We start from the raw sequence: 65,512 nt of genomic DNA, 5'->3' as shown, positions 1-65,512 counted from the left end.
CTGGTCTTTAATGCCTAGGAAAGCTTTAGGTGGCTAGGGTAAATCACTTAATGACTCCATAAAATAAAGGAATTTTGCTGTGTAATTTCTGCCAATTTTAATGTTGTATGATTTTTTCTCGATAATGGTTAACCTGAGACAGAAAACTAAGGTTAAGTGACTTGCCAAAGTACACAGCAAATTATTGACAACGCTGGATAAGATCTCATCTTCTGACTTAAGCAGGACACTCTTTTGCCTTCTGATTCAAAGGACATAATTAGATCAATAGTCAAGCCAAGTCTCCAAAATACTGAATGCGCTCTGTATAAGGATTATATTGCTGAAAATCATGTCTTTAGGACAGAGAGCCAACAGTGGACAACCTGGAGGTGAACCTTTTTCTCCTGCACCGTATCACAAACCAGGGTGGTAAAAACTAAACTAGCTGGAGCACTTTAAAAAAATAAATCTTTAGCCAAGCAGTGGTGGCCCATGCCTTTAATCCCCAGCATTCCAGAGGCAGAGGCTGGTGGATCTCTGTGAGTTCAAGGCCAGCCTGGACTACAGAGTGAGTTCCATGACAGCCAGGGCTGTTACACAGAGAAGCCCCTGTCTTGAAAACCACCCCCCAAAAAATAATAATTATAATTAAAAAATAAAAAATTAGATGTTTATTAGAAATAAGGTGGTGTGGGGAGAGGAAAGACAGGATTTTAGAAAAGAAGTTAAACTAACAAGTTTTAAACAAGCCTGAGATTGGTTGGCATGACGAAGGTTTTATTCCAGGACTGCCTCTGTGACTACCTGTACCTTTGTCAGATTATTTCATAACCCTGCTTGTAAGATGACGATACTGAAGATATTGGTCTGTGTATGAAGAGAGTGCTTTCCTGGCATACACAAGGCCCTGGGTTTGATCCCCAGCACCACAAAAAATGAGGATATTAATATATTGAAGGGCCGGGCAGTGGTGGCGCACGCCTTTAATCCCAGCACTCGGGAGGCAGAGCCAGGCGGATCTTTGTGAGTTCGAGGCCAGCCTGGGCTACCAAGTGAGTTCCAGGAGAGGCGCAAAGCTACACAGAGAAACCCTGTCTCGAAACAAAACCCGTCTCTGCCTCCCAAGTACTGGGATCAAAGGCGTGCACACTGCCGCAGACCTCCTTTACATTCTTTCCATGCCTGTTTGTTGGTTGGTTGGTTTGTTTTACCAAGACCTACATTTCTCCCCCGCCCCACGTGGGATTGGATAGAGAGACACCAACACCTCATAAGCTCAGTGTGTTTATTAAGTAGAGTTGAACAGAGACAGGGTTATTGCATCCAGCTGCAAAAGGAGATGGGGTTATCATATACAGATAAACAAGGAGGCAAGTTTTATGGTGTATAGCTGAACAAGGAGGCAGGTTTAGCTCATCTAGGTAGGAGCAGACTTCAGGCTGTAAACATGGGGAGGGAGAGGCTATGACAGATGTTTTCTGCATGTACCATCAACATCTACACATGGACGAGAAGGCTTTGCTATAACTCTGAGCCTGAGGGAGTGGGTGCCATTTTCTGAGGCTCTGGAAGACCTACATTTTCATTGGAATGTTGCCTATGAAGATTCTTTAAGACCTGGGATAAAGGGTCATTGCTCCAGAGAGATTTCACTTTTGGGTTTTTGTTGTTGCTGTTTTTTGTTTGTTTGTTTGTTTGTTTGTTTTGCACCTCACCCCATGAAGAAATACTTAAAATTCAATGTTATTATTTTATTTAGTTAACAGCCACCAAGACATTTCTGTTTGGACTGTAAACCCCACTTTATGGGTCTAGTGGCACCCGCACACACCATCACAACCTCCCCCATTCCAAGATGATTTTCTTTCTAGTTTGTTGGGATGGGATGTTTTTACTCCCCATTCACCTCTATGGGAATTTGAGTGTCCGAATTTAGAGTTCCTACCAGGTTCTGGACTTGGTCTTCTGTCTCACTTGCTCTAGGATGCATTTTAAAAAAAAAGCTAGCTGGGTGGCACATGCCTTTAATCCCAGCACAGGAAGGGAGAAATAATAATAATATTTAGCAGCAACAAGAAATACAAAACAGTTGGGCAGTGGTGGCACACGCCTTTAATCCCAGCACTCGGGAGGCAGAGGCAGGCAGATCTCTGTGAGTTTCAGGCCAGCCTGGTCTACAGAGCGAGATCCAGGAAAGGCACCAAAACAAGGCAGAGAAACCCTGTCTCAAAAAACAACAACAACCAGCCTGGGCTACCAAGTGAGTCCCAGGAAAGGCGCAAAGCTACACAGAGAAACCCTGTCTCGAAAAACCAAAAAAAAAAAAAAAACAACAACAACAAAAAAAACTTGTTTCAGAAAACCAAAAAAACAAAACAAAAATATAGTATAGCGCATTTGTGCCCTTAATTGTTCTCTGGGAGAATAGTAGTCAAAATAGTAAATAGTGTTTGATGAGACTAGAATCAGAACAAGAAAGGAATCAGACCAATGAACACTTATGATGAAAGGCTAATCTTTGGGGAAGAGACCCCTCTCCATACTAGACTTGGCCATTGCCGCTGGCAACAGAATAAATCAGTTCCTCCCACGTTACTCTTTGCTGTCCACTGAGATAGAGCTAATAAATTCACTCTGAGTGATTTTAAAAGAAAGTTAACTCACTGAAAGGACCGTGTGTGTTTTAGAGTTGCTGGGAAGACTGGAGAATCTGGGTCAAAAAATGGTCAGAAGGTGTTTGGGAGAAAATACTATCACGTTCTCACCTAACAAGTCAGGGCAGCAAGCCATGATTGGTACTGCTTGCACTGGACACACTCAATGCCCGACTGTCTCTGTCGCATTGTCAATGGTTTGGATGCCTCAACCAAAGCTCATGTTAAAACTAAATCCCTGCTGTGGTGGCGCACACCTTTAATCCCAGCACTTGGGAGGCAGAGCTAGGTGGATCTCTGTGAGTTCGAGGCCAGCCTGGTCTACAGAGCGAGATCCAGAAAAGGCGCAAAGCTACACAGAGAAATCCTGTCTCGGAAAAAAAAAAAGAAAGAAAGAAAGAAAACTAAATCCCATTATAAAGTTTTTTGTTTGTTTGTTTGTTTGTTTGTTTTTCGAAACAGGATTTCTCTGTGTAGTTTTGGTGCCTGTCCTGGATCTCTGTAGCCCAGGCTGGCCTTGAACTCACAGAGATCCACCTGGCTTTGCCTCCCAAGTGCTGGGATTAAAGGCTCAGCCATCCCCCCCCCCCCCAGCCTTAAGTATTAAATAGATAAGACCAGATGGAATCTTAAGGGATGATTAATCCACTCCTAGATCAGTTGGTGAATTAGGGGGCTGGAAAAATGACACAGTTGGTCAAATACTTGCTGTACAAGCATGAGTACCTGAGTTTGGGCTCCAGAACCCTCACAAAAACCGGTGCAAGCTGGGCAGTGGTGACATACACCTTTAATCCCAGCAATTGGGGGAGGCAGAGGCAGACAGATCTCTGAGTTTGAGGTCCGGTCTACAGAGTGAGTTCCAGAAGTACACAGAGAAACCCTGCCTCAAAAAACCAAAAAATAAAATAAGATGATACTCGGGAGGCAGAGGCAGGTGAATCTGTGAGTTTGAGGCACCCAAGGCAGCCATAATGGAGAGGTCCTGTCTCAAAACAAAATAAAAAATAAATAAAATAAAACAAAGTAGAGAGTGATCCAGGAAAGACACATGGCATTGACTTCAGACTCCAGGCCGATGATTCTCTCCTCTGGTCTCCACAGGCAACTGCACTCACATGCACATACCCACACTCAGACACACAACGTGTGCATATAATTAAAATAAATTCTTTTTGTTTGTTTGTTTGTTTGTTTTCGAGACAGGGTTTCTCTGTGCAGCTTTGTGCCTTTCCTGGAACTCACTCTGTAGCCCAGGCTGGCCTCCAACTCACAGAGATCCACCTGGCTCTGCCTCCCAAGTACTGGGATTAAAGGTGTGCGCCGCCGCCGCCGCCGCCGCCGCCGCCGCCGCCGCCACCACCCGGCCTAAAATAAATATTTTAAAATTTTTATTTATTTTTATTTTATATGTAAGTGCCCTGGTGTATGTATGTATGTATGTGTATCACATGCATGTCTGGTGCCCATTGAGATCAGAACTGGACTCCAGGGTGGTTATGAACCACCATGTGTAGTACTGGAAACCGAACCAGGTCCTCTGCAAGAGAAGCAAGTGCTTCTAACCTTTGATCTATCTTCCCAGCCCAAAATTAAATTTAAAAGTAATTTAATAAAGAGAATAGTATGTCCTCTATCCTAGAGAAAGGGTTGGTAGTGAAGTAAAGAGGGGGGGCGGGCAAACCTCAATCTGATACTTACACAAGAATTAATTCAGAATGGATTGTAAACTTAAATATAATTCATGGGCTGGAGAAATGGCTCAGCTGTTAAGAGCACATACTGCTTTTGCAGAGGATGCAGGTTTGGTTCCCAGCACCCACATGGTGGCTCACAATTGTCTGTAATTTCAGTTCCAGGAAACCCAACGCCCTCTTCTGGCCTCTCTGGACTTCTGCATGCATGTGCACACAAACTCATGTAAGCATATGCACAGATGCATAAAATCAATGACTAAATAAAAATCATAAAACATAAAACACATGAGAAAAATCCAATGACCTAGGCTGAGCAGAGTTCTGTTCCTTTTTTAAAAAATTAGAATACTTTTAAATTTTTATTTTTAATAAATATTTTATATAAAAATAAAATTTAGCCGGGCGGTGGTGGCGCACGCCTTTAATCCCAGCACTCGGGAGGCAGAGCCAGGCGGATCTCTGTGAGTTCGAGGCCAGCCTGGGCTACCAAGTGAGTCCCAGGAAAGGCGCAAAGCTACACAGAGAAACCCTGTCTCGAAAAACCAAAAAAAATAAAATAAAATAAAATAAAATTTAATAAATGTTTAAATATAAAATTTTATTTTAATACTTTAAAAAAATTATCTCCACAGTGCACATATGGAGGTTAAAGGGCAACTTTGTTAGGGTAGTTCTCTCTTTCCTCCATGTACGTGAATCCTGGGGCTTGAACTCGGATCGCTGTGCTTGCACAGCAACTGCCTCTATCCTCTGAACCATCTTGCTGTAGAGCTTAAGATGTACTTTTTTTTAAATAGTATTTTTATTTTATAATTAACTTACTTTCACGTATCAGCCACGGATTCCCCCGTCCTCCCTCCTCCCACCCCCCAGCCCTCCCCCCAATCCACCCCCCACTCCCACCTCCTCCAAGGCCAAGGTCTCCCCTAGGGAGTCAGCCCACCCGCGCAGACTCAGCCAAGGCAGGTCCAGACCCCTCCTCCTTATACCAAGACTGAGCAGAGTGTCTCAGCATAGGCCCCAGGCTCCAAAGTCAGCCCATGCAAGGACAGGTCCTGGCTCCACTGCCTGAGGGCCTCGCAAACAGTTCAAGCTCATCAACTGTCTCACTTATCCAGAGGGCCTGGTCCAGTTCCATGGGGCCTCCTCAGCCTTTGGTTCACAGTTCATGCGCTTCCACGAGTTTGGCCATTTGTCCCTGTGCTTTCCCAATAAATGTATTGGATGGCAAGAAATGGCCAAATGCCTCTAAGGGTACAAGCTGCCAAATAGAAAAGACGATCTGAATCCAAAAGAAAAGGTAGTCTGAACAACCTTTTACCTGCTAAGTAAGATGAATTTTAGTTAGAATATTCCCACAAAGATGATTCAAAGCTCACGTGGATTTGCTAGTGAACTCTACCAATAATTAAGCGGGAAAAAAAATCAGTTATATACGGATTCCTCCAAAAAATAGAAAGGAGGAAACACTTCCCAACTCATGGGGCCAGCATGACCCTGATTCAGAAATCAAAGACATGGGAAAATAAAAACACAAACCAACCTCCCTCACACTAACAAATATAGACTCTCTCTCTCTCTCTCTATTTCTCTCTCTATTTCTCTCTCTATTTCTCTCTCTCTCTCTCTCTCTCTCTCTCTCTCTCTCTCTCTCTCTCTCTCTCTCTCTCTCTCTCTCTCTCTCTTCCTAGACAGGGTTTCTCTGTATAATCTAGGCTGTCCTAGAGCTCACCCTGTAGACCAGGATGGCCTCGGACTCACAGAGATCCACATTCCACCTGCCTTTGCCTCCACACTGTCTTAATCACAGGGGTTCTAAAATAGGTGTGGAGGTAAGGTTATTTGCTCTAGTCATAAACAGAACGAAAAGTTTCAGGGTCTTGACAGTGAAACTTTCTCCCTCGTATTTTTTTCCTGTTCTGCTTTTATCTTAAGTGTTTATTTGTCCTTCGGCCTTTCTATTCATTTGCAAAGCATACAGTTTAATAACTGATGTTATTTTAGTGGTTCTTTTTCTTTTTCTGCACTTGCCTGTGTGTGTAAGTCAGCAACTTATAGGGATTAGCTTTCTTTCCACCATGTGGGTCCCTGTGATTGAACTCAGGCCCATCAGTCTTGATGACAAGCTCCTTTACCCACCGAGCCATCTTGCCAGCCCTTAGTGGGCATTTTTGAAATTATATTACTGAGAGTTTTATTATTAACCTTATAGTAATTTCTGTGTAAGTGATCTGCCTTTCTTCCTTCCTTCTTTCCTTCCTTTCTTCCTTCTTTCTTTGTTTTCTTTCTTTCTTTCTTTCTTTCTTTCTTTCTTTCTTTCTTTCTTTCTTTTCTTCCTTTCTTTCTTTGTTTTGTTTTTCTGTATAGCCCTGGCTACCCTAGAGCTTGCTCTGTAAATCAGGCTGGCTTTAAACTCAGAGATCTACCTGCCTCTGCCTCTCGAGTGCTGGGATTAAAGGGACGTGCCACCACACCATACAGAAATAAAGAAGTCTCTGTAATTTCTTAAAAGTTCGAGACTAGCCTGATCTACATAGTGAGTTCCAGAACAGCCAGGGCTACACAGAGGAACCCTGAACTCTGTCTCAAAAAGCTACACATACACAACAACAAAAAAAAAAAAAAAAGAAAGAAAGAAAGAAATACAAAAAAAGGAAGAAGAAATTATGGTTTCATGGTGATGCATGCCTGAAATGTCAGTTCTTGTAAGGCAGGAGGATTGTGAGTTCAAGCCTTGTATTACACAGCAAGATCCTATCTAAATAAAAAATCAAAAATACCTACTTCTTTAAAGGTTTCATACATTTTGTTTTGCCTCTAACAAGTTTAGTATCTGAGTTTATTGGGAATTTAACTATTTGTTAAGTTTAAATTTGTATATGTTTCTATTTCTGATAATCATCACGCATAGCAATTTGTTCCTAATTCTGTTGGCATGTGTATATGTGTGTTCATATGTGTGTGCAGTGTGGGTATGTGCATGTGCACCTGTGTGTCCATCTGTGTGGAGGTCAGAGGATGAAGTTGAGTGTGTTTCTCTAAAGTGGCAATTAATGAGGCAGTTCCACGTAGTTTATCTGATAGTCAAAAGGGGTTTATTTGGAATTAACTTACAACAAGCAAAGGGAGTTGGTTACAGGATCCAGGAGAGGTAAGGCCCGGTCCAATGCGGTTCTCTGGAGAACTCTGACTTGGTCCGCAGTACCAGATCCAGCATCCAGGATCACGAGGTAGCCAAGAGAGAGCAAGCACGTACACATTTCAGGTATTAAGGGGTCCTCTCCGTCTCCACCACGCCCTGGGTGGTGGCAGGTACCTAGGAGGTACCTGCTGCCTACTAGCGGCGGTGCTTCAGGCATGAAGCCCAGAAAACCACCCCTACATTCCTCAGTCTCTCCTCACCTTATATATTGATGCAGAGTCCCTCAGTTGAACCCAGAGCTGATTCAAGTAGCCCAGTTAGCCAGCTTGCTCAAGGGATCTTGAACGATGTATTCTATCTCCACCTCCCACTGGGATTACAGGTAGGCGGCGTGCCCATCTGACCTTTATGTGATTGCTGGGGATTCGAACTCCAGTCCTCATGCATGCAAATCAAGTGTTGTACAGCTGAGCCAACTCCTTGGTGCACTTTTAAATTTTAAGATTTATTTTTGCACTTTCAAAATTATGTATGTGGTGGTAGGTTATGTACACATAGATGTAGATGCCCATGGAGGAGGCCAGAGGTGTAGGGTCGCCCTGGAGCTGGAGTAACAGGCTGTTGTGAGCCACCTGATTTGGATGCTGAGAACTGAACTCAGGTCCTTTGCAAGGGCAATAAGCACTCTTAACGGCTGAGCCATCTCTCCAGTCCCCAGAATTTTAAATTTTAGATGATGTCAGACTGTACCAAGCTTTTTCTTTTAGGTCACCAACCAGCTCCCAAATCATGACACGGATAGTTATTATTAGTTATGAATGCTTGGCCTAGCTTAGGCTCATAGGCTAGCTCTTTTAAACTTAAATTAACCTGTTTCTCTTTATCTACCTTTCCCCCTCTTTTGTCCTTATTGAGGCTTACATATAGGGTCTCAGACATATAAAGCAAGGGCTCTATCTCTGAGCTATTACCTCAGCCCTGACTTCATTACCTCCAAGAGCAAATTAGGCAAATGAGCTGTCTCTGTCCTTCCTTCCTTTTTTTTTTTTTTTTTTTTTTTTCAGGGCTGAGGACCAAACCCAGGGCCTTGCACTTGCTAGGCAAGCACTCTACCACTGAGCTAAATCCCCAACCCCCCTTCCTTCCTTCTTGAGACAAGATCTCATGTAGCACCGACTAGCCTTGAACTTAGCCGATAGCCTAGGTTAGCCTTGACCTCCTTGTCCTCCTACCTTTCGGTCCCAAGTGCTGGGATCACAGGTGTGTGCCTCTGTGTCCTGCTTAGTTTTCTTCCCTTCCTCTTTCTAATATTTGTTTTATTTTAAATTATGTGTATGCCGGTACATCTGTGAAGAGTGTGCACATAGCATGTAATTGTAGATATCCCACAGAAGTCAGAAGAGGGCATTGGATCGCTTGGAGAGAGAGTTGCAGGGGGGGTTGAGAGCTCTGCCATGCAGATGCTGGGACTTGAACCCGGGTCCTCTAGCAGAGCTGCGCTCACACCACTGAGCCACTTCTCCAGTACTTAGTTTCTCTTCTTCAGAGAGTCTGGGTTTGCCTTTGCTAATAGCCCGAGAGGGCTGTTAGGAGGAGATACTTGTGTTGGTTTTGCTGTTGTTGTGATAACACAGTCTAGAAAAAACAACGAGAGAGAGGAAAGATCTACTTTGATTTATGGTTTTAGTCTGTGGTCAGCGGGCCCCATGATTATACGTCTGTGATGAGGTGAAGTGGAGCTGCTCGCCTCATGGCAAGCAGGAAGCCAGAGAGAGGGCAGAGCCAAGGCAAGCTATGTGCTTCAAATTATGCCTCCAGTAACCCACTTCCTCCAGCTGGACCCAACTTGCAACTGTTTTATTACCTCGCAATAACTTTTTTTTCTTTTTTTTTTATAGTTTATTTTTATTTTGTGTTCATTGGTGTTTCACTTGCATGCATGTCTGTGTGAGGGTGTCAGAAGGCCAGGAACTGGAGTTACAGACAGTTGTGAGCTGCCATGTGGGTGCTGGGAATTGAACCCGGATCCTCTGGAAGAGCAGTCAGTGCTCTCAACAACTGAGTCATCTCTCCAGCCCCTACAATAGCATTTTCTTCTTCTTCTTCTTTTTTTTTTCCTTTTTGTTTTTTTGAGACAGAGTTTTTCTGTGTAGCCCTGGCTGTCCTGGAACTCACAGAGATCCACCTGCCTCTGCCATCTGGGGGGTGGGAGTGGATTAAAGGTACGTGCCACCATGGCCTAGGTCAAAAGCTCTTTCAGTGATGACCTCGTCGATTAATTAATTTATTGATAAGAGCCCCTAGATTCCAATCACTTTATTTTTTTAAAATATTTTTATTTTATAATTAATTTTACATATCAGCCACTGATTGCCCTGTGTTCCCTCCTCCCACCCCACCCCTCAGTCACTTTCTAAAGTATGTTTCTGAACACTACTTCTGTGGTTGGTCAAACTTTCAATAAATGAGTCTTTTGGTGGTACTTCCTTCATATGCAGTCTATAACATGCCATCACTCTCTTTTCAGAATCCTGATTTCAGTTAGCAGACCTCAGATATTGGACCTTGTGGGCAACTCCAGCCTTGATCGCCAGAGTCTGTGTAAGTACCTACTGCCTCATTTGTCCTCTCCCTGCGGTTCTGGCTAAGACACAGCTCAGGAGAGTACTTCCTTTAGGAAGCCTTCCCTGGTTCCCGCACCCCTTCCACAGGGAATGTCACTGCCAATCCTCTGTATTTTTTTTTTTAATACTCTGTATTTTTATTTTTCAGGGCTGTCCAAGTTTCTTTCTCTCAACTCAAAGTCTAACTTAATCTTCACTGAAAATGACCTTTTGAAATATCCACCTGCTTTTCATTTCGTTTATTTTTTTTTTTTATTTGAGATAGAGTCTTGCTATGCAGCTATGGATGGCTTGGAACTTTCTATGTAGAACTGGCTGACCTGGAATGCCCTATGTAGCAATGGGTAGCCTGGAACTCACTATAAAACCATCTGTCTGAGCTTCAACTTGCCTTTGCTTCTGGAATGCTGGAGTTATAGGCGTGCACTATAATACTGAGCAGGATGCCACCTCTTTCTCTTGTTCTTCAGTGACTTTAGAAGATCTTAGAAAGGAATGGCGCATGGGAGGTAGAGATGGTTCAGCAGTTAAGAACTCTTGCTCTGCAATCATGAGGACTGGAGTCTGGCTCTCAGAACATGCATGAGGAACCAGCTATCTATGAAAATATCTGTAAACCAGCTTTGAGGCTGGCAGAGAAGGGTAGTTTGTCAGAGTTTGCTGGCTCTCAACCTAGCCAAGAAGGCCTGAGCCCCAGGAAGAGAGAGAGAGAGAGAGAGAGAGAGAGAGAGAGAGAGAGAGAGAGAGAGAGAGAGAGAGGAGAGAGAGAGAGATGGAAATAGAGGCACTGTCTTAAAGACAAAGGAATGGGCAAGGAGAGACAGAGGAGGAGACCAGACTCTCTTCTGGCCTCTGGCCTCTGTGCACATGTACCTGCACACACACACACACACACACACACACACACACACACACACACACACACACAAATACATCTTAAAATAAAAAAAAAAAAAAAGAAACTGGGTGCTTAATTTCCATTAACTTTGCTACCCTTCCAACCCATGGAGAATGGATTATGACTGGTGGCTCTTTCTACCTGTTCAGTGGCCTAGTTAGTGGAAGCAGCAGGCCAGTCCTGTGCAGTGAGATAAGTCCTCTAGGTTTCATAAGCCAAGCGGTGAACAGACACACACACACACACACACACACACACACACACACACACACACACACACACACACATACACTTGCAGAACTCCCTGGGCCAGTACCTGCCACATCTGGCCAATTCGTAAGCTCTCAGTGCGCTTGTGCTGCAGGGATGGCAATCTGCAGACTGGAGAGTCGGATCTGCAATTACACAGACACTTTAATCATGTTTGGAAGCAATTGTTTGGAAGTTATAGGAAGTCTGAATCTTGATGACAGAGCCTGAAATAGAACTTGAAGCAAAAATGTAGAGAAAAGAAATGATTTATATGTGGTTTCTAATAATTATCTTTGTTATCTATTTTGTAAAGACATATTGTGATTTTTTTTCCTATTAAACATTAATATGGTGGGACTGGAGAGATGGCTCAGTGTACCACTGAGTCCAGTCAGTGCTGCTGTCTGCTTGTCTGCTGGAGTGTTGACTGATCTTGTGGTCATTTTTTTTGTCTGGTGCTGGGGATCAACCCTAGGGTCTCATCCATGTGGACAAACACTACCTCTGAGCTGCAGTCCAACCTCCATGACCTAGGGACCTCCCACTATCAATGTATTATCTCTCCTATGCCTCCAGTTTAAATGTTTGGCCTCTGGGTGATTCAGCTAAATAATACTTTTCCTGTTTTGACAGTTTTCCTGGAGAGTCACCCAATATGCCGCTGAACATATGAGTCAAATGTGCCCATGGGGACAGGATCAGATTACATGTGGCTATTTATCTACAGCTGTCTCCCTGGCAAGTGACTAGGACAGGTTCTCTGACACTGTGAGTGCATAGCTTAGCCTGGCCTCCATAAGCAATAAACAAGCTTATTGGTGGCTCATCCTGACTTTTTTTGTGTGTGTGTGACAGTCTTATGTATTCCCAGCTGGCCTCAAATTCACTCTTTAAGCAAGGATGACCCTGAATTAATCCTCTTGCCTCTACTTCCCGAGAGCTGGGAATGGAGGGTGAGTACCAACACTGGTTTTTATGTTGTGCTTGGCATCAAATACAAGGCCTCATGCATGCTAGGTAAGCGCTCTACCCACTGAGCTAAAATCCTCAGCAGGAAAACTTTTTCAATACATGGGGTTTATGTGTGGTGGTGCTCACCTTTAATCAGGAGGCAGTCAGGTGGATCTTTGTGAGTTCAAAGCCAGCCTGGTTTATTCAGTGAGGTCTAGACCAGCCAGGACTACACAGTAAAACTTTACTCAAAACAAAAACAAAAACAAACCAAAAAACTAATAGAGTGTACAAATGTCTTGAAGGACTCTGCAAAGTTACAAAAAGCCTATGTTAATTTCTTCTTTCTGGATAGTCTGTGACATTTTATCCTCCTTTATGCCTTTTCAAAGAAATGAATTAATTTGGTAGTTTTGCGCTAAGGTCTGGCTAGTTAGCTGAATTCTGAGCAGCCTTTTCAATATTTCAATATTCCATGACCCGCAGCCTGCTAACCCTCCTTTTAAGGCCTAATTTGTTATCCTTTTTGTTTGTTCTTTGATTTTCAAGACAGGGTTTCTCTGTGTAGCTCTGGCTGTCCTGGAACTCACTCTGTGGACCAGGCTGGCCTCCCTCAAACTCACAGAGATCTGCCTGCCTCTGCCTCCCAAGTGCTGGGATTAAAGGCATGTGATACCACTACCAGGCTTCTGTTTTTCTGATGGCTCCATTCTTTTTATCTTTCTGCAAATCAGGGTTCTACAAGGTGGCTTCATTGACAATTCTGTTCACCATTGTTTCCATTTGTGCTAAGAGAAAGCAGCTTGTTCTCTATCTTTCCTTTGGTCAGGTACTTGCCACTCAGCAGCCCTCTTAAGACCTGGTCCAATGGTTTTTAGTTTTGAAATTATTTTATTATTTTTGTGTATGGGTGTTTGGCCTGCATGTGTGTCTGTGTGCCACATGGATAACTGTTGCCCATGAAAGCCAGAAGAGGGCATCTGATACCCGGAACTGGAGTTATAGCCAGTTGTGAGGTGCCATGTGGGTGTTGGGGGCTAAGCTCAAGTCCACTGTAAGGGCAGCAAAGATTCCGTGGGTGTATTGTTTACTTTTCTGGGTTCCTGGTTATTGTGATAAAATAGCCTGACACAACCACCACCACTGTCTTGGTTAGGGTTTCTATTGCTGTGATGAAACATCATGACCAGAAAGCAAGTTGAGGAGAAAAGGGTTTATTTGGTTTACACATCAGCATTGCTGTTCATCACTGAAGGAAGTCAGGACAGGAACTCAAAACAGGGCAGGAACCTGGAGGCAGGAGCTGATGAAGAGGCCATGGAGGGGAGCTGCTTACTGGCTTGCTTCCCATGTCATGCTCAGCCTACCTTCCTATAGAACTCAGGACCAGCAGTCAGGATGGCATCACCCACCATGGGCTGGGCCCTCCCCCACTGATCACTAACTGGGAAAAAGCCTTACAGTTACCAAGGCTCCTTCCTCTTAGGACTCTATAGCTTGTGTCAAGTTGATACACAAAACTACCCAGTACAACCCCCCCCCCCCCCCCCCCCCCCCGCAACTACCACCCCTCATCCCCCACAGGAAAAAAAAGAAACTAAAGGAAGTGTTTATCTTGGCTTACAGTTGATGAGTACAGTCCATCATGGCAGCAAAATTGTAGTTGCAGGAACTTAAGGCTGCTGGTTGGATATATTGTATCCACAATCAGGAAGCAGAAAACCATGAATACTAGTGCTCAGCTTCTCTTTATTCAGTCCAAACTTGAACCTGTTGTTAGTTTTTTGTTTTTGTTGTTTTGTTTTTTTGGTTTTTCAAGACAGGGTTTCTCTGTGTAGCTTTGCGCCTTTCCTGGATCTTGCTCTGTAGACCAGGCTGGCTTCGAATTCACAGAGACCAACCTGGCTCTGCCTCCCGAGTGCTGGGATTAAAGGCGTGCGCCACCACCGCCTGGCTTGTTTTTTTTTTGTTGTTTTTTTTTTTTTTGCCTTTTTACTTTTGGGGAGCCTGCCACCCAGCTCCCAAATAACTCACACATAGAAGCTTATTATTATTTATAAATGTCCGGCCTTAGCTTGGCTTGTCTCTTGCCAGCTTTATTTAACTTTAAATTATCCCATCTACCTTTTGCCTCTGGGATTTTACCTTTCTCTTACTTCTGTAAATCTTACTTTCACTCTTACTCTGTGGCTTGCTGTGTGGCTGCGTGGCTGGTCTCTAGTGTCCTCCTCTCCTTGCTCTTTTGCTCCTTTTTCCTCCCAGATTTGTGCTACTTGTTCTCTGCCTGCCAGCCCCGCCTATCCTTTCTTCTGCCTCACTGTTGGTCGTTCAGTTCTTCATTAGACCATCGGGTGTTTTAGACAGGCACAGTGACACAGCTTCACACAGTTAAAATGTAACATAAAAGAATGCACCACAGGGCTGGAGAGATGGCTCAGAGGTTAAGAGCACTGGCTGCTCTTCCAGAGGTCCTGAGTTCAATTCCCAGCAACCACGTGGTGGCTCACAACCATCTGTAATGAGATCTGGTGCCCTCTTCTGGCCTGCAGTCAGACATACTATGAACATAATAAATAAAAAAAAAGAATGCATCACATCTTTACATCATTAAAGAAATGTTCCACTGCATAACCAAAAGTTACACATCTGAAAATAATCTACAACATGAACCCATAGTATAGTGTCACTGACGTTTATAACTTCCCACCTCCGGCCTTCCCATTCTAGGTAACCCTCCTAGGCATGCTCTGAAGCTTGGACCCCAGGTGAGTCTCGATCCTAGTTACTCTGGGATGACCATCACACTGGGTAAACTTAAACAACACTGTCTACATTAAAGCTAGCCAGTTGTCGGAGACTTCCTCTTCAAACTTCCTTTTAGATTTATATGTATCAATATTTTGCCTGAATACTGCTTGCAGAGGTCAGAGGGGGCATCAGATCCTCTGGAACTGCAGATACAGAAGATTGTGAGCCAACATGTAGGTGCTGGGAACTGAACCTAGTTCCTGTGCAAGAGCAAGTGTTCTTAACTGCTGAGCTGTATCTCCAGCTGGTACAACCATCTGTTTGTTTATGATTTTCTAGACAAAACTCTTCTCTGTAGCCCTGGCTGTTCTCGAACTTGCTCTACAGACCAGGCTGGCCTCAAACTCAGAGATCCACTTGCCTCTGCCTCCCAAGTGTTGGGATCAAGGTGTGCGCCACCACTTCCCAGCTTATTTATTTTTTGGTTATTATTATTTACATTTATTTATTGTTTATGTGTACACATATGGGTGTACTTGAGTGTATCCCATAGTGTTCAGCTTGTAGGAATTTGGTCTCCTTTTCTACCAGGTGAGTTCAGGGATTGAACTAAGGTTGTCATGGATAGCAGGCACCTTTATCTGCTGAGCCATCTCTCTGGTTCCTAAGAATTCATTATGCAAGTGATATTACATAAGTAGTGGAGAAATGGCTTGATTAAAGGCACTTGCTGGTTTTGCAGAGGACCCCGGTTCAATTTCAAGTCCACAAGATGGCTCATAACCATCTGTAACTCCAGTTCCAAGGGATATGATGTCCTCTTCTGTCCTATGGTGGCACCAGGAATGTATGTGGTACATAGACATATATGTAGTCAAACTCATACACATAAAATCTTTTTTTTTTTAAGGGATATGTAAGCTGGTTGATGGTGATATACACCTTTAAACCCAGGACTTGGGAGGCAGAGGCAGGCATATATCTGTGAGTTTGAGGCCAGCCTGGTCTACATAGCGAGTTCCAGGACAGCCAGGACACAGAGAAACCTTGACTCAAACACCCCCCCTACCCCCCCCCAAAAGGATACACAGTAATTTGAGAGATTTGTGTTTATACTTGAGGTTGTAAAAACAAAAACAAACATTTATTTACAAAATATAAATAGCATTTAATGAGCATTTTATTGTAGGAAATACCTTCACATTAGTTAATTTAATACTTGTAATAGCCTTGGGAAGTAGGTATTGTTGCTCTTTTTTGTTTTGTTTTGTTTTGTTTTTTTGAGACAGGGTTTCTCTGTGTAGTTTTGCGCCTTTCCTGGATCGCACTCTGTAGCCCAGGCTGGCCTCAAACTCACAGAGATCTGCCTGCCTCTGCCGCCCGAGTGCTGGGATTAAAGGCATGCGCCACCACCACTTGGCCTTGTTGCTCTTTTTATAAGGAACCTAGTAAATAGAAATATATGTGAACATAAAATTTACAGGTGGTAATAGTATCATAAACTTTCCTATTTCCACTGTCCTTGCATTGAATTTTCTTGGTACCTATCATATGACAATTTCCTTTCTGTTGCTTTGTTTTTTGTTTGTTTGTTTTTTTTTTTTTCCCTCAAGACAGGGTTTCTCTGTGTAGTTTTGGTGCCTGTTGCTGGCCTTGAACTCACAGAGATCCGCTCTGCCTCTGGAGTGCTGGGATTAAAGGAGTGTGCCACCGCCACCCGGATGTTGCTTTGTTTTTTGAGACAGGGTCTCTTTATGTAGCTGTCCCTGGGAGTCCTGGAACCAAGGAGGCTAGCTTTGAATTTAGAGAATTGACCTGCCTCAGCCTCCCAGAGTGCTGGCACTCAATACATGTGCTACACCACACCCACCCGAAAATCATTTCTTCTTTGGTTTTTCGAGGCAGGGTTTCTCTGTGAAACAGCTCTGTCTGTCCTGGAACTCATTTTGTAAAACAGGCTGGCCTCGAACTCACTGAGATCTGCCTGCCTCTGCCTCCCAAGTGCTGGGACTAAAGGCATGTGCCAACATTGCTTGGCTAATTATCTTTTTATTCAACAAATACTGAGTACTTGCTAAATACCAATCCCTATTCCATGCACTGGAGCTACAGGAGATAAAAGATCTACGCTCTCTTTATGTTTACATTCTAGTGTGGAAGGAGCAGGTGGACCATAAAATGAGACATTCGTATGTCAGATGGTGATATATACTAGAATAAAACTAAGAGACAATTTGGGTGGGGTGGCACATGCACTTAATCCCAACACTTGGGAAGAGGCAGGCAGATCTCTGAAAGAGTCCAGCCTGGTCTATGCAGACTGTCTAAACCACTAGCTAAGAAAAACAACAGACAGGGAGTATGAATGATAGAGTGGTCAGGGTTTGCCACTTGTTACTCCAGGGCTCCAGTTCTCCCAGGACAGGAACAAACCTCACTCTACTTTCTGACTCCTTGGCATACCACCAGGCACCTTATGAACAAATTACAAACCTTCTGAGGAGCAAGAAACAAAGCAATAGATACTGCTTATAAACTCCATAAATTGAATAACTCAGTAATTTGTGAGTATTCACCTTTTCATTATTTTAATATTCTTTTTATCAGTCGTTCACTACAGAAAGTTGTATTAAACATTTTTACAGGCTTTTAAAGCTATCAAGCATCTAGTTACCTCTTGGGTCCTATTACCTCACCTAAGTTGTAGTGCGTGTTCGCACAAAAAGTCAAAAAAAAAAAAAAAAAAAAAAAAAAAACCCCAACGTAGCCGTTGCCAGTTACTTCTTGATGTGACCAGTTGTTTTCGAAGGACAAATGACATTTGGGCTTTCTATTGAGGTTCTCGGTCCCGCCCAGGTTTCAGTTCATCGAACCTTAAAGAACCAGGAGACCAAGGTTCTAATTCCTGGAAAACGAATCACCAAAAAAAGTGAGAAATCCTCTAACAAACCCGGCTCGGGTAACCAGCCGGAACCTTGACCTCAAGATGGCGTCGTGCAGTCATAAGATTCAATCGGCGCCAATCAAAAATGGCAGGGTGGGTCGTAATTTACAGCTTGAGCCTCTCTAGGTCCCACTAGGCGTTCCTTCTCTATGGTCATTCTTCTATGCGTAGTGAGTCAGAGGCAACAGTGGAGACTATCTAGTACAAGCTTCTCTATGGTTTCCCCCCCTGGCCACGCCTCCTGGCGCAGTGCACGCCGGGCAAGAGGAAGACCTCCAGAAAGCTCCCCGCGCTGCGCGGCTGTGTTTGCGGCCTGTGCGAGTAGGTGCTTCGGAAGCAGTCTCTCCGTCCGGGCGGCGCGCAGAAACCTCGAACCGGTGGAGCCCTCTCCTAACCTGACGCCCAAGAGGCCGCGAAGACAGTACCGTTTTCTCAGCGGCGGGTGAGTTCACGCTTCCGAGCGCGTGAGGGAACCGGTCGACCGGGTACCTCAGCTGCCGGAGGAGGAGGCAAAGCCAGGGTGGCTGCGGAGGGCCGGGTGGGGTGGGGGTGAGGGGGTGGGGTGGGGGAGGGGACGGGCACGAGGCTTGGGGCTTCTCCGCTCCTCCAAGGCCTCGGAAAACCAGCGGGGCCGGGAGCCCACGGAGGCCGGGCCCGCGTCCCGAGCGTGCCTCCGTGAATGTTTGTCGCCCACTTTCTCTGTTGCTTCACATTCCGTCTGGGAGTGACTGGCCTCGGGCCTGACGGGGCTCCGTGTTAGCCCCGGATCGGATCGGTCGGCCTGTAGACCGGGTCCTGGAGGCCTTTTTCTTATCATCGGGCCTCCAGATCCACCCCTCGGTAGATTTCCGGGGCCGAGGACTCCCGGGCCTCAGGGCTGCTTGCGCCTTTAAACCAGCCTGCGCCCACTCTTGTAGCGAGGTGCTGGCCACCAACGAATTTCTACCTCTCTGGAACGAATTTCTACCTCTCTGGTCGTCTAATTGCCGCCGCCAAATGAAGGGGCCCCACCCCTCCTTGAATTTCACGAGTGTCCACTTTTTGATTTTTTTTTTTTTTTAATACCCTTCCGGCTTGCTGAAGACGGTGATGAGTTTTACCGTCTTGTCCCCTTTCCGTTTGGAAGGAGGCTGTGTCTCCATTCATTCTAGACAGCACCAACCTTCTTATTAAAATGTATTACCATCCTTTTGTTTTCAGGATTGATTTTTAAACACGCTTTTCGAAATAGAGTATGAAGGTTATCCTGAAGTTATGTAATAGTAGATTAATATTGACGTGGAAATGCCGTTTTGCTACAGGGCAGAGTAAAGCAGACCAAAAGGAAAAGGATTGGGTTTCTCTTGCATCACAGTGCTTTAGAATTGAAATAAAGTGTAGCAGGTAGCTGGCAGTATTGTATAAACTTTTTTTTTTTTTTGTATTGTCTGTGAGCACCCTTTCCTTCAATTCCCTTCAGTTTAATTAAAAATCTCTTGATTTTTGAGTACATTTTAGACCTAAAGACTGTCACAAGTAATAGTGTCTCTGTACCATTGATGCTTGTAAGCCTGTATATAGAACTAGGAACCGTTAGGACAGCTTCACGGGGCATCTTCACACCACGAACTGTAATTTTTTGAGAATTTTTTTTTTAAGGGTATTCCAAAAGCATTGAGATGTCTCCAAAGGCATTTAGTTGCTTGTGATTCAAGCAGTGTGCTCTTCTTATTAAACTTTTTTAAGTCTTGATTTTTTTTTCTTCATCATCAGCAAAGTGAGAGTTACATTACGATTCACTTCACAGAAATGTATGTAAAATGCTCGCTAAAATATTCCTATAACATGATATTGGTTTATACTGATAAATGTTACTTAAGAACTAGAGTGAGAAGTTTCAGAGACTTTTCCATCTCTTCCTGTGTACTCGGAGTAGACTTCAATAGTGCTATTGATTCTTAAATTCCTTCCTTTCTTATTAGTATGTTAGGGCATTGAGACCTTGTAGTAGAGTGAAAGCAGCCTTTGAATTGGTAATTTCAGGATAGTGGGGAGCCTTGGAGTCTCCACCTACTTACTGTGTTCCCCTGATCAGATTAGCTTCTTCATCTGTAAAGGCAGTAACAATTGTACAACAAGTAATTCAGGAGATTAAAAAGGATATTGAAGCAGGCAGTGGTGGCATACACCTTTAATCCCAGCACTCAGGAGGCAGAGGCAGGCAGATCTCTGAATTCAAAGCCACCCTGGTCCAGGACAGCCAGGACTTATACAAAGAAACCCTGTCTCAAAACTGCTCCCCGCCCCCCCCCCCCCCAAAAAAAGAGAAAAGCTATTGAGGACTTCTGCAAATAAATATAAATAAAAATGTTAACATCATATCGTTTTGGGATTACTTTTTTTTGTGTGTGAGGAAGGTGTCACAAAAGTATTTTCCTTAAATTTTTAAAAAAATTTATGTGTATGGGTGTTTTAGCCTCCATGTATGTTTGTGCACCACATTTATGCCTGGTTTGGCCAGAGGCTAGAAGAGGATCCCCTAGAACTGGAATTAAATTTTTTTTAAAGATTGATTTATTATATTATATTATATATACAGTGTTCCGTTTGCATGTATCCCTGCAGGCCAGAAGAGGGCACCAGATCTCATTACAGATGGTTATGAGCCATGATGTGGTTGCTGGGAATTGAACTCAGGACCTCTGGAAGAGCAGCCAGTGCTCTTAACAGCTTAGCTAACTTACTCCTTTCTTTTGGTAGGATACCAAAGACTGCTAGGAAAAAATGTTTTATTGTCTTGTGTTTAGCCATCATGTATTAATAGTTTTGGTTAAAATTTTTTTTTTTTTTTTTTTTTTTTTTTTTTTTTTTTTTGGTTTTTCGAGACAGGGTTTCTCTGAGTAGCTTTGCGCCTTTCCTGGGACTCACTTGGTAGCCCAGGCTGGCCTCGAACTCGCAGAGATCCGCCTGGCTCTGCCTCCCGAGTGCTGGGATTAAAGGCGTGCGCCACCACCGCCCGGCTTTTGGTTAAATATTTTTATTCTGTGGTTATCTTTTTATTGTAGTATTGAGTCTCTATATGTTAATGTTGAGTAACAACTTGAGTTGGCCAAGGATTTTTCAAGTTTTTATTATTATTAATTTTATTATTTGAGACAGGGTTTCTCTGTTATCCCTGGCTGTCCTGAAACTCTATAGGCCAGGCTGGCCTGAAACTGACAGAGATCCACCTGCCTTCTGCCTCCAGAGTGCTGGGATTATAGGCATGTATCTAAGCTTGGCTTCTTTTTGTGCTTAAAACAACTTTTTAAAAGTATTTGGAGAAAATACTACTAAGAATTATTAGTATTGCTGTTTTTCCTTTCTCTTTCTTAAGATTTTGAGACAGGGTCTCATACTCTAGCCCAGGCTGCTTCAAACACATGTAGTACAGGCTGACCTAGAACTCATGACAGTTCTGCACTTTTACTTTGATGACATAATTTAAGATTTACCCAAAGTCAACAAAATAGTACATGAATTCTTAACCATCTGAGATTCCTTAGCATCTGCCTCCCTTGTGCTGGGATTACAGGCGTGCTAGATCTTAACATTTGGTTTTATTCTTTTCTCCATAGTTTCCTTTTGACATATTTGGTAGATGTGATGCTCCTAAACCCACAAATACTATAGAGTAGTTCCTGAAATTAGGAATTTTTTTTAAATTTAAAAATTTTATTCAAATTTATTTTATGTTCATTGGTGTCAGATACCCTGTAACTGGAGTTACAGACAATTGTGAGCTGCCATGTGGGTGTTGGGAATTGAACCCAGGTCCTCTGGAAGAGCAGCCAGTGTTCTTAACCCCTGGGCCATCTCTCCAGTCTTTTTTTTTTTTTTCTTTTCTTTTTTTTTATCTTTTTTTTTTTTTTTTTTTGGTTTTTCGAGACAGGGTTTCTCTGTGTAGCTTTGCGCCTTTCCTGGAACTCACTTGGTAGTCCAGGCTGGCCTCGAACTCACAGAGATCCGCCTGGCTCTGCCTCCCGAGTGCTGGGATTAAAGGCGTGCGCCACCACCGCCCGGCCTTTTTTTTTATCATTTAAAAATACTACAGTGAATCCCAATCAGGAAATTAACATTGGTACAATATTGTTTAATCTTCAGGCCTTAGCTTTTGGTAGTTGTCCTGAATTGATAACTGCTCGTGAAAATAATAGCTGTACAAAGCTCAGTGATTTTTTTTTAATAAATGAGCAGAGTGTATAACCACTACCCAGAAGTATCCCCTGGCCTCTTTGGGAAGCACTGTATATTCTAACCTAGTTTGTGGCAATCACTGATGTGTCTGTAGAGGCAGTGCTGCCTTCTCATTGAGGATAGTGAAAATTTCTGAGGAAAAGATCTGTTAGTTTTTGTTTGTTTGTTTGTTTGTTTTTTCGAGACAGGGTTTCTCTGTAGCTTTGGCACCTTTCCTGGAACTCACTTGGTAGTCCAGGCTGGCCTCAAACTCACAGAGATCTGCCTAACTCTGCTTCCCGAGTGCTGGGATTAAAGGCGTGCACCACCACAGCCCGGCTCTGTTTAGTTTTTGGAGATTCAAAACACTTGAGTATTTTCTTCCCTGTTTCTTGCCATCCAGTGTTTCTGTGTATTGTTGTTGACAGGGCCTTGACTGTGTTGATAGATTAGAGCTCTATGTCTGAGTTATGTCCCTAAATCTGTGAAAAGTTTTGCTATAAAAGTTTCAACATTTTCATTATTTGAGCACAGATTTTTTTTTTCCCCTTTGCTGAAAGTAGTGCAGTCATCAGTCTCTAGTAAATGCAGACTGTAAGCAAGACAGGAGATGGTGTTAAATTAATAGTCACTCACTTTCATTGTGGGGCCACTGGGTTAGTTGTAAAGGTTCTTAAAATCTCACCTTTCATAACTAATACCAATGGCTCCTAGAGCTAGGTACTGTTTGCGGAGGGAAATCTATTAGTTCATTCTTATTTTTTTGTTGTTTTGTTTTTGTTTTTTCGATACAAGGTTTCCCTGTGTAGTTTTGGAGCCTGTCCTGGATCTCTTTCTGTAGCCCAGGCTGGCCTCAAACTCAAAGAGATCCGCCTGGCTCTGCCTCCCAAGTGCTGGCATTAAAGGCATGCGCCACCGCTGACTGGCCTATTAGTTCATTCTTAACCATTTCAGAAATTTGGTATATACTGTCCCAAGAGAGCTAATGTGCAACTCTCTTCCTGGTAACATGTGTTTTTGTCTGGATAAGTATGCAGTGGAGGATTGCTTAAAAGAATTGGTTATATTTTGTATACCTGTGGTAGTCCCAGGAATAAAGAAGAAAAGAATGAGCTGAAAAAGAAAAAAGTGAGAGAGAAGTAGAGTACATGCATATGTTGAACAGTATAAATATATTTTATGTCTATTTTCTTTTTTAGACTAAATACACATAAATTATACAGAATAAAATTAAAACATTTTTGTTTCTAGTGAGTCTCGACAAAATTGTTTGGCCACCATCACAGTAGATAGAGATTGGGAACACATATCACAAATACTTGTTACTTTGGGACATCAAGCTTCATATTTAATAAATAAAAATATTTTGAGCCTTCTAAAAGTTAAACATTTTAGGCCAGGCATGGTAGCACACACCTTGAATCCTATGACCTAGGAGGCAGAGGCAGCAGGATCATTTAGGCCAATCTGGTCTATGTAGTGAGTTTCATGACAGCCAGAACAACATAGAAGAGACCCAGTCTTGAAAAACAAAAAACAACCTCCCCAAACCCTAAAAATCAAAAACAAAAACACATACAAAAACCACTTTTAGCCAGGCAGTGGTGGCCTTTAATTCCAGCACTCAGGAGGCAGAGGCAGTTAGATCTCAGTTAGTTTGAGGCCAGCCTGGTCTACAGAGCAAGTGCCAGGACAGCCAGGGCAACACAGAGAAACCCTGTCTTGAAAAACCAAACAACAACAAAACAAAAACAAAAGAACCAAACCATTTTTTTTTTTTTCTTTTCGAGACGGAGTTTCTCTGTAGCTTTGCGCCTTTCCTGGAACTCACTCTGTAGTCCAGGCTGGCCTCGAACTCAGAGATCTGCCTGGCTCTGCCGCCCAAGTGCTGGGATTAAAGGCGTGCGCTACCACCGCCCAGCCCATTTTTATAATTAGTATTAAAATAATCCCAGCACTCAGGAGGCAGAGGTGGGCAGATTGCAGTTAGTTCCAGGCCAGCCTGGTCTATAGAGCAAGTTCCAGGACAGCCAGGGCTACACAGTGAAACCCTGTCTTAAAAAACCAAACAACAACAAAACAAAAACAAAAGAACCACCACCACAACAAAAACCATTTTTATAACTAGTGTTAAAATAATTTCAGTAGTAATAACTGCATTTCATATTCAACATAGCCCTCAGGAAATCTTTTTGGCTGTCTTTAAAATATGTCCAGAACTCAGCAACTTATTAACTATTTTGACCACTCCTACCTCCTTCAGGGCACAATCTCTTGTTTGTGTTACTGCAGCAGTTTCCTGCTTCCATCCTAGCCCCTTCTGGGTTTAACAGGGTGACAGTGATTATGTTAAGTCAGAAACCTTTCAAAATGTGTTCTGTCTCACTTAAAGTAGCAGCCCAGACCTTTACAGTGTACGTACTACAAAGCCTTCTCTTGATCACCCCTTTCTCCCCAGTTAGTGCTTAGTTTACCTGACTCGGTGTTTATTCTCCTCGGGACACAGAGTTGATAGTGCTGGTTGTGTTTCCTTTGCTTGGAAGGCTCTTCCCTCTTATATGAATAGGGCTTCCTGCCTCAGCCTATTTCAGACCTTTGTTCAAATCTTTACTTAGTGAGGCCTGATCACTGGAACTGAAAGTAAACCATTCCCTAGCTCTTTTCCTTGCATTATTTTTCTTCCAGTGTCCCTAAAACTTAGAAAAAAGTATATTTTTAAATTTAAATTTACTTTAAAAATAAAATCTAGTATACTTTGCTGTGGTTGTATTTTCATTTTATAAACAAAGTGTTTAAAGTGAACATTTATATTGTCAAAGGCATCAGGAATGTCTGTTTTTTGAATTTCCCAAGGAGGGACCATTATCTCAAAGGAAAAGGGGACTGTTCATAAATGTTGGCTGTTGACCAACATTTTTTTACCTTGAAGTCCAACCCATGTTAAGTTTTGAGCAGCTTTAAATAAAAGGGAGGTAATTTATAGAAAAATTAGGAATGTATGCAATAATTGTATTGATGAAACTAAAATGTATCTGGTTAATTAACTTTTAGTATTAAAAACCATAAAATACAGCTTAACCCTTAAGAATATAATTTTACTTTAAAAATGCTGTTTATATCTAATACTGGTTGGAAAGAAGTGGTTGTAAAAGTGAATCTATGGCCCAAGTTTATACCATTGTGAAAGTAGGCACTGGACTATTGCTGATCTGTAGTAGCTGTTTAATTTGTCAATGAGTCCTCAGGCATTGTTTACTGTTCATTAATTAATTTATTTATTCAACAGGTACTATACCAACTGCCTTCCTAAGAAAGTGCTGAGATAGAGTATTATTATAATACAAGAGCTTCTGTAAGTAGGACAGTAGCCTTCTGTTTTAAAGACACACCTTCCTGCTCCTTTCCATGCAGAACATTTGTAATAGAGATCATTAAAAAACTCAATGGGGAAGGGGAACAAACGAGAACATAGTATATAATAACATATGTATGAAGATATATAATTGATACCCATTACTTAATATGGTAATTTTAAAGGTAATGATTACAAAAAAGAAAGGAAAAAGCAAGCAACACATGAAAATTGAATGCATAGTCTTATAAACGTGTATCATTCCTTTCTAAGATATGCTGATGATTACCTAAGTTTTTAAAAGCTTTTCTAGAACCTTTTTCTAATATAGGAATCATTCTGACAACTCGTAATTGTGAATAAGATCACTTTTCTGAAACCAAAGCTTAAATTTTACAGAGTATTTTTTTAATTATTATTATTATTTTTATTTATTTATTTTTTTTTTGAGACAGGGTTGCTCTCTATAACTGGCTTTCCTGGAACTCGCTCTGTAGACAGGCTGGCCTCAAACTCAGAGATCTGCGTGGCTCTGCCTCCTGAGTGCTGGGATTAAAGGCGTGCGCCACTATTGCCTGGCAAAGTATTTTAAAAATATTTTTAAAGTTACATTTCTATTTACTTGTTTTGGGGCATGTGTTTAATGGCACATGTGTAGATGCCAAAGGACAATTTGAGGGCATCAGTTCTGTTTACCTTGTGGGTCTCAGGTATGAAATTTAGACTTGTCAGTCTTGGGGGCAAGGGCCTTTAGCTGCTGATCTGTCTCACCAGCCCTTAGAGACTATTTAAGAAGTCAGAGGAACAGTGTAAGAACGAACAGCTGTGAATGCTGTACATGCTTTTCTGTTTCAAAGAAGTGCTTATTAACAGGTAAAAATAGTCAACATTAGGGATTGAGCAACTAAACTGAAGTAGGTTGTTCTGTTTTGATTCTTCTAAGTTAGATACACTGATGATAGAATATAAGTATACATATTAGTTTGGAGGGAATGATTTTAGTTCTAGAGTTTGGATGCAAACAGTAATAATCTGTATTGGAGAATTATTTGTGGGCTCACAAAATGGCTCAGTAAAGGTGTGCTTGCTGCTACACTTGACAGCCCAAGCTCAATTACAACAAGACCCAGATGATAGGAGAGAGGTGACTCCTGTGGCTTCTTTGACTTCATACATGTCACACATAACCAAACACACATAAACCTACACAAATGAATAAATGTAATTTTTAAAATCCTAAGTATTTACAAAAAATAAAATTAAATGTCCAAGAATCTTCAGTGTTTGAGGCAACTGGTATTTCTGGTATTGAGGCAATCTTCAGGATTGAGGCAACTGGTATTTCTGTATTCTAAATAATTTACTGTATTATAAAGACAGGAACAGATATGAAGAGATGTCAGTGACACTGAAGGAGAAATGCAGGTAACAGTGTAGTATGAATACATTATTACAAAGCACAAATTATTAAATATTTGTATATTAAAAAGGTATGTAAAAAACATAACAGCAAACTGGTGGGATTTGGTGGGTAAGAGAAATGTAGAAGACACCACTTAAAAAGAAGCCAGGCATGGTGGTAGTATTGAGAGGCTAAGGATGTTGGGTTTCAGGCCAGCTTGGGGAATGTCTTAAACTGAAAAAAACAAATACATACATACACTCAACCTACTGAAAATAAAAGTAAAACAATATACTTTTGAGACAGGGTCTCATGCTGCCCAGGTAGGTCTCAAACAGTCTGGCCTTGAAATGATCCTCCTGCCTCTACCTCCCAACTTCAGTGATTACAGTCATGTACCACTGTGCCCTGCTTGAGAAATATGTTTAACAGTTCTAGGCTTTCTCAGTTACAGAGTATGGGATTTTCTGTTAATAGGTGGAAAAATTTTTGCTATCTGTTTGACAGAAATAACTGCTGCTTAGTAAAAACAAAAACAAAAACCTAATTCTATTGGAATCAATGACCAACTCATTTCAGCTTCATATTTTTTTTTTTAAAGACAGGGTCTCCCCATGTAGCCCTGGTTGTCTTGACTATGTAGACAATGTGGTCTGTTTCTCCAGTGGTGGGAATAAAGATATATGCCCCTTTGCCCAGCCCAGCCCTTGAATTTTTGAGATAAATCCTAGCATATTCAAGATTCTTCTGCTTCCACCTCTGGGATTGGGATTACAGGCTTGTGCCACCAGGCCTGGCTAGAGGTTTGCTTTAAGAAAAATGTCTTAAACTGGATATGGTGGTGTACACCTGTAATCTCAGTACTTGAGGTAATGGAGGAAGGAGGGTCAAGTGTTCATAGTTGTCATCAGCTATAGTGTTCAAGGCCAGCTTTGACTGCTTGAGATCCTCATCTCCAAAAAGAAAAAACAAAACAAAAACAACTGTTACCATATTACAAATTGTGGGCTCTTTATATGTTGGAGCAGTTACTATGTGACCTGATAGCAGGAGTGCCCTCTTCCCCCTCAGTTTGTAATTTAATAACACATTTGTCTTTAAGAACTAGGTAACACTGAAGTGTTGAGTTTTCAAGGAATCATTGGGTTAAAAATGAATGTATTAGAACACTTAGAAAATTAGCTACCCTCCTGGATTCTGAGTTTGTTTTAAAAGATTCGTTGATGTTTGGCATTTAATTTTTTGATATTAACTGAACCTCAAAATTTTTTTCTTCCTTTATATGTATTCCCACATGATTGTAGGAGTCTATCCTGAACTTAGTTCGTGTACATTTTGGGAACTTATTTTAGAAAAGATCTAAGTTTTAAAAAATTCTCAATGGACAGACAGAGAAAAGAGGGTCTTTGCCAACTCCTTTGGGTAAGAAACTTTAGAATTTTGCAGATACTCTAAAAATGAAGGTCAACAATATAGGCATATCAAATTTGAGAGGTTTCAAATAAAATGATTTGTCATTTCTTTCTTTAGACTGGTGCAGTCAGAATGTCTTTCCCCCCTCATTTGAACCGCCCTCCCATGGGAATCCCAGCACTCCCTCCAGGGATCCCACCCCCACAATTTCCTGGCTTTCCTCCACCTGTACCTCCAGGTAAGTTTGATCACATTTTTCTAATTTTTAAATCTGAGTCTTTGTCATTGTGGTATTACCTTTGGAGCATGATACACCTGTGATTTATTAGTAAAGACAAGATAGGCTTACTGTGAAAATGGATGTCTGATTTTTCTGTGACATTATTTGTTTGAGGACAGAATCTGTGGTGCCCCAGGTGTACCATCACCTCCCAGCAGTCTTTCTTGCTCCTGAATGCTAGGATTACAGTTAGTTGTGACTCTCTATACCCGATTTGACCAGTAGATTTGTATTTGTGGCTGAGTTTCAGGCTCACCTTGGAAATGCCTTAAAAATGATGTATATTTGAAGGTGCTCTATTCATAAGGTTCAAGAATTTAAGAAATAGAAAAAATTAGCAGTGCAACTTCCCTCATGTGGCCACATCAACTAACATCAGTGTTGTTACTAGCCTGTTACTGCTAAAGGGAAACAAAATGGTAGTTGATTTATCTTTCCAGATATTTTTAAATGCATGGCATAAAATATTTAAAAGTTTACATTTTTATCTTTTTTTTTTTTTTTTTTTTTTTTTGAGACAGGGTTTCTTTGTGTAGCTCTCTGGTTGTCCTGGAACTCTCTCTGTAGACCAGGTGGCCTTGAACTCACAGAGATCCACCTGCCTCTGCCTCGCTTTTCTTTTCATATGGTTGCTGGGATTGAACTTAGGTCCTCATGCTTGTGAAACAAACACCTTACTGTGCAAGACATTTCTCCAGCCCTGGTTATTTTTAATTGCATTTTTAAAATCTGTACCCTTTTTCCCTCTTAGGGACACCAATGATTCCTGTACCAATGAGTATTATGGCTCCTGCTCCAACTGTAAGTATAGTGGCTTTCTTTTCTTTTCTTTTCTTTTTTTTTTGGCTTTTCGAGACAGGATTTTTCTGTGTAGTTTTGGTGCCTGTACTGGATCTTGCTCTGTAGACCAGGCTGGCGTCTAACTCAGAGAGCCACCTGGCTCTGCCTCCCTAGTGCTAGGATTAAAAGCATGTGCCACTGCCTTCCAGCTTGTCTTGACCTCTTAAATGCTGGGATTACAGGCATACACTTAACTATGCCTAGTTTATGAATTGAGGATTGAACCTAAGGCCTCATGTTTTACAGAGAAGTACTCTACCCAGTTGAATACTCTACCATAACACTGTATATATGAAGGGAAAATTTAGATTAGGATAAAACTAGTGCTTTTTGAAATGTAAAACTTTGGTAAGCTTAGATAACTTAAAATATTTGTATGTATGTGTGAATGTGTCCTCCTTGTCACTGTGTGCAGCATTTGCATGCAGTGTTTTTGGTGACTAGAAGCTGTTGTGAACTACCTGATGTAGTTGTTTTGAACTGAATCTGGCTCCTCTGCAAGAGCAGTGTATTGGTTACTTTTACATTGCTGTGATGGGGTAAAGCCATTAAAAGAAGGAAGGGTTGACTTAGGCTTACTGTTCTAGAAGGACTAGGTCCATATTGCAGGGAATTGTGGCACAGATGGAAATGACGGGAAGAGCTGAGAGCCCCAATCTAAAACTAACAGCAGGAAGAAGAGAGGAAACTCAGAGTGGTGGGAATCTTAAACTATCAAAGCTCACCTCTAGTGAGTGACATACTTCATACAACAAGCCACACTTCCTAAACCTCCCAGATAGTTGGGCTATTTTTTGTTTAATTGCTTTTGTTTTTTTGGGACAGTGTCTTACTTTTTAGTCCTAACTGGCCTGCAACTCATTATGTAAACCAGGTTCTCCTTGAACTCAGCCAGGAGCCACACGCCTCTTGTCTCCTTAGTGCTAGGATTAAAGATATGTACCACCATACTTGGCTTAGTTGGTTTTTTTAGAAGCCTCCAAATGACACTTCCTTTGTATGATAGACTAGGAAAAGGTGGAATTGGGGTTTGGAGGAACTCCACCAGTTCCCAGTTTACCCCATGCCTACTGAGTTTGTAATGAATTCATTGTTGAGTACATTAGATTTCTGCTTTTGTATGTGGGGAAATTGAAAGTTTAAAGTGAAAATAAGCTAATAACAGAAGGACCTTATAAAAAGCAAAATCGTAAACAGTGTTGCAGTGTTTTAAAACTGTCCTACAAGATTAGCAGGAATAGCCGGACAGTGGTGGCGCACACCTTTAATTCACAGCACTGGAGGCAGAGGCAGGTAGATCTTTGTGAGTTTGAGGCCAGCCTGAGCTACAGAGTGAGTTCCAGGAAAGGCACAAAGCTACACAGAAACCCTGTGTAGGGAAAAAAAAAAAAAAAAAAAAAAAAACAACCAAAACCCTAAAAAAAAGAAAAGCAGGAATAATGAATTTGCTTTCATCTTGGTCCTTAGTATAATTGTGATGAAATTTCTAAATTTTTTAATAATCTTATGGTTTCTGTTTTTAAACATTTAAGAACTTGTAAACATAAAAGCTTGACATTTTGTTTCCTTTTTAAAGGTAATTGACAATGGAAATTTGTGAACAATAAGTTTGTATTCATGAAACATACTACATGCTTTAGGAGTTTTAGATTAATTATGTAGGTCCTTTAATAAAGTTTTAGGTTAATTATGTAGGTCCTTTAATAATATGCTATATATTTATACTTTAAAGTTGGAATTTTTAGCCTAATGTCATAATTGCCAGATGAAATTTATTTGTTTTTCTTTACCATAGGTCCTAGTACCTACTGTGTCCATGGTTGGAAAGCATTTGGGAGCAAGAAAGGATCATCCAGGCTTAAAATTGAAAGAAAATGATGAAAATTGTGGACCTACTACTACAGTTTTTGTTGGCAACATTTCTGAGAAAGCCTCAGACATGCTTATACGACAGCTCTTAGCTGTAAGTTAAACTGTTTTTCATTTTTTTAAACTTACAAATTTCAAATTTACAAACAAAAGGAAAAAAGACTGAGTGAGTAGTTCATTTTTTTCCCCTTAGCATTGTACTATGAAAATATTTCAAATCTGAAAAAAAAAAGGGGGGGGGCAGAATAGTAAGCACACTTGTATTCTTTGATGCACATTCATCAGTGAACTGAGCATTTTTTGTTTTATTTGTTTTTTGAGCAGGATCTCACTGTGTTGTTGCTCTGGCAGTCATGGAACTTTCTGTAGACCAGGTTGGCCTCTAACTCACAGAGATCCACCTGCCTCTGCTCCCTGAGTGCTGGGATTAAAGGCATGCACCACCCCATCCTCTGAGTCATAGGGTTTTTTTTTTTTGTTTTTTGTTTTTTGTTTTTTGTTTTGTGGGGATTAGGGATAGGATATAAGATTTTTTTTTAAAAGATTTATTTATTTATTATGTATACAGAAGAGGGCGCCAGATCTCATTACAGATGGTTGTGAGCCACCATGTGGGTGCTGAGAATTGAACTCAGGACCTCTGGAAGAGCAGTCAGTGCTCTTAACCTTTGAGCCATCTCTCCAGCCCAGGATATAAGATTTTTTAATGAAGACTGGGGGTAAACATTCAGTACAGGGGAAGCAGTGCGTTGTCCAAGGGGACCATGATCAGCCATATACAATCCTATGGCACATAAAACAAGCCATAGAATAAATTAAAAAAAAAATTATTCCCCTCCTGTTTCCTTCTGCTAGGAGTCAGTAAGGCTCCTTTTTCTTTTTTCTTCAAGCTTCATGGGTTTTCTTTTGGATTTTTGAGATAGGGTTTCTCTGTGTAGTCCTGGCTGTCCTGGAACTCATTCTGTAGACCAGGCTGGCCTCAAACTTAAGAGATCCACCTGTCTCTGCCTCCTGAGTCCTAGGATTAAAGTGTGACACCACTGCCTGCCTAAGGCTTTATGTTTTTGTTTAAGCAGTTGTTGACATGTCTCATGTTTATTGGAAACTTACTAATTTATTTTAACAAGTTTAGTTGTTGGCCTGATCTTGCTAAGCTGTTTGTTTTGTGTGGTGTCCCCCCCCCATTGATGGTGGTATTATTATTTTGAAACTGGATTTCACATTGTGACCCAGGCTGCCCTCAAACCTGTCCCTACCTCAACCTCCTGGATTACAGGTGTGAGTTACCTTACTCTGTAGCTTTAATTGATCTTGTGATCTTGTCTTGAAGCTATTTCATTTTGTTAAGTGATAAATTCTCTACTTTCTTTTTAAGAAATGTGGTTTGGTGTTGAGCTGGAAGAGAGTACAAGGTGCCTCTGGAAAACTTCAAGGTATACATATTTTTCTTATTTGTTGCCACCACTTTAACCTGTTTGCAGAAGTTACTTTACATGTTTTACTTTAATTTTCTTATATAGGATGTATTAAAAGACAATTGAGAAGGTTTTGGCTGAGATTTGGGGATAGAAGAATCAAAAATTGAAACAGGAGGTAGAAGGGGAAATAATTAAAACTGCTCAATAGTTTTTTTTTCCCCCCATCCCTTTTTAATATACTAAGCTGAACAAACCCAGTGGTTTCTTTTTTAAAAAGATTTTATTAAGTGCCTGTAAGTTTTGTTTCAGTTTCTGCTTGGAGTTGGAATTATAGCTGGTTTCCAGCTGCCTGACAGGGCTCCTGGGAATCTGCCTTCTTTTCTAAGTGTAGTATGTGTTCTTAATTGCTGTGTTCTCTTTCCAGCTCTCACATTAGTTTCTTACATGTTTAAGGTCCTTTTTGTCTGAAAGAAAGGCTGTCTGGTCCAGATGGAACAATTAGAGCTCAGGAAGAGAGCAAAGATAAGCATATGACCTCTCATTGATTGACTGATGAGATTTATTTATTTTTACTTGGTGTATGTGTGTGCCTACATGTATGCTTTGCACCTCCAGTTTCCAGTTATGCAGAGACCAGCAGAGGGAGTCAGATTTCCTGTTCCAGTTGATTATGAGCTGCCATGGGTGTGGTGGGAATGGAACCCTGGTCCCCTGCAATAACAAGTGCTCTTAAATGTGAAGCTGTCTCTAGCTGCTTTTTTTTTGTTTCTCATGTCTTAATTGCTTTCCAGTTTATTTAGAGTCTCCTGCTGAACTTGGAGCTTGTAGATGCTAATATAGCTAACAAACTTGACCATGTTTGCCTCTGGAGGGCTGGGATTACTAGAGGTTGCCATGTTACTTCTGCTCTTATATAGATACTAGGTATCCTAACTTTGGTCCTCACACTTCTATGGCAAGTGCTTCCCAGCCATAGAGAGCATGTTTTGAAAGTAAACTACTTTTCATTCTAGACAGAAATACTGTTTAATTCCCTGCCATTCTTCTCTTGTTGCTATGGATTAAGTCTAGTGTTTCATATATGCAATCACTAGTATCTCTAAGTTATACGTCCTAGGCTTGATTTAGAAATATCTTTATGGGCAGTGGTGGAACATGCCTTTAATCCCAGCACTCGGGAGGCAGAGCTTGGCGGATCTCTGTGAGTTTGAGGCTGGCCTGGACTACAGAGTGAGTTCCAGGAAAGGTGCAAAGCTACACAGAGAAACCCTGTCTCGAAAACCAAAAAAAAATCTTTATTATGGATAAATTTATACATATATAAAATTGAGATGGTGTGACAGCACCCATTTGAGGTCAGTGGCCTCCTTCACTTTCTTTCTCTCTCTGTCTCTGTGTAGCCCAGGCTATCCTGGAACTCACTCTGTAGCCTGGTATCAAACTCAGAGATCCACCTCTCCCTCCAAGTGGTGGGATCAAAGGTGTGCTCAACAATGTTCAGCCTTTTTTCTTTCTATATTTGAGTATATATTCTGAAAAATAAAATTTTGTTTTGCTCTTTTTTATTCTGGGAAAAAGAAGGGCTTTAGGGAAAATACTAAAAATAGAATTATAGTACCTAAAAATACTGGCTGTTTTTTTTCTAATACGTTGTCTGGTTAATATTGAAATGCTTGGTTACTTTTCTCTAATGTCAAGTTTTAAATGTTTATTTCATTCAGGATATATGTGAGCTTTCTATAGTGAAATTTATTGGGAATTAGAACAATTCTTTTGAAAATTAAAAGTTATTCTAGTCCTCATTTGCTTCTGCCTTTTGAGTACATAGCTTTGTCCTACCATACCTAGCAATAGTCTGTATGGGTAGAGCTAGATCCTCAGTCCTTAGACTGTAATTTTTTCTTTTTAATTTCTTAAATTTTATTATTATTGTTTAGCTCTTAGTAAATAATGATTTGCTTGATTTTAATTTTTCTTCCTTTCCACTGGTCTTTTTATTTACACACACACACACACACACACACACACACACACACACACACACACACACGCATCCCTACACACACCTACCTATCTACCTGCCTACCTCCTTCCCTCTTTGGTTTCCAGGTGCTATAAGTACATGTTTATTAGAGGATTAAAGAACAGGATTGGAGTGATGACTGCAGTACCATCATAAGTAATGTCTTGAATCCATTTACTTTGCTGTGTTTTTCACTTTTTATAACTTAATATTTCACAAATTTTTTTTTATTGCTAGCTTTTGGATTTTGTGAGTATAAAGAGCCTGAGTCTACCCTCCGTGCTCTCAGATTATTGCATGACCTTCAGATTGGAGAGAAGAAACTACTTGTTAAAGTTGATGCAAAGACAAAGGCACAGTTGGATGAATGGAAAGCAAAGAAGAAAGCTTCCAATGGGGTATGCAATCTTTTTTCTAGTCTGGGTGTGCTAGTTCAATGTGAATACTTCATATTGTAATAAGTCTAATATGGGGACTCACAAGATCATTATTGTAATATGTGCTTATGGCTTATGCAGGAGTGTATTTTTATCGTTTGTAGATAAGTGTTTTATCTACCCACAGTGGGTGGATGACTGTTGGTTTGCTTGTTCCAGGTTGGGATGAAGGTAGTAAGGGAGGCTGGACAAGGTTAACTTGCCAGAGAAAACACTTGTACAGACTATTCCAATCAGAGCTAATTCATTAAGGCAGCTTTGTAAGTAAGTATAAAATATATTTCAACCTACACAATGTTTATTAGTTACCCTCTCTTTTAGACGCACACAGATTGGATTCTAAAGTGACTGAGAATAAGTCGTACTACTTAATGTATTGGGGTGACTTTATTTAGGCCATTTTTTATTTTTCATTTTAATTCTGTTATTTTTAAATGAGGACAAAAGAGGTTTTTGTGTCTTGTGTGATAATGTATCTATTGTCTTCATAAAACAAAACAAATCTTAAGCCTGAGTATATATTGTGTCCATTTTTTTCTTTTATCTTCCTTTCCACCTCCTACCAAAAACAGCCTTTGCTCTCATCAAACTTGCATTATTTTTCAAAATAGATATAGCCTCCTTGTCCCCGTTTATAAGAAGCTCTGTGTTTTACATTTTTCTTTAAAGAAATTTTTTTAAAACTCAAATTTAAGCTAAGTATAAAAGGATGTAGACATTTTGGTCTTGTGTTCTTGAAGACATTTTCATTTGTGTGACTGAATTTAGTGTTCTGTTCACTCTTTGTTTTTTTCTTTCAGTGCTGAGGGTTAGAGCCCAGGGCTCCTGTTTGACAGGCAAGCACTCTACCACTGAGCTACATCCACATCCCATTAGTATAGCTTTAATTAGAATATTTTTAGTTCATAAAAGCGTGATTAAAGCCAGCCATGATGGTACATCCCAGCACTTGAGGGGTGAAGGCAGTTGGGTCAGGAGTTTAAACTCATCAGTTATACAGGGAATTTGAGTCCAGTCTGGGTAATATGAGACTATCAAATCAAAAAGGATTATTTTATAAGCACCTTTCCCCCCTGCTTAATTCTGGTTTTCTTTGGACTTCTAGTACTTAAATAATTTCACTGACTCATTCTGCGTATATTTATGCGGTAAAATTACTGTTGCTTGTTTGTCAGACCCAATCTTGGTTTGGATTTCCTTACAGAGTAAAGCCTGTATTTTGCATAATATTTAGGTTTTGTTGCCTATCTATTGTTTCTTGTTTTGTTTTTAGAAATTTATTTTTATGTGTGGGCGAGTGAGTGTGCGTGTTTATGTGCACCACTTGCATGTATTTCCCATGGAAACCAGAAGAGGTTAATTAGTCTCCTAGAACTGGAGTTATAAACAGTTGTGAGCCACCATGTGTGTGCTGAGAACTGAACTGAGAGGTCAAGAGCAGCAAGTGCTTTTAACTGCTGAGTTCTCTCTCCAGCTGCTGTTTTGGTCCCCCCCCCCCCCCCCCCCCCCCCCCCCCCCCAGGGTTTCTCTGTGTTGTTTTGGTGCCTGTCCTGGATCTGCTTTGTAGACCACACTGGTCTTGAACTGGCTATGCCTCCCTAGTGCTGGGATTAAAGGTGTGAGCCACCACTGCCCGCTGTTTGGGCTTTTTTTTGAGATAGGCTTTCATGTAGCCCAGGGTGACTTCTTAATCTCTGTGTAGTATGACCTTGAACTCTACGTCCCCTGTGTGCTGGGATATTATCGTCAGATGTTGTTATGCTGTTTACTAGATCTTTAAAAATGGATTGTTTTCTTTATGTGTATAGGTGTGTGTGTAGATGTGAGTGTGCACATGTGGAAGTCAGAGGACAACTCATGGAAGTGGGTACCTGGGGTCAAACTGAGGTCAGAAACCTTTGGCAGGTCCCTTCACACAGACTTGTTTGTTGTTGTTATTTTATGTTTTTGGTCTTTATTGCCCATTCAAGCACCTCGTTCAAATTTGGTCCATCAAGTTATTCATATAGCTATTGTGTGCTAAAACTTTCTGGAGATACACAACACACATACCTACTTACTTCAGATAGGAAATCCTCGACGTACCAAAATATGAATACTATTGAAGTTCAAGTTAGTGAACCACTGAGTTTTTTGGTTATTTACAGACAGCCAGTCTGGTCTGTTTCTTGTTGTTTTTGTAGCTTTTCTCCTCTGAGAGACTTCTTGCATTTCAGCTTTCTTCCATGTGAGAGGGACTCTCAGCTTTTATTGTTTATTCTGGCAGGGGAATCTGATGAGTTTCAGGGACTTCCTGAAGCTGTCTTCAGTTGTTAACCTTCCTGCTCAAGGAACTTCTGCAGGATGGAATGTTTCAATTTGGAAAAAAACTTTTGCACAATAACCTTTATCATTTTTTTATTGTCTTGTCTTTAAATCCTGTCTTCTCATACTCTGCCCCGCCCCCCACATGTGGTCTCCAGTATTTACTGTCTAGTCTCTCACAGCCCATCACATCCTATCTGATTGTCACATTCTGTACTCTTTCCATATCCCTGATTTTCAGCAAAAGGGGAAGTAATTTCACTAACTTTGCTCTTGTACCCACTCTATCACCTAGGAAAATGTCTTCTAAGTTAATAATGGAATGAATGTTTATTGAATAACAGTGTTGTGGAAAACTCTTGGTTTCCTCTGACTCTGAGATAAAAGAAAGATCAAAAAGTAGTTTTTTTGTTTGTTTGTTTGTTTGTTTGTTTGTTTTGTTTGAGACAAGGTTTCTCTGTGTAGCTTTGCGCCTTTCCTGGATCTCTTTCTGTAGTCCAGGCCGGCCTCAAACTCACAGAGATCCGCCTGGCTCTGCCTCCCGAGTGCTGGGATTAAAGGCGTGCGCCACCACTGCCCGGCTTAAAAAGTAGTTTTAATGAGTCAAAGAGAAACATGAAATTGTATGAAAGGAGTGAAATATTTTTCCTGATTTTGAATTTTAAGAAAATGTTCCTTGTCAACTAACTTGGTTGAAAATACTTAAGTCTGTAGATTAGTTTTTTTTTCCTTCCATTTTTTTTTAAAGCAGTGTTTAAGTAAAATTGTGCTTCATTCCAGATAACCAGTCTTATCTGTCTAGTCCATGCCCTACTTGCTGCTTTATGTCTGCTCAGCAATAAATCTGTAGAGATAGATAAACGTGCTTGATTGTTTCAAGCTGTATTTGTTAACCATGCATTCAAGAATAAACTGATGGGTTATAGAGATGGCTTAAGGGTTACTAACACTGGCAACTTTTGCAGAGAATCCAGGTTTGATTCCCAGCACACACATGGCAGCTCACAAACTGCCTGTAACTCCAGTTCCAGGGAATCTGACACCGTCTTCTGGCTTCCCCTTCACAGCACCAGGCATGCAAGTGGTACACATATTTGCAGGCAAAACATCCATATACATAAAAGAAGAATGAATTGGTGAGCTGGGCATGCTTGTTGAATGCCTCTAATCCCAACGTTTTGGAGAGAAAGGCTGTTTGATGAGGTCAGCGTGGTCTGCTTATTAAGTCAGGCCAGCCAGGACTAGCACCTATCTTAGAAAGCAAATCAGAACAAAATAATGACAATGAACTGTTGAGTGTTGGAGTAGAGATAATCTCTGGAAAGCCATGTACATTACTTACTGTCAGATAAAGGTACTTCAAGTGAACATCTTCACGTAATTGCTTCCAAATTCATCTTGTTCGTGTTTACTGAAAGAACTGTGCATTTGGTAGGTTCCCTTTAAAGGGCTTGTTTCATTTTATAGAATTTAATCTTGAGAATGTCTCTAGGGCCCGGGGGTAGTGAGTTGTGTGCCTTTAATCCCAGCACTTGGGAGGCACAGCCAGGCGGATCTTTGTGAGTTCAAGGCCAGCCTGGTCTACAGAGCAAGATCCAGGACAGGCTCCCAAGCTACACAGAGAAACCCTGTCTGGAAAAACTAAAAAGAACTTTAAAAAAAAAAAGAATGTCTCTAGAAGATTTGTTACATCTTTGTTAATATTACTTAGTGTGCATTTTGGATTTAGGGGTTGAAGTTTAAGTTGGTAACTCAGCGAGAGCTTTGGATCAGATTTGTCAACCTGTCTGTCTAATGACCTTTCTAACCCAAATTGACTTCTCTTTCCATATTGTTTCAACATTTTTTGTTTTAATGATAATTAGCAGTCTGCTAAGAGACCTAGCCTTTCCTTGCTTTCTTTCTAAAGATGTAGATTGAGAGGCAATCGGCCATTTGAAAGGTTGAGTTGAATTAGTTTATTATACATCCTTCATGGTTATAATTCTGGCAAATAGCTATATTGATCCTTAAACTTTCAGTTTGTTTGGATGGTAATTTAGAGTCTGAGTTACTTTTATATTAGCAGGCCTTTGTAGGAAATATCACATAGATTTTATGTTTTTTCTTTTTTTTTCTGGCTTGCTTTTTATGGACTGTTTCACTGTGTAGCCCTGATTGGCCTAGAACTCACAGATAGCCACCTGCCTCTGCCTCCCAAGTGCTGGGATTAACAGCCTTCAGCACCACACGTGGCCCAACAGCATGCTTTCTAATGAATATTTTGATAGTGTAGAATTAGCTATCAAAGGCTAGGTTTCAGGGAGTTGGGTTTGGTGGCTCATAGATGTAATCTCAGTACTTAGGAGGCTGAGACAGTACAGCAAGTCCCAGGCCACTTTGGGCTGCACCTTGGCATTGTGTGACAAAGGTGTAACAAATAACCGCAACAAAACACTCCAAACATGGACTTTGAAGGTAAATGTTACCAGAGTATTCTCTTCATATAAAACTTTCAGGGAGGCGTAGTATATCTTTAAGGATTTAGTGACAGGTGTATACATTTGAAGACCTTATTGTCCTTATTTTACCAATTTAAAATAAGCAGTCACCACAATTAACAGTTTACTATATATTGTTGATAAATAATTTTAATAGTTTAATTACAGTCCTGTGTAAAGCATCTTGTCTTTATCTAAGATGCCAAGTAGAAAATTGGCTACAAGAAGATTGGATGAAGAGGCAGGTTTGAGAAAGTAAGAAACTCTTAATAGAATGGGTTTTATCTTTGACATAGTTCCTTATATTATCTGTCATAATCTTCTATTCCTTACTGTATGTTCGTAATGTTACTGTATGTTCGTAATGTTTGTGAGCAAAATTCTGAGTTAAATATTTGTGTTTTATACTTTCAAAGTGTCAAACAGTGTGTTCTGAATAAGAATTTGTTTAAATTAAATGTTGATAGAAAGTGTATTGACTATGTATATAAATATATTTCTAATGGTAGAAACAACTTAATGGTTGTTAGGAAATAACTGGTAAGTTATGATTACTTAAGTAACCGCAAAGCATGAAGTTCAACTTCAGTAGAGTTGAAATGTGTTGTGACCTAGAGCCTGGCATTTAGGTGAAAGATTATAGTTCTTTTTCTATTGATATGTTGATGGTTGAATTCAGAATGACACGTTAGGCAAGTCCTGTACCGCTGAGCTATATCCCAGGCTCTACAAGCATGTTTTTTTTTAAACCTACAAATGAAGGTATATATTGACCAAGTAAAATTGCTATTTTAGGATATATATGTGTATAATTTTAGTTTAGAAAAATGCCTTTGTATATGCAGTTTTTCATGCTTTTTCCTTCTGTTCTTATTTTTCCCCATGTTTTGAGTAAGAAGTTAAGTTGAAAGTGAGGGAAAATCCAAAATTTTTAGGTCATAGTATAAATTCTATTTTTAGTTATAACTAAATTAACTTTATTCTGGGAGCTTGAAAGCATGACTAGAAGCAACAAGGTGTTAGAAGATTTTTTTTCTGCTAGACTGATTTTCTTTTTAAGATAGGGTCCCCTTATGTTAGGGAAGCTGGCCTGGTAGTTACATCCTGCCTGATTTTGTCACCACTCAGCTTTGAGTGGAGGTTAAATTCTTAACCTTTAACTTGTGGCCGTTTACAAATTCTTCCTAACTATTCTTTGAGGCTTTTGTGTCCAGTTGGAAGGGAAGATAGGTCTCATGTAATCCCGACTGTTCACAAATTCCACACCCTATCTCTGCCTCCCCAATGTGGCAAATACAGGCATCAACCATCATTGGCCAATCAGAAATTTACTCTGAAATGATTATTATTAGAATCTAACTAATATTTTTTTGAGAAACATTAAACAAGTTGTATGTGTATGGTTGTGATTGATTGTTTTTGTTCAGTTTTTTTGAGACAGGGTTTCTTTGTAGCCTGGCTGTGCTGGAACTGGATTTGTAGACAAGGCTGTCCTTGAACTCAGAGGTCCACCTGCCTCTGCCTCCTGAATGCTGGGATGAAAGGTGTGCGCCACCATTCCTGGCTAGGTTTTGATTGATGATGCGTATGCGACTCGGGGAAAGACGTAAATTACGGTATATAGAGCATATGGAGACATGGTTTCACTCTGTAGCTCTGGTGTCCTGAACCTATGTACAGACAAGTCTGACTTTGAACTCACAGAGATCTACTGGCCTCTGCATTCTGGGTACTGGGATTAAAAGGAGTGCACCTTCATTCTTGGCCAGGTTTTTGTTTTTGCTGCACCATTGGAATTGTAGCAGCTGGGCTGGTGAGGTGGCTGATTAGATAAAGAAGTTTTGCTGCTATCCCTAAACACCCAATTTTGATTCCTGAGATCCATGTGGTGGAGGTAGAGAGCCAGCGTCCAAAGTTGTCTTCTTGACTTCCACATGTATGCCATAGCCCCCACACATATATACACATAGAAAAAGTGTGGTTTGTCTTTATTTTAAAGTGATGGAACAATATGTAGAAGCAAATGTGGGGAAAGAAGCCATCATTTTAGACCTATCACCTTTCTGATGTTTACATTTTGTACGTACAGCTATCCAGTATTTTTTCTTTGTTTAGCCTATTCATATTCTTTGGAATAATTTTTTTTCCTTTCTCTCCAAATTTGTCTTGGTTTTTTAAGAATGCCAGACCAGAAACTGTCACTAATGATGATGAAGAAGCCTTAGATGAAGAAACAAAGAGAAGAGACCAGATGATTAAAGGGGCTATTGAAGTTTTAATACGTGAATACTCCAGTGAGCTAAATGCCCCCTCACAGGAGTCTGACTCTCACCCCAGGAAGAAAAAGAAGGAAAAGAAGGAGGACGTATGTGTTCTGACAACATAGTCTAGTATTTCTAATATTTCCTCTTCTGAAAAAGTACAGTGTTCGTTTAGAAACTCAGGGATTGTTTGTGTCATAAAATATGCTATAAAATGTATATATTAGTTATTAAGGATAGTGAAAGGTTATCTCTTGGGTTTTAGTGTTTTTTGGGGGGGCATTTTAACTTTTGTCTTTGGCTAGATACAGTTGTATTACTGTTTATTTTTCTTTTGGTCCTAAAAGTGGGTCTATTTGGTATGTCTATTGGGAGTAATAGCTGATGGAATTTGTCAGGTATTAGGTAAAATAAAATTTTTTCTTCTTCCATTGATGTGGAAGGAGCAAAAGAACTAATTGACAATGATAGGGAGGATAAATTATAGAAATACTTTCCTTTGGCAAGAATTATAGGCAGAGCTTTTTATATGATAGACAAATTTTATTTTGTGCATTCAAATACATATCAAGTGTGAATGTTATTAAGTATGATTGTTTCTTATATCTTAGAGATGTAGAAACAGTCTTGCTACACTCCCCCCTCACCTCCCCGCCCGCCCTGGTTTTTCAAAACAGGGTTTCTCTGTATAACAGCTCTGGCTGTCTATCCTGGAACTTGCTCTGTAGATAAGGCTTGGCCTCCCAAGTGCTGGGATTACAGGCGTGCGCCACCACCACCTCACCAGTCCTATTACTTTTTTTTTTTTTTTTTTTTTTTACGCTTAAGACCCTTTTTCCCCGTCCACTCCAGTATTTGGGTTATTGGAAAGAGGATGTGTTGGGTGATAGAGGGATTTAAAGATTAGGAAATCGTTTTTACTATAATTTGAAATCAAGAAAATATCACAAGTAATGTATTGTTTCCAGTGTAAATATGGAGTCAGTTGAATTTTAGCATAATATGAACTGTTTTTAAAAAAATGTTTGTGGGTTTCTCTGCAGATTTTTCGTAGATTTCCAGTGGCCCCATTGATCCCTTACCCACTCATCACCAAGGTTCGTTTGAACTGTAAACTTTAATTTTTTTGTGTGTGTGCTATTAATTACCAAATTTGTGATTTTTTTTTATTATTATTATCATATACCTTTACATTAGATTTTACTGCCAAGTTGGTAGTTTTTACTTAGTTGTATTTGTAATACACAAAATTTGTAATACTTACACAAAAAACTTACAAAAAATCATGACATTTTTATGTTAATGTATATAAAAATCTATTCATTCCTTTCTGTTTCCTTATTTTTAGGAGGATATAAATGCTATAGAAATGGAAGAAGACAAAAGAGACTTGATATCGCGAGAGATCAGCAAATTCAGAGACACACACAAGGTAGTATTCTTGTATTTTCACTTGATACCAATCTAGACTTTTTACAGAATCCAAAGCAAACAGACAAGAAAATCAACTTTACATTAGAGTATAATTTAATGCCTTTTATAGGCTTAGTTGTTCTGAGGTAGAAACAGAAGAAGACTAGTACCATATTTAAAAGTGGTCATTGCTTAATTTTTTCAGTCACTGACTACTCTACAGGCATCTCACTTTAATATAAACAGAAATTAATTCATAGATTTCAACATAGACATCAAGGTCAGATTATCAGATTAAACTATTTAGGGGGCAGCAGGATAACATACATACAGTTTATTTTTGTGGGCAGTTCTTTAATCTTAGGAAAATTTTTTTTTAAAAAAGAGCTGAGATTAAAATTTAATATTTATATTTGTGTGGATTTAAGTTTGAGTGGGGGAGATTTTTAAAAGTAGGTCAGTGATTACCAGACTTACCAAATTATAGATGCATGGAAGAACTGTAAATTCCCATAAAGCTAATCTATTCATTGACCCCCACCATTATGATAGAGATCATATGGTGACTAATGCAAGATGAAACTCAGCTTGGAAAGTAACAAGGAATAGGATGTAAGTATGAGCTTCTGTTTTTTATTATATTTATGGATGCCCCCTCAGAAAAATATGCAAAGGGGCAACTGGCTTGGAAGTTTCTATTTGTGTCTAGTAAATCCCACTCACGAGTTTTGCCTATTTAAAGCTTCTCTCAGTGACAGTGCATTTGTGAATGATCGCTGGTATTGAAGGTGCTGCTTTCAGATGGTGAAATGCAAAATGCATGAGTTGTATTTTGGTGTTACAGGTAATAAGACAATGCTGGTTCTAACTAGATTGAGAGGTATATAACTCAACTCAGTGGTGTTAAGTGTTCATTTCCTCTGTATTGGGTCTTTCTAGTGGCTTTCAAAATCCCAAGTTGAAAATTAATGCTGATGAGTAAATGCTGCTGAACACTTAATGTCCAGATGCCCAACCATAGCTCACATCCAGTGCTTTTTCAGGAATTAACTGTGTCTAAAAGCACAAATGTAACTCCCAGAGTTTTGAGAGTTACAGTGGTGGTCTGTGGATTGTAATTGTAGAATACTTCTTTGTATGTTCAGTCTTCCAATTCAATGCCGAGTAAGCTTAAAAATGGTATACAGTTGTGTGTGTGGTTTACCCCCCTTCTGTTTTTATTTATTTATTTTGAACCCTGTCATGTTTTTGGTAAATTATGAGGAAATTAAGTTCACACAAAAAATTTTAATTCAGAAGATACTACTTCAGCATTTTAAGGGTCTCTCAGGCATTTCACAGCCTTAATATTATTGTACTGAGGGGAATGCTTTGAAAAATCAAACAAAACAAAAAACCAGTTCTCTTTGGGTGGTGTTGGTTAAGGGGGAGATATTTGAATTCTTAGCAATAAAAAATGAGCTCAGTGAACCTTTGCATGTTTTGGTATGAGTTTGTTAAATAACCACAGACTGTCAGGGTATCAGCGTGGCAGGGGGCGTCCATTTACAGCACGGATGAGTCTGAAGAGAGAATAAGGTAAGATTTTTGATTTTTTTTCTTTTTCTTTTTTTTTTAACCTCTTTCCTTTTCTCATTACTTACTTTTTAATGAATCACTTCATTTCTTTCTTTAATCTTTCTTAAAATATATGCATATGCTATATATCTGCTTGTTGTGTACATACACATATTGCATATATAAATAACTTAGCATTATTATGGACTAGATTTTCTCACTCGCTTACATAGAACAATTAAGATTTCAGAATGAGTTCTGAAAGAAATTATTTTTACATCAGAGATAAGGTAGCATAGCAAACAACTGGAGGAAAAAATTGAGGACTTGTACAAAAGAAATTAAAAATCTGTAAGTATATATTATCTCCGAAATAAATTTCTTAAGTGCATGACACTGAGGTAAGTTTTATGTAGTCTAAAGTCATTTTAAAATATACATTTTGAATTCCATTAGGAATGTTGAGAAACTAGGTTCCCCTGTAGTAGTTTTCTGTTTCTGACCTCTCTCTCTCTCCATGTCTCCTATCTTTCCTTTCTAATTTCAATGTATTCAGTATTGGCTCTGCCTGTATGCTAACTTAGTTCAGCAGCTGAATATATTGATACCTCATACACTAGCTTTTCTTCCATAATTCTTTATCAGTTCCTTGGGCCATGAGCAAGAGAAAAAGTAACAGGTAAGACTGCTTTTTAAAGTTTTAAATGCTTTACATGACTGAGAAAAAGAAAAATGCACATTTTATTGTTGCAGTTTAAATTTCATTTCCATGAAATTAAACGTGGAACTTCAGGGATAAATGTGTTTTGTTTACTTGATTGGGGTTTTGTTGTGTTTTCTTTCTTCCCCTTCTTAGTTTGTGTAGAAATCTGTGGTACACTGGTAATCTTTCAGGATACCTACTTGGTCTGACTGTTCATTTGGTTTATTTGTGAACCGTGTACTTGCTCTTCCTCCCAGAAACATAGCTTATAGGCAAGGTTAATCCAGTGTTGGCGATCCATGTCCTAGCACAACATCTGTAAGTTAACATAAGATCCTTGCAAGGGTGCATTTATCATTGTAAATATATTTTTTTATTGTCTTACAGGCATAATGGTGGGCATAACTATACTGCTTTTAACTTTTAAATTTAAATGTTGCAATTATGTACACGTTGCTTAAAGTGAGTGGTTTTCAAAGTTTCTGTATTTGATGGATTATCCATTTTGTAATGGTGGGAATACATATTTCCGTAGTTAAGGAAAAAATCCTGGCTGAATTCAGCTTCTGCTTCTTGTGGAGGGTGGGCAACGTAAAGGGCACAAGATGGCTGTATCATGAGTTGACTGATTTCCACCTCTGCCTTAAAACCCTCATCTAGTAACTTCAAATAGTGAGACATTTCGGTTATCAATAGTATCACTGTTCCTGCTGACTTAAAGATACTCATAATGGGCAAAAGTTAAGCTTTAGCCAATTGTCTTTCTAGAAATTATTAGGAATCACCACATTCTTTGTGGTTATTTTAGCTATTACGTAGTCAGTGCTCAGCCACTCAGAACACCGTTTCCCCAACCCAAGAGATTCCTGGTTTGTGTAGAGTATGGTTTGCACGAAATCTAGCTGCCTGTTTCAGTTTAATTTGTCAAATAAAGGCACGAGTATTTAAAGTCTTGGTGGTTTGATGCTTTTCTTACCAGTATTGGGCATTGCGCCGGGGAAGTGACCACTTAAATCCACAGAACTAACTCTAAAAGTACTTTTATTGGTTTCTAGAAACTGGAAGAAGAGAAAGGCAAAAAAGAAAAAGAAAGACAGGAAATTGAGAAAGAACGGAGAGAAAGAGAGAGGGAACGTGAAAGGGAACGAGAAAGGCGAGAACGGGAACGAGAAAGGGAAAGAGAACGTGAACGAGAAAAGGAAAAAGAACGGGAGCGGGAACGAGAACGGGATAGGGACCGTGACCGCACAAAAGAGAGAGACCGAGATCGAGAGAGAGATCGCGACCGTGATCGAGAAAGGAGCTCAGATCGAAATAAGGATCGGAGTCGATCAAGGTAAGAAGATTTCATATAATTGTTTCTGATAGCTTTGTTGAATTACAGGATTGCCAATGGAACATTTGCATTCACATGATAAGTTTTACTAGCCTGCCTCTTTTCTATACACAATAATATGAAAGTAAGAATGTTGTTTTGGGAAAGGGTCTCTCTGTAGCCCCAGTTGGCCAACCTGGAACTTAAAAGAGATTCTCTTGTTTCTGCCTCCCAAATGCTGGGATTAAAGATGTTGGCATATTTTTATTTTATGTGTGTGAGTGTTTCACCTGTGTGTATATGCATGCACCATGTATATGGAAGCCAGAAGAAGTTGTTAAATCACCCGGGAGTGTAGTTACGAGCCACCATATTGGTCCTGGCTCTTCTGCAAGAGCAACAAGTACTCCTTAAGTGTTAAGATATCTCTCCAGCCCTATATTTTGTTTTTGAGATGAGCTCTTTGTATATCATGTTAGCCTAGAATTTACTATGTAAGCTAGGTTGATTTGTGAATTCATCCTTTTGCCTCAACTTCACGTGTACTGATGGGCTTATGGGCATGCCCCATCATGCCAGATAGACTGTTTGGGGCAGGATGAGCACTCCACTGTTGTACAGTTGTTCCCTCAGCCTTAGGGCAGACATAGTCCATTATAACCTTGAGTTGTTAGGCTATTTTTCTTTTTGCACTGAGAAGTCAGTTCTGCCAGTATTCTTTTTAGAGGTGGTCGTGGACGGGTGCGTGTACCCCTGTCCCTGTCCCTTTGTCCCTGTGTACATCTATCTGGCTGGTCTAGTAATTTCACCTTTTAATGAGATGTTTTAAAATTTTGGTAATTTGTAATATTTACAGCAAGTTAAAATAAGAACAGAGCAGTGATTGAGAAGATAGGAAAATCTCATATTTTTCAATCTGCTTTCCAAATACATGTAACTTGTGACAATGTAGCTTAAAAGGGAAGGCCCACTTTGATACCATGACCAGAAATAAATTTGGAGAGGAAACAGTGTTTATTTAGGGTTTCTAGTGCTGTGAAGAGACAGCATGACCACAACAATTCTTAGAAAGGAAGACATTCATTGGGGGCTGGCTTACAGTTTCAGAGGTTTATTTAGTCCATGGTGGGACATGTTGGCCTGCAAGTAGGCATGGTACTGGAGAAGGAGCTGAGAATTCTACATCTTGGTCCTCAGGCAACAGAAAATGAACTGTATCCCACATGGGGCACAACTTGGAACATATATGAGAACTCAAAGCCCGCCCCACAGCGACACACTTCCTCTAACAAGGTCACACCTACGCAGACAAGGTCAAGCCTCCTAATAATGCCACCCTCTATGTGCCCTGTGCGTCTGGGTGCACAGTACATACTATGTCTTTTCTTTCTTCCTTGTTAATACAGCCTTTAAGGAGAATTTGGCTTTCCATGAAATCAGACAATTTCTTTTTAAAAATAGTCCTTCAAAACCAGGCCTGGTGGTGTACATCTTTCATCCTAGCACTTTTGGAGGCCGATGGAGACAGATCTCTGAGTTTGAGACAAGCCTGGTCTCTAGCAAGTTCTAGGCCAGATAAGACTATGCACAAAAAAAAACCATGAGCAAATAAAAATTTCCGTTAGTAGCATATTGTCTCATATACACACGTGGATTTGTCACTGCATGTTGTGTAACTTTTTTTTTTAAGACTTAGTTTTAATTGTGTATGTCTGTTTATTAGTGTGCATGTGAATACTGTATATTCAGAGACTAGAAGGGGTGAATGCCCTGGAGTTGAAATTATAGGCAGTTGTGAGCTGTCTGTGGGTACCTGGAGCCAAACTGGTCCTCTGCATGAGTAGCAAGTATTTTTGACTTAGAAACAATCCTTCCAGTCTTTGCAGTATAGTTGTATTCTAAATTAACTACTCAGTTTGTGTATGTATTTTTTGAGAGGAGGAATGTCTGGGTCTCATGTAGCCTAGATAGGCAGGTCTTGAACTCCTGATTTTCATATCTAGTGTATGGTTCCTAGAGGTTGTAAAGTTCAAGACCTAGCTAACATAGCAAGCAAGATAAGAGCAAGTGTGATGGCTTCAGAAACTGATTGTTGATCTACATGTTTGCCAGCACCATAGTCCTTGATTAGTAGTGATGTAGCAGTAACAACAGAAATTTCCGTGATGGTGTCATGTTTCCCAGGGTGGTCTCTTTAGTTGGTAAAGATGGCCTTGAACTTTTCCCATATTCCCTCAAATACTATGACAGGCATATACATCCCATCCTTGCCTGGCTCTAGACTGGCTTTTTAATATGCTCATTATTCTTTCGTATTTCATTTGGGAATGAGCAATATATACCCCCACCCCACCCCTTTTTTTTTTCCAGGACAAGGTGTCTCTGTGGGTCTTGTCTGTCCTGGAATTCCCAAAGGCTGGAATTAAAGGCATGGGGCACCACCACCTAGCCATTTTTTTATTTTATGTGAATTGGTGTTTTGCCATGAGTGTCAGGTCCCTTTGAACTGGTGTTACAGACATTTGTGAGCCATGTGGGTGCTGGGAATTGCACCCCATCTGAAAGAACAGTTAGTGCTCTTAACCTCTGAGCCATCTCTCCAGCCCCCCCCCCCCTTTTTTTTAAAGGCACAATCTCACTACATAGCTCTGTCTAGCCTAAAACTTTGCAGACGACCAACATTTTCTTCAACTCAACAAGGTCAGCTTGCCTCTCTCCCACACATTAGGATTACTAGTTTTTACCCATGCCTGGGAATATTCTTTTTTTTTTTTAACAGTTATGTATCAGCATATAATTAGTCAGAATTAGCACTTTGAGCCTATTCTGGATCTTCCTCTGTAGACCAGGCTGCCTCAACTCAAGAGATCGTCTACTACTCCCTCCTGAGTGCTGGGATTAAAGACATGTGCCACCACTGCTGGCCCTTTTATGTAATCTTATGTTTATTATGTTATCTCATGTTTATTTTCTGACATGTGAATAATTACTAGCATTGACTTCACAATGCAGTTTAGAATTGGTAGGTTAGAATTAAAATCTGGCTTGCTGTTTAATTCCAACAATGGGATTAAAATGATGGGCATTGTTCATTTTAGACCAATGCTTTACCTGAATTGTACCTTTGAGTACAGAGAAATTTACAGTTCTCCAAAAATTGAATAGTCCATTCTGACTTGTTTATATATTGGTTTATAATATGTATTACAGCCTCCCTTGGTCCCTAAGAAAAGGAATAGAATGATATACAATATATGATATATTTAATGTTTTACTTTCCTAGAGAAAAAAGCAGAGATCGGGAACGGGAACGGGAGAGGGAAAGAGAGAGAGAGCGAGAACGGGAACGAGAAAGAGAACGAGAGCGAGAGAGAGAAAGAGAAAGAGAACGGGAGCGTGAACGCGAGAAAGACAAGAAGCGAGACAGGGAAGAGGATGAAGAAGATGCCTATGAGCGAAGAAAACTGGAGAGAAAACTGCGGGAGAAAGAGGCTGCCTATCAAGAGGTAAGCTGAGGAAATGCTTTTCCTCGGAAAGGGTGTTCTCCTCCTCCCAGAGGCTGGTGAGCCATGGTTTGCAGAATTTTGTATGAAATCTTAAAGTTTTGAAACTTGTTTATTTTAGCGCCTTAAGAATTGGGAAATCAGAGAACGAAAGAAAACAAGGGAATATGAGAAAGAGGCTGAAAGAGAAGAAGAAAGAAGAAGAGAAATGGTGAGATTTTAGGTTTAAGAAAAGGTGTTTTGTCAAGTCAAAACCATTGTTCAGTTTTACTGTCTTGCAGAAACCGTATAAAAATACATGACATCACCGGGCGGTGGTGGTGCACGCCTTTAATCCTACACTGGGAGGCAGAGGCAGGCGAATCCAGGACAGGAACCAAAACTACACAGAGAAACCAAAGGGGGGGAAACACATGACAGCTTCTTAATTAATAATCCCCCCCCCCCTTGTTTTTGGTTTTTTGGTATGGTCTCACTGTGTAGCTCTGGCTGTCCTGAGTCCATGATGTAGATCAAGCTGGCCTTGAACTCATTTCAACCAACTTTGAGATAGACTCAGTACACATCTCTTCCCACTTTTCAAAAGTTTGCTGCCCATTAATGAATATTTGATGTTAATCTACCCTACTGGGTTACAGAAACTTAAAATTAATGTGATGTCCTTTGGTTAAGATTTGAAAAACTTGTTGACCTGGCAAGATGCCCCACCTACGAGAGTTCGCTGCAACTGCCACCCTAAAGTTCACTCCCCAGCAAACACTTGGTTGAGAGAGAAAACTGATGCCCTCAAATTGTACGCTGACCTCCACATGTGTGTTGTGACATCCACAGGCACACATGCAAAAAATAACAGTTCTGAACAGTTCTGAAATTGTTGAATTAGTCAGTGCAGTTGTGTGGTTTTTGGGAGTGGGTTTGCTTTGTTTCTTATGATTTATTTATTTTCATTTTAATTCCACTGGTGTTTTAACTGCATGTATGTATTTCTGAGGGTATCAGATCCCCTAGAACTGGAATTGTGAGCTTCTGTGTGGGTGCTGGGAATGGAACTTGGGTCCTCTAGAAGAGCAGCCAGTGCTCTTCACCGATGAGCCATCTCTAGTTCTTCTAGTGAGTGTTTTAAGCAGAAGTATATTTAGCATTTCTCATAGTTTTCTTATGCTACCATATTCTCTTTTGTATGGTCATATATTTAGGTTTTTGTTGCATTTACACTGATGACTGTGATGTATAAACTAGTTGGCATATTTGTTGAATATAGTGATAAAAAGTACTTCAATAGTATGTTCTGAGTATAGCGATAACAATTGCTTCAATAGTATGTACTATGTTGTGGATCGCTAGGCATGGTGGTATACACCTTTAATCCCAGACAGGTAGATCTCTGTGAGTTCTAGTCCAGCCTGGTCTACAGAGTTAATTCCAGGACAGGCAGGACTACACTCAGAGAAACCTTGTCTGTTTAAAAAAAAAAAAAAAAAATTAGGTGAAGAAACAATGTTGTACTTGCTGTGAGCAAATCTGAAAAGTTTCTATAGAGAAATATTTCCTTTACAAAAAAATTCCTGTTACATAAGCATTTTCTCATGTTTAAGTAACAGATATGTTCAGTATAAGTGAAAGTTTCCCAAAGTAGTGAATTTCATTTGTGTTCCTGTGTACTTTATAGCCTGTCCTGTATAACTATACTTTGAATATTGAAAATACATAAGAGTACTGTTCTCAACAGACCTCTCCTTCCATTTATTTGAGCACTCATATCCCAGCTTAATGCCTTGGGGTGGGCCATACAGAAGCGATTGATCATAAGTTTGAAACAAGTCAACAATGTAGGCAGTTACTATACAGAAAGTGTGAGTGCTTAAGATATGAAAGAGTTATATTCATAGTATTTTGGAAGTACTAGAGAAGAACATTCATTTTGCCTCAGGGATAGTTACTCCTAGATAGATTGTTCCTCATGTTCCTATGGATGAGGTGGCTGAAAGGTGTTAAAAGATTGTTAAGTCGGAAACCGATATCTGCTTTACATGTAGATGTGAAATCTATTTATAGTATATGAACATTGTTTAAATCTCAACCTTGCATTTTACCTAGATCATTTATAGTTATTATCTACCCAATGAAATTTAAGGTGCTTTTGTGTAATACATTTAATAATGTATATTCAAAGTATATTTGTTTAGCATACTGTATGTGAAGTAAATGAGTAGTATTAAAATTTTAAGTGCTATAAATAAGGAAAAGAATATTTTCCTAAGGGAAGGAAGTAGTCTAACTCTTAACCTGTGTTTTATGTATTTTGTCCTTTATTTCTGCAAAGGCTAAAGAGGCCAAACGACTAAAAGAATTCCTAGAAGATTATGATGATGATAGAGATGATCCCAAGTACTATAGGTAAGCAAGTGTAAACTGATGGGCTGTGTGTGAATATGAGGATAGCAGGTGTGCTTAGGTTTAGAATCAGTAATCCCAAATGTCTTGAGAGGGAGCCTATGATGGTCATTTTTTAAAACTATTTAGTTTCAGAAATTTGTCTTCAGTGTTTTCAAAAGTGTCCCATCTGATCCCCACCTCACCATCTCCATATTGATACAGTACTGTGAAGTTATGAATTGAACCGCTTTGTCTTTACTGGACTACAGTCCAGGCTGGCCTTGACCTTCCTGCCTTGGTCCACAGATCGGTGCTATTACAGTGATATACATCATGCCCACTCATCTTGGTGGGTGGTGAACCTCACACACGTTGCGCATTCCCTCAGTGTTGTCTGAGTTATGCCCTCATCCCCAAAAGGCTTAGCCGTTCTTGTATTATCTTCACCTCAAAATACAAATTAAGTGTTGGGGTTCACTGTGGAGTAGCCACAAAAAAGCTCTCTTCCCCTGAAAGTCAACCTTGTGTCTTTCAGGCATGTTAGAGTGATTTTTGAGAATAAGATGACAACTTGGTGCTTACTAGTTACACACTGATGTAGAGAGCATACTGTCTTGGGTGTGGTATAGATGGAGAACCCCCTGAGTCTTAGCATTCAGGTATTTGGTTTCTAGTATTGAGAAAAGCACTCTTGGGGCAATGATCTGATTATTAAATGAGTCCTTTTAACTTTGCAGGGGGAGTGCTCTTCAGAAACGGTTGCGTGATAGGGAAAAAGAAATGGAAGCTGATGAACGAGATAGGAAGAGAGAGAAGGAAGAACTTGAGGAAATCAGGCAACGCTTACTGGCGGAGGGGCATCCAGATCCAGATGCAGAGCTCCAGAGGGTAAGATACTACAACATCTGAAATTGTTTGGTTTAAAATCACTATATTTTAAAGTCAGCTAAATTTTTGTCTGTAGATTATTTGGTAGGTTATTAATTAGTACTTCTGTTATTTTTAGTGCATAAGTCATGCTGATTGAATTCACCCCTTAGTGTATGTGTGTGTTGAGGGACAGTTTAGGGGCAGTGTACATGTGGAAGCCAGAAGTCATTCTCAGGTATCGTTCCATAGGAGTAATCTCCGTTCGTTTATTTGAGACAAGAGTCTCATTGTTAGGCTAGCAGGCCAGGTATTTGCCTGTGTTCCCCTTCCAGTATTATCATTACAAGTGCATGTGTTGGTTTGAGTGTTGTAGGTACTAGAAATCATACTCATGCTTGCACAGCATTCACGAATCCAACAGAGCTATTTCCCAGGTCCTTGAATTCACAAATCTTTGTAAAATGTCTTACACATCAATTAAGTCTTCCATTACTGCTGACCAATTTTTAATAAAATTTGGATAGAAAGCTGTCCCTACAATTTCCTTTGACTTGTAATGACTATAGTTAGAAGTATTTTCTTAATAAAAATATTTTTTAGTTCATAATGTATCATTTTTTTTTTAAAGATTTAGTTATTTTCATTTTATGTGTATGGGCTTGCTTACATATAGATATGTGTATTACATTCTTGCCTGGTATACCCTCAAAGGCTAGATTGACTGAAACTGGAGTGATGACAGTTGGGAGCCAGCATGTGGATTCTGAGAACTGTACCTGGGTCCTCTGCCTGAACAGCAGATGCTCTTCATCACTGAGCTGCTGCTTCATCCCAACAGTCTATTTTTAAGCAGAACAGACTGTTAGCAGATGTACCATCCATGCTCTACTTTTACAACTAAGAACTGTCAGTTTTAAAACACTTTTTTAGTTTTTCTATCAAGTATTGATATTTTTACATGTTACATGCCTCAACAAAATCCCATCTTTTCATGTTCCTTTGTTTTTTGTTGTTTACTGGGTGTTGGATCCCCTGGGAGTGAGTTACAGACAGTTGTGAGCTGCCATATGGGTTCTGGGAATGGAACCCAAGTCCTCTGGAAGAGCAACCAATGCTTTTAACCTCTGAGACATCTCTCCTGCCCCTAGTGCTCAGTTCTTAATTTTAATTAGGGTTGAGCTCACTGGTCAAGTAAATCTTTTCATCAACTGTTTTATGGGAAGAGTTTTAGTAGTAGTCTTTTCTAAAGTTAATCAGGCAGATTTTGGGTTGCAGATGGAGCAAGAGGCTGAGAGGCGCAGACAGCCTCAAATAAAGCAAGAGCCAGAATCAGAGGAGGAGGAAGAAGAAAAGCAAGAAAAAGAAGAAAAACGCGAAGAGCCTATGGAAGAGGAAGAAGAACCAGAGCAAAAGCCTTGTCTCAAACCCACTCTGAGACCCATCAGCTCGGCCCCATCTGTGTCCTCTGCCAGTGGCAACGCAACGCCCAACACTCCTGGGGATGAATCTCCTTGTGGTATCATTATTCCTCATGAAAACTCACCAGATCAACAGCAGCCTGAGGAGCATAGGCCAAAAATAGGACTAAGTCTTAAACTGGGTATGTTAGAGTTGCCTTCCTTTTTTTATCCTTTCCTCCATTGTCCCAATAACCTTCACTGTAAGGACAAAGACAACTCATATACATATAGAGCTCCTTGGTAGATAGATAGCAAAGTATTCAACGATGCCTTTCTAGCTCACGATTGTTTTCGTAGTTCTACTAGTGCTCCTATATCTCCAGCTGCCTCAAGTTCTGAGAAGAAGTGAAAAGTTAAATTTTCTAGCACTTGTGAGTAGAGAGTTTTTTCTGTGTGGTTTTTTTTTAACAGTTGGGAACTTTCTCTGAGAATTGTGGAAGTATATTTGCACTTTATGAGGGATGGTGGGTTGTCAACTTTAGCATTTGAAAATGATGTTTGCATACTAAGATAGTGTTTTTAACTATAGGTGCTTCCAATAGTCCTGGCCAACCTAATTCTGTGAAGAGAAAGAAACTACCTGTAGATAGTGTCTTTAACAAATTTGAGGATGAAGACAGTGATGATGTGCCCCGAAAAAGGAAACTTGTTCCCTTGGATTATGGTGAAGATGATAAAAATGCCACCAAAGGCACTGTAAACACTGAAGAAAAGCGCAAGCACATTAAAAGTCTTATTGAGAAAATCCCCACAGCCAAACCTGAGCTCTTTGCTTATCCTCTGGATTGGTCTATTGTGGATTCTGTGAGTAGTACATTATATGTCACCATATTTGGGCTGGTTTTCAATGTGATTGACATACAATCTTACTTGATTCTAGTCGTAACAAATAAGTTGCAATAGTCTCCTGCATGATGAATTGCCAATATGTAGATGCTATGGCAGAGGTTTTTGTATCTCCTTCATGAAATCACACAACTAGATTAAGAGATAGCCACTCAGTCCAGGCAGTGGTGGCCTGTACTTTTAATCCCAACACACAGGAGACAGAGGCAGGCATCTGAGTTAGAGGTCAGCCTGGTATATACAGAGTGAGTTTCCGGACAACCAGGGCTAGCTACATAGAGATACTGTCTTGATACACACCCCTGCCCTCCCCAAAAAAAAGCCACTTAATAAATTTATAATCTATTGATGAATATCTTGGTTGGTTCATTGTTTTTTTCTGGAGTAAACAGAGCTGTTCATACAGCAATTACATTTGTTTATTTCTGAGGCAGTGTCTCTCTATGAACTTGGATTTCCTTTTTTGAGGGGGGCGGGGAGGTGAGGGGTTTCGAGACAGGGTTTCTCTGTGTAGCTTTGTGCCTTTCCTGGAACTCACTCAGGCTGGCCTCGAACTCAGAGATCCACCTGCCTCTGCCTCCTGAGTGCTGGGATTAAAGGCGTGCGCCACCACTGCCCCGGCAAACTTGGATTTTCTAGTCTTTTGTCCCTTGAGTTCCAGATTTAACATCTGTGCCCCTACAGTTGACTTACTTTAGTCTTGAAAATTGTGAATTTTGTGTTGCTATAAGAACAAGTTGTAATTCTTTAGTTCCTCAACCTAGCTTTGTTTTGCAGATCCTGATGGAACGACGAATCCGGCCGTGGATCAATAAGAAAATCATAGAATACATAGGTGAAGAAGAAGCTACATTAGTCGATTTTGTTTGTTCTAAGGTTCGTGTCTTTCCTCCTACATCCCTCCCTAACATTTATTTTAGACACTTTCTAAAATTAAAAACATCCTGCAGAGTACATAATAATTCAGTTCTAATGAAGTGACCTGTTATTTAAAGGAAACTGCTGCCTTCAGACCCATCACGCCACAGCTTTTGCTCTGAGTCAGGGAGGACAGAATTGGTGTCTCTTCTCAATTACACTTTCTCTTTTCTACTGCCAATGCCGTGCCCACCCTTTTGTCTTGGGTGTGAATTTTGCGGAGATAGCCAATAGTTTGTTTCCTCCGTTTTTTTTTTTGAGTCACTCATCTTTGTAATAGTCTTGTCACTAATAGTGTTTAGAATGTAGTGATGATTAGAGTTCTTGGCAGACACAGTGCTGTGTTTTCTGGAGCTTTTTCTGTCATCCTTAGGTTATAGTCTTAGGGAATACAAGTCTCAAATGTTATCCTTACCATATTTATTCATGAAGAAATTGAGCTTTATGGAAAGGTTGTGTCTTGGCCATTTTTTATACAATATTTAACATTTAAAATCCTATAGGCTTTTTGTTTTGGAGACAGTTTCTTGTAGCCCAGGCCGACTTTTGACTTGCCTTCATTTCCTTAGTGCTAGAATTAATGGCAGGCACCAGTACACCCAACCATTATCCAGCAAAAATTATTCTGTTGTGTGTCCTCAAATCATAGTTTCATTTAATAAGGTGGTTATTATAGAGGGAGCACCATATTCTTGTAATGGTATAAATGTGTCATTCTTCCACCAGTATCGCTCTTTTAATATTTTGAAGAATAAACATAAGACTCTCTTCTCTGCTTATAATTATAGAATTAATACTTACATAGCCAAGTATGCTAGATTTCTGTAATCCTAGCACTTGGGAGGCTGAAGCAAAGAATCACAAGTTTGAAGGCACCCTAGGTTGCATAGCATGGGGGTGGGGCGTGGGAAGCAACTTCTAAGTAATGATAGAACTGTCTTTATCAATTATGATCCCAGGATAAAAAGCTTAGCCAGACAGTAGGGGCGCATGCCTTTAACCCCCAGCACTCAGGAGGCAGAGGCAGGGTGATCTCTTAAGTGAGTGTATAGAGCAAGTTCCAGGACAGCCAAGGCTGCCCAAAGAAACCCTGTCTCGAGACTCACCCTCAAAAAAGAAAGCCAGGCATGGTGGCGCTTATCTTTAATTCTAGCATTAGGGAGGCAGACAGATCTCCGTAAGTTCCAAGCCTTCCAGAGCTATACAGTGAGACCCTGCCTGCCTCAACACAGAGCAAACTCCATCAGGCACAAGAAATTTTTTTGCCATTTAGAGGTTTTGTACAACTTTATAACAGCAGATATTTGTTTCTTTTAGGTTATGGCACATAGTTCACCTCAGAGCATTTTAGATGATGTTGCCATGGTAAGTTAGAAAAATACTGTTATGTTAATATTTCTCTGAACAATCTGCTTTATAAATTTTATACTGAAAAATCAAAATTCATAATTGCATTTGATTTTTGTATTATTGTCAGTGGTTACTTCTATTGAACACTGTGATTTTATAAGCAGAGGGAGGGAAGGGGTTTGCATTTTAAATGAGAAAAAATGCTGCATTTAATATGAGGGCCTGTTATGAAGAGAAGAAAACAATTTGAGTGGAATTGGTAGTTTGAGTGAATTAAAGACTGGTAGGCCAATGCAGTTGTGGAAGATTAGTTAGAATTAAGCAACTGGGAAAAGGTTACTATCAGAGAATAAGATAGTAAGAAAGGAGAGCTGGGAATGGCATTGCATTCTTTTAATCCCAGAACTTTGGAGACAGAGGCAGGTGGATTAAGCTCAGCCTGGTCCCCTTAGACTCTGTCTCATGAAAGTAAAACAAGAAGAAAATTAGTATATTAGTACTAATGATGGCAATTGCATATCATATATCCTTGGGAATCCCTAAGATCATTGAGCCATGGATTAGAGAAAAATACTGAAGCTAGGTTTCAGTACCATGGCATGTGTGTTCTTACCCCAAACAAATAAACATACAGGTAATTTTAACAATTGCTGTATAAAAAAAGCTATCATGGGTTGTCAGGCACATGTGGATAAGACCTCTTACTGTCTAGTATGATGCTTTGCAAGCAATATAGTAGAACTGTGCTTATGCAGGCATACCCACTCATTAGACCAGACACACACACACACAAATGGAACTGTAAAAATTACTGTTCTGGGGGCTGGAGAGATGGCTCAGAGCTTAAGAGTAATGGCTGCTCTTCCAAAGGTCCTGAGTTCAATACCCAGCAACCACATGGTGGCTCAAAACCATCTGTAATGAGATCTGGTGCCCTCTTCTGGCCTGCAGCCATATATGCAGGCAGAACACTGTATACATAATAAATAAATAAATCTTTAAAAAAAAATTACCGTTCTCGTGCATACAGTCAGATAGCTCAAAGTGCTTTCTGCTTAAGCATAAGTTCTGTACCCATACCCAAAAATCTACTTAAAATGCTGAGTATGGTGTTATGCCCTACTGATCCGAGCACTGGGGAGGTGGAGACAGCAGATCATTGGAGCTTGTCAACCCTTTCCTAATTGGTAAGTCCCAGGTCCTAGTGAGAGATCTTGTCTGGAAAAACAAGGGGGACATCTCCTTGGATGACATAACTTCTGCTTTCCATGAACTAGCACTCCCTCACCCACCACACCAGAATACCAGAATAAAAGCTGGAGAGATGGATAATTGATAAGAACACCTAATGCTTGATCATGAGAACCATGTTGTAAGTCAGGCACCCCTCACAAATACTTGTAACTCCAACAGACACATACACATACAAGTAAATGAATGTACAAATGATTTTTTTTTTAAAGTTAAAGGGCCCTGTAAATGCTTTTTAGGTATTTAAGATAGTTTTTTAGCTCAAGTAGTACTTTATTCCTGATAGAAAATATGGTGTTTTTACATAACAATCTTTTATTGCATATTTTGTAATTTGTGTTACAAGATCCTTCTCAAACTTAGTTGAAATAATGGCCCAGAAATGTGTTTAAAAGAAGCTTAAAGAGGCTGCTGCTGCTGCTGCTTTTTTTTTTTTTTTTTTAAATAAAAGCCTGCCTTTAATAGCAGATTGAGCCACAACCACAAGGCCAAACTGTACATAGACCAGCAGCCCCTAAGAGTAGAACAAGACAAGACCAGCCATGTCTAAGATAGCAGCTCAAAGGGCAAAGATGGGGGGACATTACATAGCCCCCCCCCCAACATCTCATCCTATAAAATGTCCCAGTGAGTCCCCAGAGTACACACAGGCATCAATTCATCAGAGCAAAACCACAGGATTCACTCTCAGTTGACTTGCAAAAAATCAAAAGCTTGGCTTGGTGGCACACATCTGCAATCCCCGAGCTTAGGATGTGGAGGCGGGAGGATCAGGAAGAGTTCAAGGTTATCTACGGCCAGACAGTGAGTTCAAGGCTAGCCTGTGCTACACGACAGCATGTCTCAAGAAGACACAAATCAATCAACCAGTCAATCTCTGCCCTTAAAGAGGCTTCTAAGTTCAGTGGTAGAGCGCTGGCTAGCGCAAGGCCCTGGGTTCAATCCTCAGCTCCAAAAAAAGAGAGGCTTCTAGCTGCTTTTGAGCATTTACTGATCACCATGTAACAAGTACTCACTTGCAGTTATTAATTTTAATTCCCACAGTAGTACTACTGGTATGATAGAGCAAAATTTCTTACATTTTATATGTAAGGAAACTGAGGCTTAGTGAACTTAAAGTGACTCAGCCAAGGACACTTTTAATTGATGGTAAAATTTAATAGATATTAAAGATTTGAACCTAGTTTTACTAGGGTTTGTGTTCTCAAAATTCTTAGAGGCAGTTTAGGGAAGAAACCAGATAAGTTGCTTTCCACTCAACAAGTGATAGCCTAGAGTGTCTTCCTGGTGTCTTTAAGGAAGTAAGGTCTTCCATTACTGTTAACAGCAGCCCTTGGGGCAAAGCCTTATGTCTGTAGGCTAAAGGCAGGAATAATATTGGGAACATTATGTAGTAATTAAATCCTAAGTAGACAGGAAAATAACCTGGTTTCTTCATTTAACAGTAGGAAAAGATAGCCAGTATTTTTGTATCCGGTGGCATTAATAGTCACTTAATCTTGTTTACTGCATTCTAGAGACCATAGTAAATTCTCATTCAATGCTTAATTCAATGTCACATAATAAGCATTTGTTAAATGTTAGGTAAGATAAGTCTGGTTTGGGATAAATAAAATTACTCTATTAAGATACATAATTGTATATTTAAGTTCTTCATAAATTATTCTTTATGGCAAGCTTTTGCTTTACTTATGAAGTAGTTTGGCCAGACATATATCAATGTAATGTCTATAAAATTAACAGCAAAATAAAAGTTGTATCCAAAAAGTATTATTGGAGGCAAGAGTGGTGCCATATGCCTGTAATCCCAACACTTGGAAAATGTGGAAGCAGGAGCTCAACCTTGTTTTCATTGAAGTTTAGGTCTAGCCTGGGCTTTGTGTCTCAAAATTAAACCAGTAAACAAAAGTACAATGGAATTATTATTTATTAAGTCATGGGATTTGGCTGAATCATTATCTTTCTTTTGGTAACTTAAATGTTCTGTTTAAATTATTTTTCATACTGGACAATTTTTCTTTAGGTCATTATGTTGATTGTGTTTGGTGGGTAAGAATTTGTATGTTACTGCCAATTTGACATACCACTAATTATATGTTTTACTGTCTTTTGTCTTCTAGGTACTAGATGAAGAAGCAGAAGTTTTTATAGTCAAAATGTGGAGATTATTGATATATGAAACAGAAGCCAAGAAAATTGGTCTTGTGAAGTAAAACTCTTTTTACATTCAGAGTTACATTTCAGATGTCTTCTTTCACACCCTTCAAAGAACTTTGAATTTTCTGTGTCTTCAAAGACATTTGTGAGATCTGTAATTTTTTTTAATGTAGAAAATGTGAATTCTTTTGTCTTCTAATTTGTTGGTGCCCTGTGTACGCACTTGGTTGTAAAGTCCTCTAAATCCCTGGTTCTCTTTATACTCACCAGGTACAAATTGCTGGTGTTTTATAAGCTGCAGCTACTGTACACAGCCTATCTCATGTAATCTTGTTCTGCTGATTTGTTCCTTGTAAATATTGAAATGACTCCCCAATTCTTTTGCAGGATTCCACCTAATATTAAAACTGTACTGTATAGGCACCAACATGAATAATTTTAATACTAGTCATACCCATTACCATCTCATCTCACTCCCCTGATCAGAAATGGCAAGCCCTTGTAAAGGCATGGAGTTTAAAATTAGAGTGCAAAAACTAGCTGACGGTCATTCCTAGTGTATCTTCTCTGTATTGATGTGTTCATGTGAATGTATGTATAAAAGTCTTTTTTAAATTTCCTTTGGTGGGCTCCCTTAAACAGTTCGTAATTCACCAATAGACTCATAAAGGAAAAGTGATAATTGTGCCAACCCAAGTAACTAGTAAAATTACGGTGTGAGTTTCCCAGAGCGTGGTATTCTGCAGTGAGCAACAGTCTGATAAACAGATTTGTGTTTCTCTATGAAATAGGATGATCTCTTATGATCTCTGTGAATAGGATGATACATCATAGTCTTATCTCTTCCTCCAACTTGATGGCTCAGAATTGAAGCAGATTCTTAAGTCCTGGAGCATTTTACTCAATACATTTTCAACTTAACTTGTCTTTGTTTAATTTGAGTGTATTCCTTTTAATAAAACAAAATTAATTCCAAAAGTATAAGGGAGGAGAGGAGCCCACCTTCTTTAAAACAAATGACCAGGGGGTACCTCAGTGGAAGAGCTTACTATGCTTAGTATGAAAGAGGGCCTGGGTTCTGTCCCTAGCACCAATAAATGAGTAAATAAGGTAAGTTTACAAAAGAGATTTTGACAAAACAAAATAATAATTCACCATGGTAGTTAACTGTTTACATCTTTCTTCCAAAGATACATCATTCATGGCAGTTTCTTGCCCATAAATTTTTATTACTGGTCATCATACTTTAAATATATTGATGACATGTTTAGAGAAATCCTTGGACTTTATTAGTAATACAGAAGATCACCAGGGGACAAAATTTATTTGAAAAGTACCAAGTTCTAAACAGTTCTTATAACAAATAAGGTGCAGCTGTTGCCATGTTTGTTTATTAAAAGGTAAAAACTGACTTGTTAGGATAATGTAACTGTGAGCTTGAGTTACTGTTTTTCTTTTCTTTTTCTTTTTTTTTTTAAAACATCTTGAGGACATCCAAAACATTGTTAATGTTGAACCTTGACATGGCTTCATTATGTAAATATTTCAGTTATTAAAAATGTATATATTTGATCTTGGAGATGCTTTCTTTGAGTCTTATAAATAAATGGCATTATGTTACAATTGTGTAGTGCATATTCTAGAAAAAACCTGTAACTGAGCTGAAGTTTTTAAATGAATTTTTATGGTATCAGAAGATCAAAGAGACCGTATTCACCTTATTTTGGATGAGGCTATCATCCATGGATATCTCTACATAGTTTTGAATGTATTTTAAATTTTAGTTTCTCAAGGGAAAGTTCATACAGATCACCCTTCCAATTATAAATTTATTAGCGTTTTATCATATTTATCCCACCACCAGCCCAAGACATTGTTTAGGTAGTTTATTTTGTTTCTTTGTCTTCTAAACACATTGAACATTTGTTTTGACCTTATGTTAGGTTTTTGTTTCGATAATATTACCATGAAGTTTTATTCAAAGTAGATGACTTTACCTTTGCTAGTCTCTCAGCTACCTCTAAAACTAGAAATGTTTACCTGAAGCTTTTAAGAATATGTACCTTATACTGCATAGCACCTCACCATCAAATCAGACGTTTCAGTAGAGCTGGGGTGATCATGCGGGTGGTATAAAAGGTGATTAAAGTCATAGTCTGACATACTTGAAACCAGGTTTTACCATTATAGCTTGTTTTAAATCATTCAGACTTCTACACATTCACCTTAGGTTTTATGCTGGTTGGTATTGCTCATTCAAGTTACAAAATCCATGAAGGTCTTAAAACTAAAATTCTTTTTCCTCATTTGACCCCAAAATAAAGTTTAAATGTATTAGGAAAAAGAGTAGTTAAAATGTTTGAGACTAATTTTTCTCACATTTTCAGGGCACCTTTGTCTTATCTTGTTAAAATGCCTATGTAGTAGGGTGGGTAGTATAATTTTGTGATTACCAGGTGATACTAGTGCCAACTGATCCATGGGGTACATTTAATTGCATAAGACTTCAGACATTTGTACATTGTTTTATCCTGATAGAGGCAACATATTTTTCTTTAAAGGAGCTTTTAAAAGGAACAGCCATTTTGTTATGTTTTTTGAGATGGACAGCTTCCCTATCTATTTCAGGCTGTCAGAAGTTACTGTCTCCCAGGCTGCTTCCTTCCATTGCAATCCAAAGGGCTGGGTTACAAGTGTACAAGTATGGTGATATTTGAGAAAAATAATTAGCTATGTGAAATATGTTCTAGTGAACATCAAACTAACCCTTCAAAATAGTGCCCTAGGACAGTGCAGATATTCTAGGCTCTATCCCAGCCAGACCCTGAGGATGTTCTTTAAAAAGTTTGTGATTTGAGCTTTATAAGTGCTTCCCTATGAACAATGTAATAGCAATTGCTGATGTTTTCTTCACAGTGAAATTTCAAATAATCTGGTATGAATAGCAGCTCTGATAGATACAGAAAAAACACACAGACTTGAGCCAAAATAAGTATCTGTATATTTTTTTTAACTACGATGAAGAAAATTAAAATTGCAAATACATATAAGTAAGCATCCAATGTTTGGGAGTCACTATGAAGGTCTGTGACTGCAGAATAAAGGTTTTTATGTCAGTGGCTATGGAGTTTTCTGCTTATAGTTCAGCTTTTGGTTTACAACATAAAATTTTGATATCTTTTGCATTTGAGAGCATGCCTTTGTTGGGTTTTTGTTGTTGTTTTCCTATTTTTAGCTGTCTTTTCTTAGTTGCTTTTGTTTGTGAGACAGGGTCACTAACCTGGGCTAGCCTGTATCTCACTGTGTAGATGCCCTGCCCTCTTTGAGTTTTGTGTTTTGAGACAAGTTTCTCTGGGTTGTCCTGGAACTCTCCCCTTGTAGACCAAGTTGGGATTGAAGGTGTGCACCACTGCCTAGCTCCCTACGTGAGTCTTAAAGGAACCAAATTAAGAATGGGTGTAAATACCCATAGGAAAAAAAAATAATTAAAAAAAAGTTCAGCTACTACACAATTCAACTCACATTCTGTATGAGAATAGAAAGACCATCAAGCCGGGCGGTGGTGGCGCACGCCTTTAATCCCAGCACTCGGGAGGCAGAGCCAGGCGGATCTCTGTGAGTTCGAGGC

The 65,512-nt window shown here is 39.8% G+C and overlaps 1 protein-coding gene across 2 annotated transcripts; it reads left to right on the top strand.

Moving 5' to 3' along the window:
- The first annotated feature begins 18,144 nt into the window (after positions 1-18,144).
- Positions 18,145-63,456, top strand: Rbm25 (RNA binding motif protein 25). 2 transcript variants are annotated; one of them, XM_052739365.1, is made up of 20 exons: positions 18,145-18,334; positions 25,373-25,438; positions 28,371-28,491; positions 29,285-29,334; positions 31,169-31,336; positions 32,618-32,675; positions 34,921-35,081; positions 42,084-42,269; positions 43,209-43,262; positions 43,514-43,597; positions 46,894-47,174; positions 50,437-50,659; positions 50,778-50,867; positions 52,980-53,053; positions 53,770-53,920; positions 55,178-55,502; positions 55,892-56,166; positions 56,986-57,084; positions 58,444-58,491; positions 61,848-63,456. In XM_052739365.1, the coding sequence occupies exons 3-20, from the start codon at positions 28,386-28,388 to the stop codon at positions 61,938-61,940; spliced, it is 2,526 nt and encodes an 841-aa protein (XP_052595325.1). In that variant the 5' UTR covers positions 18,145-18,334; positions 25,373-25,438; positions 28,371-28,385; the 3' UTR covers positions 61,941-63,456. The 2 variants fall into 2 exon arrangements, with proteins under 2 accessions (XP_052595325.1, XP_052595324.1); XM_052739364.1 differs by lacking the exon at positions 25,373-25,438 and having other exon boundaries at positions 18,146-18,334.
- Positions 63,457-65,512: the final 2,056 nt, after the last annotated feature.

This window comes from Peromyscus californicus, unplaced genomic scaffold (assembly GCF_007827085.1).
Source record: "Peromyscus californicus insignis strain IS unplaced genomic scaffold, ASM782708v3 Scaffold_15__1_contigs__length_86483966, whole genome shotgun sequence".
NCBI lineage: Eukaryota > Metazoa > Chordata > Mammalia > Rodentia > Cricetidae > Peromyscus > Peromyscus californicus.
Note: the sequence above shows the minus strand (reverse complement) of the source record. Positions and strands in the feature narration are given on the sequence as shown.

What these genes read in the sequence shown, in the direction of transcription:
- Rbm25 (XM_052739365.1), top strand. Translation starts at nt 28,386, where the DNA reads ATGTCTTTCCCCCCTCATTTGAACCGCCCTCCCATGGGAATCCCAGCA. An exon ending in TCCTCCACCTGTACCTCCAG is followed by an intron (nt 28,492 to 29,284) that starts GTAAGTTTGATC and finishes TTTCCCTCTTAG; the next exon opens with GGACACCAATGATTCCTGTA. An exon ending in TTTTAGATGATGTTGCCATG is followed by an intron (nt 58,492 to 61,847) that starts GTAAGTTAGAAA and finishes TTTGTCTTCTAG; the next exon opens with GTACTAGATGAAGAAGCAGA.